The sequence below is a fragment of the Primulina huaijiensis genome, chromosome 6 (assembly GCF_012295235.1).
Source record: "Primulina huaijiensis isolate GDHJ02 chromosome 6, ASM1229523v2, whole genome shotgun sequence".
Classification (NCBI taxonomy): Eukaryota; Viridiplantae; Streptophyta; class Magnoliopsida; order Lamiales; family Gesneriaceae; genus Primulina; species Primulina huaijiensis.
The window spans coordinates 1,239,574-1,311,662 of NC_133311.1; the positions used below are offsets into that span (position 1 = coordinate 1,239,574).

Here is a 72,089-nt window from a genome sequence, read left to right on the forward strand (position 1 = left end):
GCACGTAGCTTCGAGGGTACGGGAGCTACCCGCTCAGCCCTCATGCAAGTCATCAGGAGTGCTAATCCTACCCACGCGCTCCATCGATGACGCAACAACTCGATAGATCAATATCAATATCAATAGCAATCAAAGGAGTCAAGGCTCGAAATGCTATGCACTAATAGTATCAACTCAAATAAATACATGAATGCAATCACGTATTCACAGAAGCACATAAAGCACGCCACAACTCATTACAACATACTCAACGTCATCTCACGTCATAATAGACGTCGTAATGAAAACAGTTCATACGTACCTCAATTGACTTTAATTTACCACGAAATATCTTAAATATTTCTCGAAAACTCCAATCCTGTGGCAAAATTATTTATTACGCATCAATTCCTATCTTAGTTAAATAATTAAGGAATTTATCGAAAGAAATTTCAAAATTCACTAATTTAGCCTAAAATTCCAAAAATCCATAATTTAGGCTTTAAAATTCCTAAAACTCATCGCAAGTCAAATCTAGCGATTTATTTAACTTCAATCTCTCAATACCGGACAACTTGAAATTTCGAAACTTCAATCGTACCGAATCTGAAATTTTCGATATTTTCTAGGAATTTCCAAAATTTTCATTTTCTATCTCTAACGCCATAAACACATCTCAATAACAATTTAACATTTCAAAAATCATAAATTCCCAAATAATTAAATCTGAATTTTCGAATTTAATCCAAATAAATTCCGAAAATCTGTTAGATACCTCTAATTATCTCCGATATAGCACCTACAATCAATAATACAATACATATTAATTATTGGAGCACAAATAAATCAAAATACCCAAAATTCAAAACCTTAAAATCTGAATTTTTTACCTCGAACACTTCAAGTTTCGAATACAACTACAGAATTAGTTGTACAAGCTCGAAAGAACACGAAATCAAGGCAAAAGAGAAAAATTCGAACGAGCCAAGGTTCACGGGTTCGAACGGGATCGCGATAAAACCTTGCGAAATAGGTATCAATGGATAGCTCTCGTCATGGGCTTTCCGAATATATATTTACTTGAATTTTTCGGCGACCGGTGCAGCCACAATCGAAGGAAGAAGATTTGAAATTGAAGAAGAAAAGAAAACAGAGCTCGGCCGATGCAACTTACGGGAGAGAAGCTTCTGTTTCTTTTTTTTTTTTATTATTATTATTTTATTTTTTTAATTTTTAACTTACTCCACATGGGCTGGGCTTTAGGAACAATTTGGGCTGGGCTCTCACATTCTCCCCTACTAATAAAAGATTTCGTCCTCGAAATCTAACGTACACAACATTTATACAAAAGTGGTTTATAAATATTTACCACTGATAGTACATAGGGAATTCAGAGTACATGGAGTAATCTATTACATTTTCAAACAAATGATGCCATTCCTGACGCATTCTAGACTCTAACTCCCATGTAGCTTCTTCTCGCCTATGTCTACTCCACTGCACCAGAACCAGTGGAATCGTCTTGTTCCTCAGTTGCTTCCCTTTGCGATCAAGAATTTGCACTGGATGCTCAACATAGCTAAGAGAACTATCTAACTCCACCTCATCAGTCCTCAAGACATGAGAAGGATCGGGCTCGTACTTCCGCAGCATAGATACATGAAACACATCGTGTATCGCAGACAAACTCTGTGGTAAGTCCAAACGATAAGCCAAAGTGCCAATCCTCTCAACAATCGTATATGGACCAATATAACGCGGAGCTAGCTTCCCTTTACGCCCAAATCTCATAGTACCACGAAATGGTGATACCTTCAAGAAAACCTGATCGCCAACCTGAAATTCTAAAGGCCTACGTCTTTTATTAGCATAGCTGGCTTGATGATCTTGAGCTGCTTTCATTCTTTTCCTGATCATTTCAACCTTCTCTTTCATTTCTTGTATAAATTCTGGCATTGACATTTGTCTTTCTCCTACATCTTCCCAGCATATCGGAGATCTACACTTTCTACCGCACAAGGCTTCAAATGGTGCCATTCCGATGGTTGCTTGGAAGCTGTTATTGTAAGAGAATTCAACAAGTGACAATGATTCCTGCCAAGCACCCCTAAAATCTATCACGACTGCTCGCAACATATCCTCGAGTGTCTGAATGGTCCTATCTGACTGACCATCTGTCTGTGGGTGATATGCAGTGCTCATTGCCAACTTTGAACCCAATGCTGATTGCAAACTGCCCCAAAAATTCGAAGCAAACCTGGGATCACGATCTGATACTGTGGTTACTGGCACACCATGCAATCTTACTATATGATCAATATACATTTTTGCCATTTTCTTATAAGTACAAGTACGATCATAAGGAATAAAATGAGATGATTTGGATAATCTATCCACAATCACCCAAATCGCATCACAACCACGATTTGAACGAGGCAGGTGTGTCCCAAAATCCATAGCAATGTGCTCCCAATTCCATTGTGGCACTTCCAGACTATGTAACATACCACCAGGTCTCATTCTCTCAGCTTTAACCTGTTGGCACGTTAAACATTGAGCTACAAATTCAGAAATATCTTTCTTCATACCTTCCCACCAATAATGAGATTTCAATATATGATACATCTTCCTGATTCCTGGATGAACACTGTGTCGACTACAATGAGCTTCTCGAATTATAGATTCTTTAAAATCTATCAAATTCGGAACCACAAGTCTACCATTATAGCGCAGACATCCATCTGAAGCAACACTGAACTTGTCTGATTGACCTGTCATAGTCGATTCTTTCAATTTATGAACACGCGGATCAGTTCTCTGTGCTGCTTTGATTTTAGAAACAATTTGTGGTTCAACTTGAATAGATGAAACTATAAAGTATTCGCCCTTAGACCGATAAGCCCATCCTGAAGTTCCTAAATGCTCATGAACTTTTGAAATAGTCAAAGATGTCAACATTTTAGGCTGAACCTTTCTACTCAGAGCATCTGCAACTTGATTCATCGTCCCTGGTTGGTACTGAATATCACAATCAAAGTCTTTAAGCAATTCTAACCATCGCAGTTGTCTCATATTCAAATCAGATTATGTGAAAAGATACTTCAGACTCTTGTGATCAGAATAAATCACAAATTGTTCCCCGTACAGATAATGACGCCATATCTTCAATGCAAACACAATGGCAGCTAACTCCAAATCATGAACTGGATATCGAGTCTCATGTGGCTTCAACTGACGAGATGCATACGCAATCACTCGCCCATTTTGCATCAAAACACAACCAAGTCCATTTAGAGAAGCATCTGTACAGACAAAAAATCCACCTGAGCCTTAAGGCAAAGCTAGCATTGGATCTGTGGTCAACTTTTCTTTCAAAGTCCGGAATCTAGACTCACATTCTGCAGTCCATACAAAACATCGATCTTTCTATGTCAACTGGGTCATCGGCCTAGCTATTTTAGAAAATCCCTCAATAAACACCTATAATACCCAGCTAATCCCAAAAAGCTTCGAATTTCAGACACATTTGTTGGTTTAGGCCAGTTAATAACAGCTTCAACTTTACTAGGATCAACAGATACTCCTTGTGCAGATATAACATGACCTAAAAATAAAACTATGTCCAACCAGAACTCACACTTAGAAAATTTGGCATACAATTGTGCTTCTCTGAGTGTCTGAATGACTAGTGCCAAATGTTCTTTGTGCTCTGTTTTTGACTTAGAATAAATCAAGATATCATCAATAAATACAATAATGAATCTATCGATGAATTCTCGAATACCCGGTTCATTAAATCCATAAACACCACGGGTGCATTAGTCAAACTGAAAGGCATAACTAAGAATTCATAATGCCCATATCGTGTCCGAAATGCTGTCTTAGGAACATCTTCCTCTCGGACTCTAAGCTGATGATATCCGGAACGAAGATCAATCTTAGAATACACAGAAGTACCCTGCAACTGATCAAACAAGTCATCAATACGCGGCAGAGGATATTTATTCTTCACAGTAGCCCGATTCAACTGCCGATAATCGATGCACATTCTCATCGTTCCGTCTTTCTTCTTTACGAACAATACTGGAGCTCCCTAGGGCGACATACTTGGTCTGATATAGCCTTTCTCCAGTAAATCCTGTAGTCGTTCCTTGAGTTCTTTCAACTCTGTTGGAGCTAAACGATATGGTGCTCTAGAAATAGGATTCGTCCCTGGCATCAATTCAATGCTAAGATCTATTTCCCTTTGAGGCGGAAAATCGGGAATCTCATCAGGAAATACATCTGGAAAATCCTTGACAATGGGAATGTCTGAAACTTTCAATCGTTCTTCCCGTGTTGCATCCAGAGCATAGATAAAAAATCCTTGATTGCCGATTGACAACAACCGGAACATTTCCATTGCAGATACTAATGGAATTCGAGACTGTGAATCATAATCATAAAAATTCCATTTGCTGCCATAATACGGTCTAAATCTGACAACTCCATGGAAACAATCCACAGTGGCTCGATAATTTGTCAACACATCCATACCCAGGATACAGTCAAAATCAGTCATGCTAATTTGATTAGATTTGTTATCATAATATTACCCTCAAATCTAAGCACACAGTTCAAAACTATCTCACGGGACATCAAATATACACCGACAGGAGTAGCAACTGACACAGTATCCAACAAAGCAATAGTAGCAATCTCATGCTCATCAACAAATGCAGCAGATAAAAATGAATGAGATACTCCTGTGTCTATCAATATGCCTGCAGGATAGTCAAAAACATAACAAATACCTGCAATCACTCCTTCTGGTGCATCCTGAGCTGGTCCTGACTCCTGAGTCAAAGCATGGACTTGGGCTTGCTGTGGCCCTGGAAATGGTTGCTGAATAGGACCTCTGGGAGGTGGGTAACTAGACTGCTAAAATGAGTGGGTAGGAGCATATGGTCTAAAGACTGGCCCACGGAGAACTTGACCAAACTGTTGTGGCTGGAACTGCTGTCTCCCTGCATTAGGACATACTCTGGTGTAATGTCCAATTTGACCACAATTATGACAAGTCCCCTGAACTCCTACACATTGGGAACTGAAATGTCGACCACCACATCGGTCACAATGCACAGTGCTAGACGACCCAACATAACCTCCTCCTCGTGCACTGCCTGAACTGGAGGAGCTGGATTGAGACTTCTTCTTGAATTGCTTTCCTTTTGCCTTGTACCTCTGCTGTTTGGGTTGTTGGTATGACTGTACAGGCTGATATGGAGGTAAATCCACTGGCATTGACATGCTATTCCCAGATCCATGAGAAATAGATGATGGACCTGGCTGTGGGTCTCCTCTGAGCAAACTTGCTTCAATTTTCTTCGCCTTTTCCACTGCTTGAATATACGTATTAGGAGATCCAGTCATTACCAAAGTATGAACAGTCCACTGCAACACGTGCAGAAAACGTGATAGTTTAGCCTGATCATTCCTAGCAACATGTGGAACATAAGGCAAAAGAGCAAAAAACTGTTAAGCATATTCCACCACTGATTTATTGCCCTGCACCAGCTGATTGAACTCTTCTTCTTTAGCAGCATAATATGATGGTGGTGCATATTCTTGAGTAAAGTGAGCAAGAAAAGTATCCCAAGTAATAATGTCACCAGAGTCCTTCATTGCTTCCTCTATGGCTTCCCACAAGAGTTGTGCTCGGTCTTTAAGTTGGTAGATGGCAAGCTTCAATCTAATATCTTGGGAATACTCCAAAAAATTAAATAGATGATTTATACTTTTCAGCCAGCCTGCTGCTTTTTCTCCGCTCTCATTGCCAAAGAATTTTTGAGGACGTAATTCCTGGAACTGAGAAATTATTAACTGCATTCCTCCAACTTTCTGTGTTAGCTGTTCCACTTCTTGCTCAATCGCTACCTGTCTAGCTCCAGGTCTTTCAGGTCGAGGAGGTTCTTGGTTCACTTCTTCTTCAACATTTTGAGCGACTTGTCCTCGAGGTCGACCACGTCTACCTCTAATGATATCTGCAAGTCCTCGAACATTTTGCGCCTCAGATTCTTGCGCTATTTCTTTTCCTTTTCTACCTCTTCCTCCAGGTGCCATACTACAAGACACGAGTATTAAATCTACAGGCAGATAACAGGTAAAAGAAAATTATAGGCAATTTCTAAACTACATACCATGCCTAATCAACTAGTTGTTCTAACGCATATACATTCAAGCAAATCACACCAAATAAGTCAAATAAGAGCACTTAGTCAAACACATGCACAATCATGTTATTTGTGCCTAGACTCAAGTGTCCTAGACTCTAATTCGAGCATATCCCAGTTACGCTCTGATACCAACTGTGGGGGCCCGTGCTCTTGATTTAATATTTAATGACCAAACAACCAGGATATCTTAATGTAAACAGCGAAAACGATTAAAATTTTTCATTTTGGGCCTACAAAAATTTCGACATGACCTATTCGTAAACAGGACATCCCAAAAAAATCAAAACATCACAAATAATATTTATACACTCGAAATAAAGTCATAACATCAATTCACAACCTATAGCCGCACTGGCCAGGACTAAACACATGCAGAGCCGGCAAGGCTCGATCACACAACTATCAATTCAAAACATCGTAAAAATAACAGTACAGCTACACGGGGCATCTCTCCGGTAAATGTATGACTCTATAATATAGTGTATATATATATCTGGGAACTCTCAACCATGACTCGACGACTGGGCACCACTATCTGACGCTCCACCAGACGCGTCAAATCCTCCTGGATAACCTGATATGGCATCAAAAACACCACAGCATAAAAAGAAACGAGGGGTCGGGCCCCAGTACGATGAACCAGTAATATTACGATAAATATAACTGACATGAAATGAAATCAAGTAAAATGCGATGCAATGCAATGTAATGCAATGCGTGAAGGGTAACAACCGATAATGGATACCAAACGGAGTCCAAATGAATCGCATCAACAACAGTAACAGTGGCCACCCGTGCCAGGAACGTAGCAACGCAACATCAAGTCGCCACTCATCCATGCACGTAGCATCGAGGGTACGGGAGCTACCCGCTCAGCCCTCATGCAAGTCATCAGGAGTGCTAATCCTACCCACCCGCTTCATCGATGACGCAACAACTCGATAGATCAATATCAATATCAATAGCAATCAAAGGAGTCAAGGCTCGAAATGCTATGCACTAATAGTATCAACTCAAATAAATACATGAATGCAATCACGTATTCACAGAAGCACATGAAGCACGCCACAACTCATTACAACATACTCAACGTCATCTCACGTCATAATAGACGTCGTAATGAAAACAGTTCATACGTACCTCAATTGACTTTAATTTACCACAAAATATCTTAAATATTTCTCGAAAACTCCAATCCTGTGGCAAAATTATTTATTGCACATCATTTCCTATCTTGGTTAAATAATCAAGGAATTTATCGAAAGAAATTTCAAAATTCACTAATTTAGCCTAAAATTCCAAAAATCCATAATTTAGGCTTTAAAATTCCTAAAACTCATCGCAAATCAAATCTAGCGATTTATTTAACTTCAATCTCTCAATACCGGACAACTTGAAATTTCGAAACTTCAATCATACCAAATCTGAAATTTTCGATATTTTCTAGAAATTTCCAAAATTTTCATTTTCTATCTCTAACGCCATAAACACATCCCAATAACAATTTAACATTTCAAAAATCATAAATTCCTAAATAATTAAATCTGAATTTTCGAATTTAATCCAAATAAATTCCGAAAATCTGTTAGATACCTCTAATTAACTCCGATATAACACCTACAATCAATAATACAATACATATTAATTATTGGAGCTCAAATAAATCAAAATACCCAAAATTCAAAAACTTAAAATCTGAATTTTTTCCCTCGAACACTTCAAGTTTCGAATACAACTACAGAATTAGTTGTACAAGCTCGAAAGAACACGAAATCAAGGCAAAAGAGAAAAATTCGAACGAGCTAAGGTTCACGGGTTCGAACGGGATCGCGATAAAACCTTGCAAAATAGATATCAATGGATAGCTCTCGTCACGGGCTTTCCGAATATATATTTACTTGAATTTTTCGGCGACCGGTGCAGCCACAATCGAAGGAAGAAGATTTGAAATTGAAGAAGAAAAGAAAACAGAGCTCGGCCGATGCAACTTACGGGAGAGAAGCTTCTGTTTCTTTTTTTTTTCCTATTATTATTATTATTATTATTTTATTTTATTTAATTTTTAACTTATCCACATGGGCTGGGCTTTAGGGACAATTTAGGCTGGGCTCTCACAAATTAGTCTCTTGTACTCATTTACCATATCATGAAGTGCAATTATAAGATCATCTAGTGTAAAATCAGTTGAGCTAAAGTCAAATACCTCTTCATTGGTGGATTCCAGCTCGTCATCTGCCATGAGGTACTGTACCTCCTGCTCATCACTACTGCTGCTGGAACACTCCGATTCAGATGAATCAGAGTCAGAATCCATTCACTCGGCCTTACTTTCCTCTACGACAAGTACCTTCTGGTCTATTCTCTTCGTGAAAGACTTCTTATCATCTTTGGATATCTTCTTTTTTGTCTTGAGATCTATTGTACTTGTTAGTTGGCCTTCTCCCATTCTTCTTGGGTTTGGGATAGTTAGTTACGAAGTAACCAACTTTCCCATAGTTGAAACAATAATTTTTCTCATCAGTTGACTCTCTATTTTGGTGAAATCTTCGGTGAGAGTTTTGAATATTGCCTTGATTTTTCCTTTGAAATTTCCCGAATTTCGTCACGAATAATGACATCGCATCATTATTAAACTGTAACTTCTCTTTCAAGATAGATTGATCAATTGATGTAGCAGCCATAATCTTTGTCTGTTTGGTAGTCGATTCACCGCTTATTCTCAAATACAATTCGAATTCATAGGCTTTAAAATATGCAAATAGATCATGCAATACAAGTTTGTTAAGATATTTGGATTCTCGTATAGCTGTTGTCCTGAATTTCCCATTCTATCTGGACTACCCTAATCACTTTCAAGGCTATCTCTTGATTTCCATATTTTTTTCGGCCTTCATCTTGATGTTGTCAAACTTCTATATTGTTACAGACAATTTGTTTTCTTTCGTTTAGTCATTACCCTTGCACAACTGGATCAATTTCTCCCATATGTCTTTGGCAGTAGAGCACATCTTGATTTTGGTGAAGGTATTTTTGTCCAAAGTCTTGTACATAATATCCTTAGCCACATTGTATAAGTTGGATTTCTTTTTATCTTCACCAGTCCACTCCATTAGTGGCTTTTCAATCATCTGAGATGCACTATCTGAAATTACAAAAGTTGTATTGGCTCTCATAATTTTCATTTGACCCATCTGTGATGACGTACCACATATAATTGTTTTATGCAGTTAAATGAGCCTACATTCTTATGAAAATATAATAATCTTGCTGAAAGAGACCATTTTATCAATTTATTGTTCAAAGACAATAATAAACTCACTCTGATACCAATTGTTGGTATTGGAAATATGGTTCAAGAGGGGTGAGATGAATAAACAATCTCAACAATTTCAAAATTAACTCAGTTGGGTTAGCAACACAAAGTTGGAATTCTAATCAGTTGGATATAAATATACCAACAATTATTTACTAAAACAATTGAATACTGAAAATGACTAATAAAAAAAACACTTGGGCTATCAAAATTATATGAAAGTAGAAAGTAAAAAAACACATAATTATTTTTGGATGTTCGGATATTTGAAAAAGTCTCACGTCACCCCTTCTTCTACTCAAAAAGGATTCATTAGAATAATTTGGTGATTACACTCAATTTTTTTAAAAGAACCCGATTTAGTAGGACTTATCTCTTGCCAACTGAAAATCCTAGAGCAGCTCACAGACTTAAAACAAGTTATTAGTAATACTCTTACTGTCAATTATAGTATTTCGAACCAAAATACTAAGCAAAAATTGATCAGAAATAAATCATTGTGTGTGCTGAAGAATTTATTGATCAGTATTCAGTTAGGCTCTCAAAAAATTGATAATACTTGATAATTTAGAAAATAATGTAGAGTTTGAAAGTTCAACAAACTGATCTATTTATAGGCTTTGATTCCAACGGTCGACAATTTTAATATGATAGTTATTCCCAAATAAGGAGGTCATTGTGTCATGTCATCGTCCTTTCTGACAAATCGTACATCGTTGTTGTTGAAGTGGCCCTCGAATCATTTATATTCCATCATCTACACTTTACATTAGTTAGTTTTTAAGGTAAGTTCGGCTCTGAAAACATTAAATCATGAATAATCGATTTTCCTTATGAATTCTGTTCGGCTAAGCTTATAATAATTCTTCTTTTAACAGAAACCTTTTGTTAAATCATTGAAACTAAAATTATCCAACAATTCGGTTTGAATTTAACAAAAAAACACTCAAACCTCACCGTGATCACCCATACTTATTAATAAGTGTAAACTTCAAATTTTACAATCATAAAATAAATAATAAGTCTAAACTTCTAAATTGATATTTATTCACTTCAAAAACTAAAATTAGATAGTAAAATTGAAAATAATACTAATAACTACAATAATAGATAGTTACAATAATATTGATAAAATTTACAATTATAATATCATTATTTTACATGAATTGTAGCCTCTACCAGTGGCAAGAAGTGGCAAATAATTCAAATCGAATTGCCATATGCGGTTGGTTAGCATTTTTTTAAAAACAATCGGGGTTTTACATGTAGAATTAGTCTTACGATTTTGAGCGGTTTCAGGAGGTTGCGGTCGGTTTATGATTTTTTTAATTAAAAATATTAGAGCATATATTCAAATTTATTTGAAAACAACAAAAATATAAAATCTTCAAATATAAAATATAGTTCAAATCATACAAAGATAAAACTAGATAAAACAATAATCAAGATTCAAAAATAAGTTAATAATTTAACAACACAACACAATCACAACAAAAATAACATTTAAACTATTTTTTTTTACTTTCAAACTTCAAATAAAATATTATGATAAAACCCCTTATTTTTCATGTTAGTTTGATAAAGAAAAACACATATTTGATTGATAAAAGTTGGAGAAAAATACAATATTATGATTGAAAAAAAAAGAAAGAAGCCATATACGTGGGATGTGATGTCGAAAGACTTGAAAGACCGTAACGTCAACCAAAGGACGGTCAAATTTCAACTAAAACAGTGCGTGCTATTAAATATTTGGAAACTTTTGAATTGTTCATACAACTCATCTAGATCAAAGTTTTCATGAAATAAAAATATAATATTTCCGATCTTCTGTTGACGATCTTCTGGATAATCAAGTTAAAGTAGTCAAACAAGGATGCTTCAGAGCTTCTTCATTTCCTGTGAGTGTTTCTATATATATAGAGATATCCCATGCATGCACAACACGAAGGTCTAGATTTAACTCGTTTATTACTTAATTTTGTGTATGAAAATCTGTTCTTCCGAACATCCCCATTGAAATTATTACTCAATCTTTTGGTGGTAGCGAAAATCTAATTTCCAGATCATATAACGAAGATATTAACCATTTTTTTTTTTTGAATAGAAGATGAAGTTTGGTAAAGAATTAGCATCGCAGATGGTGCCGGAATGGCAAGAAGCATACATGAACTATGGGTCGCTGAAATCTTTGCTGAAAGAGATCCATCTCTTCAAGCACAGGAACCGTCCCGCCCCACACAGGCCGCATGGCCTGAAAAGAAACGCCACCCTTTATCGGGCCTTCAGTGGCCTGACACATATGGTGCATAATTACCCTCGAAACCACAGCCCCCCGGATATCGAAAACCAGGTCATTCTTGTTAATGCGTTCGGTGATTCTGCGGAGACGACGTTTCTCAATGTGCATGATGAAGGGGGAGAATACGAGCTGGTGTATTTCAAGAGATTGGACGACGAATTCAATAAGGTGTTGAAGTTTTACAAGGAAAAGATGAAGGAAGTGGTGGATGAGGCTGGTGTCTTGAATAAGCAAATGGAGGCTTTAGTTGCTTTCCGAGTTAAGGTGGAGCATCCGGAAGGATGGACGAACAGCGTGGAGGAGACTAGGCAGCTCGCTTCGGATGTTGCAGCTTCTAGAGCTGAATTGTTTGCTACTGCTCCATCTGCAGTTCGAGCTAGCAGTAAGTTTATTATCCCCGTGTTATAAATATCTCCTATGCATGGTACTTAAACAGAAATGTTTGATTATTTTTTATGCAGAAAGGGTTCCAATGGATGTAGAAGACGAGGAAAGTTCAAGAAGCGGAGGGCTCTCCGATGAATCGAGTCATGGTGATTGTAAAGACAACAAGGAGATGAAAAGGATATCGACAAACTCACAGATTCAAGAAGATACACAAAATGGTGCTAGAGCTAACAGGCCGGCACCTTTAGAGATACTGCAATATGTAAAGTTCAACACACCACAAGGAACCCCTCGTTCGACTATTAAAGGATTTCTCAACATTCCTAATCAGACTGACTTAAAGTTTAGTAAGGATAATTTGAGGAAAGCAGAAGCACAGCTTAAGAAGGCTTTCGTCGAATTCTACAACAAGCTGAGGCTTCTAAAAAGCTACAGGTAGATTAGATAATGAATACATGTTCTAAATTTACCTTTAATCACTATTGGTTTTCAAATGAAAGATTAACTTATGAACTTCATATATGTAACAGTTTTCTCAATATTTTGGCATTTTCAAAGATCATGAAGAAATACGACAAGGTATATCATCAGTCAAGAATTAATTTCTTTTAGTTTTATTATGCATGTCAACTAAAGGAGTCGAACATAAATACTGATACATCTGAGCTTGTTCTATGTTTGTTAGACTGCTTCAAGAAATGCATCCAAATTGTATATGAAAATGGTCGACAATTCCTACCTCGGAAGCTCAGATAAGGTAAGCTTTATTCATCATTTTCATTAATTAGAGTCGTTGATTCTCTAAAAACATATAAGAAATGTGAAATTTGAGATGGGTTTTCTTTGAAACCCCTAGGTCAACAAATTGATGGAACGGGTCGAAGTTATTTTCATCAAGCATTTCACGAATTCGAATCGTAGTAAAGGGATAAATATTCTGAGACCAAAGTCCAAAAGAGAAAAGCATATAGTGACATTCTCGATGGGTAATGTGACGTTGAATCATGAAGTACTTTATACTTTCGGAAATGAAAATTTTATGGTGATTTTGGATTGTAACTCACATTCCTTTTGTTTCATAAAATTGCAGGATTTCTTGTAGGCTGCACATTTGCTCTTATAATAGCGTTAATATTAATCATTCGTACACGTAAAATTCTCGATAAAGAAGGCAAGGTTCTCTACATGGAAACCATGTTTCCTCTTTACAGGTGAGCCCTTATATCCTGCTATCCATTTTCTTGATTTCAAATTCTGCACCAAACTTATAAAGAATATTTATACAATTTTCTTGCAAATTTCCATCGGTTTATGGTAAAGTAAAAAACTTTTCTTTGCAGTTTGTTTGGCTTCATTGTACTCCACCTTGTGTTGTATGCTGGAAACATATACTTCTGGAGGCGGTACCGAGTCAATTACTCGTTCATATTCGGCTTCAAGCAAGGAACCGAACTAGGATACAATGAGATTTTACTAGTCGGTTTCTGTATAAGTGTGCTAACTCTAGCTTGTGTACTTGCTAATTTGGACATGGAAATGAATCCAGTCACAAAAGAATATAAAGCCATAACCGAGCTTCTTCCTCTCGGGCTCGTAGGGGTAAAAAAAAAACCTCGCTTCCAAATCAACAAGAGTCTTACTTATTCAACCTTTTAATGGCCCTTAATCAATCTGATCATGTTTCCCTTTTTATTGCAGCTTTTAGTTGTCATTATGCTATGCCCTTTCAACATTATTTACCGTTCAAGTCGTTTCTTCCTGCTCGTCTCCCTGTTTCATTGTCTATTTTCTCCCCTATACAAGGTAAGCAAGGTATCATATTTTTGACAATATATTCTTGAAACTAGTATACGATATCAATCGGCCTATTTCTTTAACAATTTCTTTCAGGTTACACTACCAGACTTCTTATTAGCAGACCAGATTAGTAGTCAGGTTGAAGCACTGAGAAGTTTCGAGTTTTATATCTGTTACTACGGTTGGGGAGACTATAAACACAGGATAAACAGTTGTGGCGACAGCGACATTTTCAACACGTTCTCGTACATTATAGCCGCTCTACCGTTCTGGTGGCGATTCCTTCAGGTGTATAATTCAACCATATAGAGTTATAGAATCAACCCTATGTTTTATATATGCTATGCGCTATATAAAATCTAACACGAGTTTCTTGATTTCTCAGTGTCTACGTCGCCTATACGATGAGGGAGACATCATGCAAGGCTACAACGGGTTGAAATATTTCTCAATCATTGTTGCGGTCTCTACCAGAACAGCATACACCCTCAGTAGAGCAAACAGTTGGAAGATTGTTGCCTGGATAACTTCAATTGGTGCAACGATTGTTAGCACGTATTGGGACATCGTTTTCGACTGGGGACTTTTCCAACGAAACTCTAAGAATCGGTTCTTGAGAGACAAGCTACTCGTTCCACACAAAAGTGTATACTATGTAGCAGTAGTAAGATTCAAGAATTGAGCTTTACCGGGTTCTTAATTCTCTGGATTCCAGCTGTGTAAAAATATAAACGACTTCGAGCTAACGGGTGTATTTTCTCTTATTGCAGGTGTTGAATGTTGTGTTAAGATTGGCTTGGATGCAAACTGTGCTCAACTTCAAAATCTTTTCCTTTCATACACAGATGATGATTGCGCTAGTCGCGATTTTAGAGATCGTTCGTCGTTGTATGTGGAACTTTTTCAGGTAGGTTATGTTATAGTACTATAATTTTTTCAACCCAAGAAACAACGAAAGTTTAATTTTTTTTTTGTTTTGACGTTCATTAATTAAAATTCAAATATAGTATATATCATGTAAAAACAACTATTGATAAATAAAACCGTAAAATTTTATTAAAATAAAGATTGTTTTTACATAAGATTCAATGAAGTCCAAACCATAAGTTGGCTAGCGGGACGCCTACTCTTTAACATGTTCTGTTATGATTTTAATTTGTACCCCATTCTAATAATCATGTACTTTATGAAATAGAGAGTTCCTTAATCGTTTGTTCTCATTCTCTTTCGAAATGAGCTTCTAAATCAACTTTCCACTTAAAGAACAGTACTGAAGTTGTCTGGTGTTCGTATTTTTCTTTGATTTGCAGGCTGGAGAATGAACATCTTAACAACGTTGGCAAATTTCGTGCATTCAATTCAGTTCCATTACCTTTCAATTACGACGAAGATGAGGATAAAGACGAATAGAATCACACGAGTAGGAATGATTAGAAGTTTAGATTCTGCTGCTAGGAGGCAATGAGTAGCAAGAACGACCAGACTATTACGGATCGGAAACAGCTGACGGAATAGAGTGACAATCTACCTTTCCAATCCAGAAGTTGATCAATGTTTGTATTATTATTGAAGTATCACGAGACTATGTAATTTCTTGTGCTATAAACATTATTTATTTCTAAATTTTGGTTCCGAGTTATCAGATTTGCGAGACCGAAAATAGACGAATAAATTTTTCCAAAGAAAATTGTGGACAAATTAGTGAAGCAAAATAAATAATGGAGTCCAGAAAATTGGAATAATGAAGAAGAGACTATTTTAAATTTAAAAATTTAANTAAAAAGTGTGTTAACACAACACCACTTTTTTTTGTTTATATAAAAAATTGGCTTTCAAATAGATTTTTTTCCCTCCATATATAGATATAGTGTGTTAACACAACACCACTTTTTTTTTTGTTACATAAACACACAGAAATTGAGAAAGAGAGGGCAAAGTCCGATGACCCCAATACCAACTCTATGTGGCTATGGCTTCAAAAATCAGATATCTTTAAAATGAAAATTCCTTCAAAATTTCACTCTAAAAAAGAAAAAAAGAGAGGCGCTTAGCCACCACAAGGTCCCAAAGAGTTACAATTCAATCGAGAACCTGCTCAATAGATCTAATTTCCAGCATGACTAAAGCCCGTATGCCGGATTCCGCTCTGATCAGGTAAGAAAGATGACAGGACACGAAAACAGGCTCAGTCACATTGGTCACCAGGATTTGGCTTCATCCCGCTGCAACAAAAGAAGTGCGGTAGCTTGACCCGACCACAAACCCTGCCAAGATACATAAATTTCACAAAGAACTTAGGTTGCATTTGGATGTTTAGATTTGAAATTCTTGAATTTCGATTATATTTTTATTGTTAACAATGAAACAATAGATGAAATCTTAAATCCATAACTTATTTATTTACAAATTAGCTACACAAAGTAGAATGAATTTCAATTGCTTATATTATTAAGTGAATTTGAAATCCATCATAATTTTTAGATTTCTCGTACCATTAATTTCCCACGTTTCATTTTGGGTAACTGAAACATATTAAATATAAACAATTGATTGTACAGACTCCCATAAGCTCGATCTTTAGAGGAAAGTCGATTCAACATGATATCACAGCAAGGAAATCAAAAGTTCAAGATCAGTGAGTGCAAGACATATTTCATGAAGTAGGTCTTGATGGCCTTTGTGCGTTAATAACCAACCAAGTTGCACTAATACACTCCGCTCCAACTTACACATGAGGGGGTGTATTAAACATACAGTAATTGGTTGTTCAATCTCCCATGGGCTCGAGCTTTTACGACCTACAACATCAACAAAAACATAACTTACCTGCAACGAACTATAACTGGAACAGGTTTCAAAGCTTTTGGTCCATTTCTTATGCCTCTCTTATGTCGAGAAACCTGCAAGATGCTTTTCACTAATAGTAAACAAATAATCCAAAATGATCACAATTGAATAATTTTCGGTCACCGATGACAATTTTCAATTTAGGGGCTCTGAAAGTAATTCTAGTGAAGGATCAGAAACCCAAAATAAATAATGGCGTGAAACAGAATCCGCAACTTAAATTTCAGTGCCCACTTTCATACCATTTCAGAATAGAAACCGGTCCACATCAAAATATATATTCTAACAGACAAGAAACAATTCTGGAGTAAACTATATTTAGAAAAATAACACAAACCCTTCAAGATTTAGTTGCATTAGCACAAGAAAAAGTTTGGCAACAGGGAGGGGCTTCCGGGGAGAAATAATTCCTCGACTAAAGCAAGCTATTGCGATTCGCATTAGATTGATGAATGCAAGGTCTCAAATTTATCACATATTCTTAACTATATTGATCAAAAAATCAGAAGGAAAAGCTGGCAGTGGAATAACAAAGACAGAAGGCAAAATGACTTCGTAATTGCGTTTGGAAATTTTGTCAACATTTTGTTGTTCAAAATGATCTTCTCCAATTCTCATAACAAAACATAACAAAAACACCCAAAAAGAGATTGCATAAAAACACCATACGTTGGAACAGTTCATAAATGCCCGAGCTTTGGAGAGCACTGCAGTCTTCGGATACCAAAATATACAAAAAAAATCACCTTCCTCTAGATAGTTTACACAATAACCGTTGTATAGTGATGAATTTACCGTAGTGAATATCAATAACGAATTTCTTTAATAAACCCTAACCCTAACATAGGACAGATCATACACGAGAAATGAGCTTGCAAAACTATAAATTGAAGTTAACAATTCGAAAGCACGGGATATGTTAAATCTACACGCATAAACAATCAAGAAATCAACCTTCTTTTTGGGGACAGCCATGAGTTCCATAGACCCAGCGAACAAAGGTAAATTAAGCAATTCTTCAGCTCCACTCTTGACATTGTCGTCTATATTTTCGGGAAAAACCAATGGCGGCGACGTGGGGCTGATCAAGTGGGTGATGGCGGCTCCCAAAGGCGGTGGTTTAGCCACTGTGTGCGCCCACCGGCGGACACTTGCTAAAGCACAACCCGCTTGAACTCCAGCAGTTTTTAGCGAGGACATTTGTTATCAACGCAAGTGAAGGCTACGCGCCGCTGTTATATGGGTCGTAGAGAGAGAAATTTAAAGAGAGAAGAAGCACGAATAGAACGGCGGTATGGACGTAAACTATCCAAACTAAACCAAACAGTATCATGCTTGAACTTGGTTTGTTTAAGACTGTTTGAGCTCGAGCTCGATTCGAGCTTCTATTATCAGGCTCGAGCTCGGTTTGTATTGAAATTACTGAGCTCGAGAAAAGCTCGAGCTCGGCTCGTTAAAAGTTCGTTTAACATGTTAATCAAGCCAGGCTCGAGTTTGATTCATTAATAGCTTGTTTATCACGTTTAACAAGCCTGGCTTGAGTTCGTCTCGTTCTCGAGCTCGATAAGCATAGAATTGAGCTCGAGTTTTAGTTTGAATCGAGCTTGTTAAAAATTAAATATATCCATAAACTAATTTTAAATCAGACATAAAAATGTAAATTCATTCATAAATAACCAAAACGACACAAATAAGAGCTAAAAAACATAAATCAGTATATTATTGAACATTCCAAAATCATACATCTAGAATATTCATTATCTACTGGTATCACCAAAATCATCTAGAATATTCATTAAATATAGTAGATCGAAGACAGCACATCATTATGAAATGAATTTGACATAATTAACTTAAATTATTGATTAATGTCAAATGGCATATTAATTTAGCATGTAAAATTTTTAATTAACCTTCACCAACTAATAGTAAAGTTACTCAACTTGTATATGACTTGGTTATGTAAATTTTTAGGGAAAAAGAATAAGTTGATGTATTTCTGTTAATTTATTTTATTTATTGTATTTTAAAGAACATTTTAGTATAATGATATGCAAATAAGATTAAAAATGTAATTGTGACTAAATGGTGTGAATCCATCATTTTTTCAAATATGTCTTATATTCAATTCCTTCCATTGACATTAGTACCAATATTTTTATTTGTCAACTCAACAAATGAGCCAAGCTCAAGCTTACGAGCCACCTAAACGACTCGAGCTCGAGCTTACGAGCCACCTAAACGAGCCGAGCTCGCGAGCCTATTATCGAACATGTTTGCGATCTCACGAACCGAATATCCTTAGGCTTGAGCTTGGTTTGATTAAATTTTCGGGCTCAAAATCGAGCTTGAGCTTGGTTTGATGTGATTAACAAACAAACTCAAACGAGCTTTTTATCGAGCCGAGCTTCGAATAGCTCGCGAACGGTTTGGTTCATTTACATCCCTAAACGGCGGCGTATAGAAATACGTAATTTTGCAATTTCGATCCAAAAAACAATTTCTCCCACCCCAGCACATGAGTTAAATATAATANAAAAGAATATTTTTTCGAATTGACTCGATAAATATTTAAAATTTATTCAATATTATCGAACTCGAACATGTTCAAACTCTTTTTCAAACCGAAATTATTTATTTGATAATTTGCGAGGTTTAATATTTTATTAATATAATATAATTTATATTAAGCTTGTGGATAACAACCGTCCATTTTGTTAAAATGATTCAATATATCAACTATCATCAACTCCATAAATAAATCGTCTTGTCCATCAATATCATAGCTGTCATTATATTTCAATGTTCTTTCAATATTTTCATAAGATCTCAACAAACTATCATCATCAACACACTTTAACATCTCCGAATTAAACAAAAACCCAATATTTTTTCATATTCTTGAAATTGTTCAAACCAAGTTTATAGTGAAGAAAAACTTGATTGATTAAAATGAGAAAATAATTAATTCTAAAAGATTTTTCAGTAGATTGTGTTACCTCATTGGTGTGATAACGTTTAGTCACCAAACTTAAATTCCGACTTCCAAATATAACTAGTGTAATGGTAAGTAAAGTCGAATCCATAGGAAACGAGAGATTTATTTCTTTCGAGAATAAAAACAAATAAAATGGGGGGTTTTGTGATATGAACTAAATATAATACTAAGATTAAAAATAGTAAGCTAGGAGAAATAATAAAATTTAAAATGATAATTTAATCAATCAAAGTAAATGAAATTAAATGAAGAATTCAATATGAGCAAATTTTGATTCAATGAGTTTCTTCTATTCGATTATATCAATGCTCATCGGTTAACATTTGATTTATTAATGTATTTCCAAGCAATTAACCTTAGGGTTATAGAGATAACCGCTAAAATCCTTTTGTTTTTCAAATTTAATTGACCAAACTCAGCATCCAGTCAAAACTTATAATAACTAACTGGGCACGATAGCTTTCTATATTAATTAAAATAGCATTTTCATTTTGTGAAAACATTGAATCTTAAAATATAACAACCGAGATAGCTGCAATTGATAGATCGAGTTTTGTTGATTTGTTTAGATTAAATATGCTATTGCTACTCGTGTACTAATCGTTCATGAAAATTACAGATTACTGAATTCATGGATAGCAGTAGAAAATTATATATAAAATTAAATTTTCAGAGTAATTGACAACAAATTTCATATAATTAAATATAAATCAACAAATACTTGAAACAAACAAGAATATTAAATTAAGCACAAAATCTCACAGTGATAAAAATTGAAGTAACAGAATTATCCCTTGAATCAAAAATAAAACTTTAGCCAAGCATGGATCGGTTTATAATATCCATGAAAAAAATAGATAAATAAATAAAAGAGATGCAAATTAGTGTTCTTGAGAAATTGAGAGAAAAAAACCCTTTAGCCCTCCTCCTTACTCTTCACGTGAATAATGGTTGAAATATGCTTCAATTGTGTGCGCCTCCTATTTTTCCTTTGTACGTGTAGATTGTTTTACTAATGGGTCCAAGGTAAAAAACTCATCAACTAAAGAAACCCTAGTTTACAAAAAAGATACCAAAAGGGAGTATAGAAATAAAATTATATCTTATATTTATTTCTCTCAATAACGAAATCTCTCTCCAAATATTTTTCACAAATCAAACACCATAATTAGGAGTCTAAAATCTGGCATTATCTTTACAATTTTCGAATTTCAGATTCAGTTGTGCAGACAGCTGAAGAATAATCACAAGGCGTGATCATGTCTTGTGGAAAATCCACTTTCGAATTTTTTCTGCTTCAAGTCCTCCACAAAGTTCATATCGAAAACTTTAATTGTGATATAGAGGCACATTTTTAGCCCATATTTATCCCAAGAGCAAAAAATTCCTCATACAACAAAATAACACGAAAATGTATCAACTAAGTATGTCGGAAGTTGCAACAATGAGAAATATGACAACAAAAATACAAATTATTATGAGCATGTCAGTTTACTAATATCAAGCGGATTTATGCGTTTAGTAGTGGTTTATGTCATTTGCATGAGTCAAGCATGAGTGCCTAACTTGCTACCAACGAGGAAATCTAGGATAGAAGCAGACGCGTGCAAGAAAAAAAAAAGAAGCTTGTGTATGGGCATGCGGAAACCCGTGCCCCAGCAAGCGTAGGAGGTTTGCCCAGAGGCCAAAAGCTTGTGTCCGGCCATGCGCAATCCTGCGCAGCCGCATGCGCACAGAAAAACAAAAAACAACGCCAGTTGCACACCCACGCAACGTAAACATGTACGAGCTTTTTCGTGGGCCCTAGGAACTTGGACACGTATATAAATATTGAAACCCTAGCACAAAAAAAAGGGGAGCCACAATCACACACAAAAATCTAGAGAACGAGAAAGATAGCGAGATCGAAGACGAAGAGCGCATCTACCGGGGAAAGAGTCGCAAGTCTGATTCGATTATTCTTCCCTTCTACTTAATTAATTTTAGTCTATCAGTGATGTTAACGAACATGAATTTAGTTTTTCGGTTTTAATTCAAAGCTTGGTCGAATATTTATTTATGAATGGTTGATTTATACATGAGAATTACTTCTTTGTTTATGTATATTTTTACGGATCTTATTGCTTTGAATTACTTGATCACTAGTTTGATTGTCATATTTATTTGAGATCTCTCACTCGAGAGAGGGGATTTTGAATAGAACCGTAGGAAAATATATCATTGGTGTTTATAGAGTTCGGAAGACCTATAACTCTAACGAATCCATTAAAAGAATTATTGTGCTATTGAAATTATTTATTATTTGATTTTTAATAGAGATATTGAAATCGACTTTAGATAATTGATTCATACGCACCACTTGGGAAAAAGAGTATGAATAGTTGAGAATTCTCGGGTAGTAAACGGGTTGAAATTATAAATAAAGATGTCAATGATAATTTATTATAGTGAAGACCAAGTGAAATCGTCATCTAGATTCTTATTCTCGTTGAATTTAAATCGTTTGCGAGCTTTCATTAATTTTAGTTCATAATTAATAACAAACATTCTATTGAATTTTCTAAATAAAGTCTGATTATTTTAATCGTGATAATTAAATTTCACTCCCTATGAAATAGATATATGTGCTCTACTAAGTACTAAAACTTGGCACCATAACAACAGTATTGGATCAAAGAAAAAACAATAAGTCTTATGTAATATATTATGCAAGTAGAATTTTAAACAATGCTCAAATAAATTATTTCACAACTGAAAAAGAATTACGTACTTACTGTTATATTTGCATTAGATAAATTTCATTTTTATTTGATTGGTTTAATCACAATTATGTTTACTGATCATTCTCTTTGTAGATATTTTTGACCAAATAAGATGCGAAGCCATTACTGATCTAATGGATTTTGTTGCTTCAAGAATTCGAAATTTCTGTAAAAGATAAAAAAAGAACCGAGAATGTTGTAGTTGTTCACTTATCGAGACTAGTAACAGGATCATCTTGTGAAATCACACTAATCAATGATAATTTTTTTGATAAACAATTATTTTCCGTCGCTACTACACATCGGTTTGCTAACATAGTAATTTTTCTTGTGACAAAAAAATGTCACCGCAATAAAATTATCAAGATAAAAGAAAATTTTTGGATGAGGTAAAAAAATTTTATTGGAAGGATTCGTATCTGTTCAAGTATTGTCTAGATAATTTTCGGCGTTGCATACCCGACAATGAGGTAAGTACTGTTATTAAAATTTGTCATTCAGAGGCATGTGGATGACATTTGTCTTCAAAAAAACTACTGCAAAAATCTTGTTGTGTGGATTTCGTTGGCCCACTTTATTTTTAAGACATTCATGAAATCTGCAAGATCTGTAAAAATTGGGTGCGATTTCAAAAAAAAACATGATGTCTTTGAATCCTATCATTGAAAATAAAATATTTGACTGTTGGGGAATTGATTTTATGAGACGTTTTCCACCATCATTTGGATACTTTTATAATTTAGTTGAAGTTGATTATGTTTCCAAATAGATAGAGACAATTCAATGTCGAACAAATGATAGTAAAATAGTTATCAAAATTTTGAAAGTTTAGTGAATTTGGAATTCATCGAGCCATTATATGTGATGGGAGAACTCACTTAGTTATTAAATCATTTACTTCATTAATGAAAAATATGGTATTACTCACAAAGTTACTACTCCTTACCATCCTTAAACAAATAGACAAGTTGAACCATCCAACAGGGCGATAAAAATAATTTTGGAAAAAACTGTTAACTCGAATAAAAGAGATTGGTCTCTACAACTTAATGGTACACTTTGGGCATACCGGATAACTTTTAAAACATTGTGGAATATGTCTCCTTATAGGTTAGTTTATGAAAATCATTGTCATTTGCATGTGGAATTAAAACATAAAGTTTATTGGACAATCAAAACTTTAAATTCAAGCATGGATGATGCCAAATTTTTCGCAAATTGCAACTTCTTGAACTTGATGAACTCAGAAATGACGCGTATGATAATTTGAAGATTTATAGCAAAAATCTAATTATTTAATGATAGAACAATCTTTAGAAAATTATTTGAGATGGAAAAATATCATATTCAAGTTGAGGGGGGAATGTTAGGTTTTTTAAAAAAGAAAATAATAAAATAAAAATAATGCTTATTGTTTTTATTATGCATTATATGTTTGAAAATTTAAATTAGAAAATATATTAATCTTTCTGGGGATGTTAAATTTTTATTTTATTAAAGTCAATTTCAATATCTTAATCTTTATAAAAATATAATTTATGAAATTTTTTGAGTGATTAACATTGTGATAAGATCAATCATTAAAGATCAAAGTATATGGCCAGAGATATATCTTATAAGAATGTCTTAAATTTTAAACTTACGCATATTTTGTGAGTGAGTGGAGATGATTGAGAAAAAAGCTTTCGAGCTTTTATTGATCAAGAGAGGTGCTATCTATTATTTAAATTTTGAGTTTTTATTTTGAAAAAATTAATATATCATGAAAAAATGTCAAAGATCAATGTCATTTTGAGAATATATGTTACAACCCATTTCTCTCACATAAAAAAAATAAAAAACAAAAAAAGAGAGGCAAAGAAAGATATTGTGCAAATTAAATAAATATGTGGTCAAAGAACGTAACCTAAATTTGATTTTGTTAAGAAAACTCAAAGGAAGATTAAGAAAAAATAAGAATGACTAGAATTTGAACTAATGAATTTCCTATCTTTTGATTAATTTGGCTTGTTTGTCTATCTGCATTTCTTAAACCATTCTCTTGCTAGAAATTTTCTAAAAGCTATGTATATTTAATTACCTGAAAATATAATTTGAATTGATCAACTCACTTTATTTAATAAGTTATAATTATAGTAATTTTTATATAACTTTGACATTCATTAAACCTAGAGAGTTATTATTTGCATTTCTATTTAGATTAATCAATGTGTTGTTTTTTTTATTAACGCTTAAATTTCTAGGGACTAACAATAAGCTGGTTGGGGGTGTGATTAATATTAAAAAAATGTATATTTATTAAATATTTTGTATAATATTTTATAGTTTAAAGTTCATTAAACATTATAATTTTTATGTTTTATAATAATTTGTATATTAAAAAGTACGTGTTGTATAATTATATTATTTTTGTTATTTTTACATGTTAGGTAAAACAAGAGTAATTTTGGATAGAAAAATGAGAATGAGATGATTCTTAAACTTGTATAATGTTTATCTCAACGTACAAAATGTTGATGTTAATCTTGAGATAAAATTCTTCTTACAATTGATGTCAAAATGAGCAACAAGTAAAAGTAGTACCAATGAAATTATAATTTTATCAAGCTTGAGTATTTTGACCATATTTGTCAAAATACTCAGTAAACCAATATGATATTTACCAACATTTAGAAAACTCAATTATGAAGAATATTTATTTTATGTGGAAAAATCAAATCCGTTGGAAATATTGTCAAAGATGTAATACAAAATGAATAAATGTTTGGGCCATTTATGGAGAAAAATTGCACAAATTATATGTACAAAATAATAATTTATTTTCTTTTGTCTCTCCAAATTGGCCTATAAATAGGAGTGTATTTTGATGAAGGAAATCATCCCTTATTTTATGAACTAAACTTTGAGTTTATATTTTTTCTATTTATTTTCTCTAAATTTCTTCACTTAAATTCAATTATCATGCTAAATAGTAAATATATATTTCAAGTTCTTCATTTCTATCATGAGTAGCTAATATTCCAAAGTCGAGATGAAAATATGAAGCTCTTGGTATGATAATAAAGTAATATTATTTAATCACTATTTATTATTTATTTTATATTTTGTTTCTTTTATTTAATCGTTTTTATATATCCTACTTACATATGAGAATTTTGATTTATTGATGTTATATGTTACATCAAATTTTTGGTACAATTTAAATATTAATTTTGTATTACCAAGAATTTAAAGTGATTATCTTGATTTATTATATATGAATATTATCATAATATTGAATTATAGTGCCATGTAAATGTCAGTTTGATATTACCCACTTTAAAGTGATTATCTTAATTTAGTGTTTACAAATATATAGCTCAATAAATACTTGACAACATTTATAACTTTCGGTATATATAATACATGAATAAGAGACTAATATATAACAATAATATAAATAATGATTATTTAATTTATTGGAACCATTTAATCAAATGAATTCCAATTATATTCTTTTATTTTAACTTTATTTCATTACCAACAGTGAATCATCTAATATCGACTATTTAATTTAAAATTTTGAATATATATAAATCATCATTTAAGGCTAAAATAATTAAAGATAAAAAAAAAGAAATATGTCACAGTGGACTTTTAATTACCTTAACTTCCTTGTGTCTATGACATTTATTCTAACTTTATTTAAATACCAAGTAGCTCTTTTACGCGCTTTGATTCCGGATTTGAACTTCGAACTCTGGTGCTATTGTTTCAAGTTTTCCTTAACTTTCTCACTTAATTTCTATTCATTAAGCCTACAAACTCCAATATTTTTTTTTATTGAAATTTAATAATTAATAAATTTTTTTTTAAAAAAAACATAATAGTTGAACCGGACTCGGACCCGGCAGTTTACCCGAACCCGAACCCGAACCCGAACCCGAACCACCAAGTGTAATGACAAGTCACAACCGATCTGCTACTCGATCAAGAGTTTATAAAACAGTCGAGTGCATTGAGAAATTGATGTTTCTCTATTTCAGAGTGATGATCATCCATGGTGTTTGAGAGTTTTTAGTACATCATTTAATGATTTTGATCAACATTTCTTGTGCTTTCATTTCACACAGATTTATTCTTGAAATTCTACCTTATAAATCAAGATCTTCAACGGTCATATTTGACTTTCCAATACTTTTTGTACCGTTGTCTAAAAAGTTTCTATACTTGAGTAGTTTGACTGAGACCATTTTTTGTCTTGATTTCAACTGTTGAGAAGTGTCTCTCAATGTTGGCTTAACTACTTAACCATCATTTAATAAATTGTTATGCAGTTAGCTTCAGTCAACATGTAAACTACCTGGATCAGTGCACAACATAGGAACCAGATATATAAGAGAAGAACACACAAGAGAAAAACACTGATCAAGAAGGAAAGAAAATAGAGAGAAGAGTGGTAGTGATAATTAGAGGGAATAAGCTCTGATTGTATTTTTAATTTTCTTGTAATTCTTTATAAACTTGTGGTGAATAAACAGTTGACAAAGTTCTCTCCTTGATGTAGATTATTTACGATTGAATCATGTAAATCTCGTGTGTTGTTATTTGTGCTTTGATTAATTGTTTTCTTCTCAACATTTCAATGTTTTGATGATTATTAATTGCTTGGCACATGCAAAATTTACCCGTGCGATGCATGAAATGTTATTTATGTAATTTATTGTTAAAATTTATAACTATTAACGTTTGAAAATTTATTAAAATTATTGATATAATACAATGAATATTTTTAAATTTTAAATATTATATCAAAAATATTTATATCATCTGAGATAACGCTTAAATAAAGACAATAATCTTTTGTCTTTAAATGATTTGTTTATTTTGGATCAACCCTTGCCCCAAGGTAGGGTCGAACATTTCTAAACTTTCCAGGTCCCAGATGCATAAATAGTCGAATAACTGCTCGTAATGCATATATTTTTTTTAGATGATAATGTAAACGGAAAATTGACCTTCAGTCTCCAGCTGTCGTTTTTTTTGTGTTCAGTCATTGGGTACTTTTTTAGTACCACATTTCCACATGAAGTGTACCACAATTTGTATGACATAGTACCACAATTTTGTGGGTAGGAAGTGCACCCAAAGAAATGTTTTGATTGGGGATTTTTCACTAACTTCCCTTAATGTAAACTTTATGAAATAATTATATTTATCAAGATATGAACATAAAAAAAAAAAATAGAAGATGGATTTTGGAATTTTACCCCATATATGTATCATAATGATCACCTGCAGCCAATAAGAACAATTCATCTGGTCAGAACAAAAAATTGCTTTCACAGAGCAGCATTGACAAAAATGACACAAATTCAAACTTTTTCTTTCATGCAAGGCCCTGCAAAATAAGCGCCATATTTTGAAAATTTTCTTGAATCCAGATTTATATTTTGTGGTCAATGAATGAGGCCAACTCATCAGAAGGATGTTAAGCCGGTAATATGACGGAATTTTTCGTATGAGACCCAGAACACAAATTGCCAGGGGCCGAGCCTAGCCCACGTAGGCAGAAATCCCTTCCACAGTGCTCGAAATCCCTCGATTCTAACAGTCTTCACAAGACAATCATAGGAGTTTCTATATCTAAACTTGCTTTCCAACCCAGTAGCTTGGTTCATCATTCTAGTCTTAACTACGTCTGCTGGACAGCTCAATGTAGTAGCTGAAAGACCGGACATAAAGGAAGACATAGTGTGAGCATAGATGTTGTCACTACAAATCTGATTTTCGATAATGAATCGTTTGGCGTGGTCGTAGCAAGCTAATTCACCCATGTTAACTAAGAATGCTCTTTGGACATTAGGGGAAACGCCTTTCCAAAGTCCTACATATCCTTCATAGTGAATGATCTTGGTTAGGGCATTGAACAGCCCTGAGTACTTAGGTTGTAAACCTTGGCTCACCATGCGACCATCTGCTTGCATCCTCACTTTGATGAGATCAGCAGGGCTTGCAATTACCTACGCTAAAAACATAAACGTAAGAACCAGAAAAGCGCTCGGTTTTGACATATGATAAACAAAATTGAAATGTTAAGGGATTTACTGATATTTTGGAATGTGAAGCACATACAAGGAATCATTATATTGCACAATAATTAGTCATTATGAATAAAAGTTATGAAGAAAGGGAAAATAATTTTTGAGTAAGCTAATCATTCTCTCTAGAGTGATGGTAGATAGAAGTTTGACTGCCAGACCAAGAAGCCAAGCTGAACTGAAATTAAATATCATGATCCAACAGCTAGACGAGAAAGGAAAATCGAGAAAACTTTGAGGTTGCGTTTGGTTGATGGATTTCAAACATATTTTTGTTGTTTAGAGAACCATAAAATTTTAATTCATCTCTTACATGTCTATACAGTATTTCATGTTAATTAGAATAAATTCAATTTCAACCAATAATAGTGTCATTCGATATCAATTCTAGTTTGTATTACTAATATGTAAATGATTAAGATGTGGATTTAAGATTTTATCTATTGTTTCAATGTCATCAATAAAATTATAATCGACATGCATCGATTTCAAATTCATCTCGACAATTGCACCCTCAAAGAAAATAAGATTTTGTTATAAGTTGATACAGAAGATGATAATTGTTACCTGTATGGATGTGTACTACAAGGAACATAAAATCAAGAATCAGACTATCAGAGTATTGATTCAATGGTCAAGCAAAAGCACCACAAGAGTAACTGCATTATATAGATTATCTAGCTTTGTAATTTGTAGGTTATCTAACTAAACTAAACTACACTTTAATTCATTATTGACCTTCATTTATCTGCTGTCATGTATATTGACCTTTCAATACAGAACACTCATCAAGCAGCTAGCATCTTTCTAAACCCAAGAGGCATGCTCTACCTTACTGTAAGTCATCCTATTTACTTTCAAAATGGAAATCATCATGTGAATGCCTTGACGCTTGCTTTAATCAGACACAATGTAATAGAGTTTAACTTGTATAAAGATGCCACAGAACTAGGCAAATATATGCAAACAGCTCAGTGTTAATTCATTCGGGGCGCAGAAGAACAACTATGGTTGCTTTAATTTACCCTGATTATTTCTTAACCAAGGGATGCAACTTGGATTTGTTTTGCTTACACACCAAATCAATCAGTGAATCCATAAGTTTAAAGTGTGTATAACAAGAAAGGGTATCGGTTGAGTTTGATCACACTTTATGTAGTTGCAATACATGATGACAGGGTTCAAGTTTCTTAACATTGGCCTTCACGTGCCATGAACCACATAGAATTGGGACCTTTGAGTGCTCAAGTTGTACGACAGAAAAGCAGTTGTGATAGCTTGGAGCCCAAACATGCTCCATTAGTGGTCGAAAGGGCTCTATTTCACTAGCAATCACACCTTTTTTTTTTTTTTTTTTTTTTTTTTTTTTTTTTTTTAATCCCTGATGCAGCTAAAAAAATGTCAATCTCTTAGTTACGAATCCTCGTACGTCCTGGGTAGGGGACGCTGCTGAATCCATAAATGTAGATTATTATAGCCATAACTGACCTTCTTTGTTAGTCGACGTGTTGACTACAGATAATTACAGATTATTAAACTAAACTAGATGAAGCATTAATAGAGGTCACATTCGATAGAAACAAGCAATTCTGATGACCCAAGGAAGCAACTTTGACAGTTGAACTGATAACAGATAGAAATCGAAATATCTCTGATAAAAATAAAGAAAAGTATTTCCCATCCTCTCATCCACCTTTCCTTGCTACAATTTACTTGATTCAGAAAATTTGAAGAACTTAGCCTGTTTGCAAATGCATTGAAGAATTCCCATATTTCACAGGAATCACTTACTAACAAACTAAGCATTAAATTCACTAGGGGAAAAAAACCAACTCATAGATTAAGAATAACCTGAGCAATACCGCCTGAAATCCCACCAATTACCGCTTTGTTGTAGAAAGGTATCGAATCATCGGAGAAATTTACAGCGATCCCGCGCAAATGCTCGTAGCCTACAATTCGGATTGGTGTGTACAGCATGTGCCGGAAAATAGCGGGGGAAATACCTCGGTACAGACCCAAAACGCCGTCGTTTCGAGCTACCTGCAAAGCGATTTTGAACGTTGAGGCTGGGTTCACCGATCGTAGGGACTCGCCGTGGAGCTGCAGCCGCGTTTTGAGCAAGTCGATTGGGAACGTCGTCGTTTCAGCCACCATCGCAGAGAGTGACGTAAGCAGGATTTTCCGGACGTCATGGTCGCCGGCGTTCATCTATCCCACGCCGGCCCCGCCGTTTGATACGGTCTCGTCAATTAAATGCTTTAAGAACACTTTAATACTAAATATGGGCTGGAATTAAGCTAGGCCCACTTCCATAGTCTGTATTGAAGGCCCAATAGAAAAGATATGCCCGAGCCCGAATCAAAATATGAAATATTAACAAAAAAATAATATTGAAATCTCATAAGATAATCACTACAATTCTATAAAATTAGACAATTTTTTCAAACATGATTATATTGCTTTTTTGTTATTTCTTAAAATTTATATCTAATTTAATTTCATCTCTAACTATTGTCATTGCATTCAAAAGCTTCGGTGTTATGTTCTCGAACCGCGACAAAAAATTGTGAAGAGTTATTATTGCTACGAGTAGGGATGAAAATAGGGTGAGGATGCCTTTCCATCCCCGGCCCCGAATCTAAAACTCGTCTCCATTATCGCCCCAATCCCTACTTTCTAATCGGGGATTCTCCATCCCCGTATGAACTAAGTCTCTATTCTCATCCACATACCTGGTTCTATCAGATTGGTCCTCATCTCCGAGCCCGCAAAGATTAAATCTTCATCACGAAATAGGTTGGGGATGCCTTCCCCATCCCAGGGCTCGAATCTAAAACTCGTCTTCATCTTCGCCCCAATCCCCGCTTTTCTAATCGGGGATTCACCAACCCCGTCACCCGCAGGGACTAAGTCTCCATTCTCGCCCATATAGTCGATTCTATCTCATTAGACAATCCTCATCCCCAGCCCTGCAAAGATTAAATTTTCATCACAATCATCATCATCGCTTTAAATAATGTAGAAATTGTAATGGGCATGCTAGATTTATCATCATCATCACAACATCCCAATCCGACGAGATTAAGTTGTTGGGGAATTACACCCCCGAAGCGATGCCGATCACGATGATAATATAGTACCCAAAACTTGCGGAATAAAATAACCAACAAGAACACAAAGATTTACGTGGTTCACCCAATATAGGCTACGTCCACGGAGCACTGCAACTTTTATAACTGGAAGAAATATTACAACAAGTGTATACACCAATACACTCAATATTTCTCACACTCCCAACCCGAGTATACCGAGAAAATAATTTCTCTAACTCACACAAGAGAATTCCCGCACTCAAGAAAAAAATACACTCCTTTTTTCTATGTACTCTCTTTTTATCAAAGCTAAAAAGCTTTTGATTTTGGGATACAATAACTGAAGGAATTGAGCTCTATTTATAACTAATTCCCTTTTTCCGTTTTAATAAAAATTCGATGTGGGATGAGTTTTTATTATTATTTAATTTAATGTGGGCCCCACCCCATAATAATTCACCTAACAATTCTCCCACTTGGAGACTTGATTTCAATCATGTCTTCACACAATCATTGCAGCAGCTCATATATCTCCATTTATACCTGCAGTCCAACTGAAGTTGAACACAACTTCAGTTTGTCAATGGTTACCGTCTTCGTGAGCATATCGGCTGGATTTTTACTTCCAGGAATCTTCTCCAGCATCAAGACTCCATCTTCCAGCACTGATCTGATGAAATGGTACCTAACCTGTATATGCTTTGTCCTAGCATGATAAACAGGATTTTTTTCTAAATGAATAGCACTCTGACTATCACAGTATAATGTGCTATCTTCAAGCTTCTGACCCGATTCCTCCAGAAAGGATTTCAACCATATCATCTCCTTGCTAGCTTCTGTAACTGCAACATACTCAGCCTCAGTAGTCGAAAGCGCAACAAGCTTTTGCAGCTTAGACACCCAGCTTACAACTGTACCACCTAATGTGAACACATATCCAGTAGTACTTTTCCTGCCATCCAGGTCACCACCCATATCGGCATCGACAAAACCCTGTAAGCCAAATTTTGATCTCCTGAAGCATAAAGAACAACTAGCAGTACCTTTCAAATACCTGAGAATCCACGTAACTGCTTCCCAGTGTGGCTTTCCTGGATTACTCATAAACCTGCTCACAACTCCCACTGCATGTGCTATGTCTGGTCTTGTACACATCATTGCATACATGAGGCTTCCGACAGCAGAAGCATAAGGAACCTTATTCATATAAGCCTGCTCCTGCTCCGTCGATGGTGATTGTGCTTTGGTTAGTTTGAAATGACTAGTCAAAGGAGTACTCGCAGATTTAGCTTCATCCATATTAAATCTGCTAACCACCTTTTTCACGTACTCTTCTTGAGATAACTTTAAGAATCCATTCACCCGGTCTCTGAAGATCCTCATTCCAAGGATTTGCTTTGCAGCACCCAAATCCTTCATGGCAAATTCCTTTGATAAATCTTTCTTGAGTTTATCAATTTCTTCCAGACAAGCTCCAGCTATCAGCATATCATCTACATATAGCAGTAGTATGATATAAGAACCATCAAACTTTTTTACATAACAGCAGTGATCAGCTTAACACCTTAGGAAACCAATTTCACTCATGAATCCATCAAACTTCTTCTACCACTGTCTTGGAGCTTGTTTGAGACCGTACAAGCTCTTCTGAAGTTTGCGTACCATTCTCTCTTTTCCCCGTACTTCAAAGCCCTGTGGCTGCTTCATATAAATTTCTTCATCTAGGTCACCGTGAAGAAACGCAGTCTTTACATCCAAATGCTCCAAATGTAATTCTTCCTTCGCCACTAGTCCAAGTACAGTCCTGATAGTGGTTAATTTAACCACCGGAGAGAAAATCTCGATGTAATCAATTCCTTCCCGTTGTTGGAAGCCTTTTACAACAAGTCTTGCCTTGTACCGCCTGCTACCATCATGCTCTTCTTTTAACCGGTACACCCACTTGTTATGTAACACCTTTTTTTTTTGCGGAAGTTCTGTCAACTCCCACGTCTGATTGGATGACAGTGAATCTATCTCATCTTCCATGGCCATCTCCCACTTGGTTGAATCATCATTTTGCATTGCCTCTTCATAGGTCTCTGGTTCACCTTTTTCTGTCAGGAAAATATAGTGAAGTGCAGGGGAGTATCTATCAGGTGGTCTAATGGTTCTCAAAGATCTCCTGAGTTCAATCACCGGAGTTTGTGGGTCATTATCTTGTGCAGTTTCTTCTTCATCTTCTTTACTGGTTTTCGATTCATTCACATGAATGTTTGTCAATGGCACTTCATCAGTCTTCTCGACTTCAGGACATTCATCTCCAGCTCCAATGTCTGACTTGTCCTTGTACAGAAGTTTCTCATTAAAGATTACATCCCTGCTCCGAATGATCTTCCGATTTTGGTCATCCCAGAAACGATAACCAAACTCATTATCTCCATAACCAATAAAGAAGCACTTCTTTGATTTCGGATCAAGTTTTGTTCTGCTTGCTGAATCAATATGAACATAGGATAGACATCCAAACACTTTCAAGAAAGAAAGGTTTACTTCTTTGCCGCTCCAAACCTCTTCGGGTATTTTGTAGTCCAGTGGTACCGAAGGTCCTCTGTTGATCAGATATGCTGCAGTGTTAACAGCATCAGCCCAGAATGATTTTGGCAATCCAGAATGCAATCTCATGCTCCTTGCGCGTTCATTCAAGGTCCTGTTCATCCTTTCAGCTACACCATTCTGTTGAGGTGTACCAGGAATGGTTTTCTCCATCTTGATCCCGTTCTGTGCACAATATTTCTTGAACTCATCATCTTCATATTCTCCACCATTGTCAGACCGTAAGCACTTCACCTTCAAGTTGGTCTCATTTTCCACCATGGCTTTCCACCTTTTAAAGGTCTCGTAAACATCAGATTTATTTTTCAGAAAATAAACCCAAACTTTTCTACTCGAATCGTCAATGAATGTGACATAGTATCTCGAGCCTCCAAGGGATGTCACAGGAGATGGTCCCCATACATCAGTATGAACCAGCTCCAACTTTGCTGCTTTCGGTTCTCTACCGCCTTTTGAAAAGCTCACCTTCTTCTGCTTTCCGAAGATACAGGTTTCACATAGTTGGTGTTCAACAGTCTTTAATTCTAGTAGCTTTCCTTTTGACACCAACATCTTCATTCCCTTCTCACTCATGTGTCCAAGTCTATAATGCCATAGACTTGAATTGGCTCCAGCATCCACAGCTGCTAATGTGTCTCTGCAACTGGAAGTCATATACAGTGTTCCAGTTTTCTTTCCTCGAGCAGCAATCATGGCTCCTTTGTTCACTTTCCAGGAACCATCACCGAAGGTCACTTTGTGGTCTTCATCTTCTAGCTGTCCCACCGAGATCAGATTGCGAGTCAATTTTGGTACATGCCTGACTTTGTTGATTTTTCAGACAGATCCATTCGTCATCTTCATCCGTATATCACCCATACCAACAATTTCCAAGGGTTTTCCATCAGCCAGGAAAACTTTTCCGTAATCGCCAGCGATGTAATTATCAAATACATCGCGATCACCAGTGGTATGAAACGAAGCTCCCGAGTCCATAACCCAAGAATCAACAGGGCTTTCCATGGATAATAGCAGAGCATCATGTACTTCATCAGTGACAGCATTGGCATTATTCTTCATTGATCTGCAGTTCTTTTTCAGGTGACCAGTCTCACCACAGCTCCAGCACTTCATATTCTTTTCAAAGATGTTTTTGTCTTTTCCATTTCTTGACTTGGATCTACCGCGCCATCGGTTGGAACTCCTTTCACCACTCCTGCCTCTTCCTCTGTTATCAAGATTTAGAGCAGATCTCGATGATGTTGCTTCACCCGAGTCTTTCCTGCGAACTTCTTCAGCAAGGATTTGATCTCTAACATCATTGAGTTGTAGTTTTCCTTTTCCAACAGAGTTGCTAACCGCTACCCGCATCGGTTCCCAATTGTCTGGTAAAGACGCTAGAAGAATAAGTGCCCGAATCTCATAATCAAATTTGATGTCCACCGATGTCAGCTGGGAGACAATCGTGTTGAATTCATTTATGTGTTTTGCCACCGAAGCACCTTCTCCCATCTTCAAGTTGAATAACTTCTTCATGAGATGTACTTTGTTGTTTGCTGATGGCTTCTCGTACATGTCTGACAGAATGCGCCACGTTCTTTGTTAGGGGCAATCGTATGACACCTAAAACTTGTCGGTCAAGGAGCTCCCAATCATCATCCTCCATCTTTTCCGGTTTCTTTCCTGATAGAGGTTGATGCAGCTTCTTACTGTACATATAATCTCTTATCTGTAACCGTCAGAACGAAAAATCTGTTCCGTCGAACTTGTTGATTCCCGGTCCCGATCCATCATCTTCGGCCATCACTTCTCTAGCCTTAGCAAAAAATCTAAAAAATCTTTTCTGATGTGGAAGATCAGACAAAGCTGCAACCACAGAGCATACTCAGAATTCTTAAGAATTTTCACAACAAGGCTCTGATACCAGTTGTTGGGGAATTACACCCCCGAAGCGATGCCGATCACGATGATAATATAGTACCCAAAACTTGCGGAATAAAATAACCAACAAGAACAGAAAGATTTACGTGGTTCACCCAATATAGACTACGTCCACGGAGCACTGCAACTTTTATAACTGGAAGAAATATTACAACAAGTGTATACACCAATACACTCAATATTTCTCACACTCCCAACCCGAGTATACCGAGAAAATAATTTCTCTAACTCACACAAGAGAATTCCCGCACTCAAGAAAAAAATACACTCCTTTTTTCTATGCACTCTCTTTTTATCAAAGCTAAAAAGCTTTTGATTTTGGGATACAATAACTGAAGGAATTGAGCTCTATTTATAACTAATTCCCTTGTTCAGTTTTAATAAAAATTCGATGTGGGATGAGTTTTTATTATTATTTAATTTAATGTGAGTCCCACCTCATAATAATTCACCTAACATAAGTCTTCATCACCATCAGTGCTTCAAAAACTAGTTGAATTTATCACAAAAGTTTTTAAATTTACTTAAATAATATTGATAAAAAGAATACAATTACATTTATAAATATCAATATTACTTAAAAAAATAAAAACATTAATAATTCATGGTTTAATAAACAAAAAAGATAAAACCACATCATTTATTATGGGGTGATCGTGAACGAGATTTGAGACTTACGTATTTGAGTTTTTTTAATTGTTAGAAAATTTTATTATTATTATTATTATTATTATTATTATTATTATTATTATTATTATTATTATCGGGGGACCTCGAGACGAGGGCGAGTAAGCTTCGGAGATGACGATAGCATCCCAATACCCACCCCAAAAATCCCCGAACCCGAAACCATATTCCCACACACGCTTGTTTTTGATTTTCCCTGCGGGATCCCAAACTTGCGGGCAAAATTGTCATAACCCACGTATGAGTGCTTTTTTTGCATAATTGATTCCAAAAGTACGTGTACTCACATTAAACAATGAATTTTATTTGATTAAATAAGACAATTAATATTATTTAATTATTAAAAATAATGAATATCTTTTTTATAAATATATATGTACAATGATTTTTTTTTATATTATTAAATGAATAGAATACAAATTTTATTGAAGCACGATGAATCAGAAAAATTGCCCTTTAAAATATTATATTATTAATTAATAGATCAATTAATATCTCTTTAAATTAATAAAATTTCATTGTACCAACATTATTAATCTATAAATGTTTTATATTAATTAAATTTAACTGTTTAATCATTATGATAAATAATTCCATTTCTAAATTAAAAGAAATTAGGATATGATCTTAATCTGTATATAATCAAGTAATTTAGATTAGATAAGTTAAAGTACCTACATACTCGCGACCATAATTAGGAATTTAATTAAGACGAGCTCATTATTTTGGCTTGGGTTTCAAACCATAAGTGCTTTATTTAGTTTTGGGTTTCAAAGCCAAACTTGAAAAATGAATAATCTGGTCTAAAAACATATTGCAATACATTCTTTTTGATAATTGGTGGGTTCCATTGAGGAGTAGGTCTCTTGTGAGACAATCTCGCGAATATTTAATTGTGAGACGGGTCAACCCTACCGATATTCAGCATAAAAAGTAATACTCTTAGCATAAAAAGTAATACTTTTTCATGGATGACCCAAATAAGAAATTTGTCTCACAAAATACGACCGTGAGACCGTCTCACACAAGTTTTTATCTCCATTGAGATTGTCTCTTTGATATATATCCGTGAGACGGTCTCACGAATTTTTGTCCATACATTCATTGAAAAGTAATATTTTTGACATAAAAATTAATATTTTTTCATAAGCCTGATCAAAGATCTATCTCACAAAATTGATCGTGATGCAGTATAAGAGTTTTTGTGTTTATTCATTCTATAAATTTTTTCTTAATGTTATTACACATTAGTAAGACAAAAGCTAAGCCCACTTTATATTTTGTTATGCCATGTAAATTTACAAGCATAAAATATATATATAAGTAAAGTACTAGCTAGGTTGGACTTTGATGATCAATTAATCATTTATTAGCAGATTTTTACATCGGAAACATTCGAACTACTTGAGCAGTGGTTTCCCTTGATGAGCAAACTAACTAACCCTCTATCTTAAAACATGATTGGTTATAATGGAGAATTCAACAAATCTAGTAGGTCATTCCAGTAACTCTTGTCATCTTCGTTATCTTCGACGAGGACACTAACCGAATTAACGTCATAATTCGTAGATACAAAATCTGTTGCACTCGTCGTACTATGATCGTAGTGAAGGGGATACTTGATATTTTCTTCAAACTGTCCCCTTTTACCCTTGACTCCGTTGTAGGTGGTGTTTATTGAAACCATGTTGGTTTCGATGATTGAACCTCCACCGTTCACAGGAATTGCATTCGAGTTGCTGGAATAATTCAGCGTAGATGTTGGCGACTCGAGGCTTTCGGTGACTGAGCCGCTGGTGGTGGCTAGCCAGACTCTTAGCACGTCTAGGCACGGCGGAGGTGGTGGGGCGGTGGCTTTGCGAAGAAGTTGGAGGTGGAGGTCTGATAAACGTTTTGACTCGCGAACGAGCCTGGCTTCGGCTTCTAACCGAGCTGTCTCCCATTGTGCCATGTGGTTGAGATTAGCGGCTCGTCTGGATTGAGCGGAGCCGTCGGGGTTAAAGTTCTTCGGCTTGTGGGTCACCGGGTCGATGCCCATTCGAGCTAACATTTTCTTGACACGGGTGTTCCAGTAGTTCTTGACTTCGTTATCGGTTCTCTTTGGTAAATATCTTGCTATTTCTGACCACCTAAGCATGAGTATCATGTAAGGAAATAAGTATTCCTTCATATTAGCATTCGATCACTAGTCTTCCCAAAAGAAAAATAAAGATCAATAGAAAAACTATGTACTAATATCGTAGAGAACTTTATTTTATTATTATCATGTGCTCGTGTACGTAATCACAGAGAACTTTTTTGACGTAGAAGAAAAGTGTGTGTTTTATCCGTCCTTGATATGATTAATTAACTTGTTTGATGTAGAAGACAAGTGTATTATTCGATACATGATAGAGAATCGATAATGATATGACATCCATAAATTGGATGTTACGTCCATTAACGATAAATTTTCGGTAGTTCATTGTATCAAAACTCTATATATAATGTGTGTGTATATATATATATCGAATAATCTTTGTTAGAATACTGGTTAATATTGTAACCTGTTGCCTAAAAGAGCATGAAGTCTAATAATGGTCCTCTCTTCTTGCACGCTGAATTTCCCTCTCTTTATATCAGGTCTTAGATAATTTTTCCACCTAAGTCTGCAACTTTTCCCACACCTTTCAAGCCCTGCATATATGCAATACACCACAATTAAATCATTGTTGATGATCAGTTTGTTCAATCTTTTCGCAAGCTGCCAATATCGAGTCGCTTACGCCTCTAATTTTTCTTAGTTTAGGAACCAAGATCCAAAACTAAAACTTCGTATTTTATTTATTTTGAAGATCAAAATTTTGAATTTTAACCCCCTTTGATGAAAAAGCAGACAGCGTGTAATATTAGTACAAATCTGGTAGAAATTGCATGCATGCAAGAAAATTGATGTTTAGTAATAAATATTTACCAGCTTTTGCCGGCAGAGCTCGCCAACTCCCATGGCCAAACTGTTCGATGTACTCGCACAACTTCTGGTCTTCATCTCGAGTCCAAGGACCTTTCTTCACCTCAGTATTTTCACTCGAACTCGGTATTCTTCCCATTTTAGTGCTATTACAACTTGTGGAACTTCACAGAAAGGGTGCAAAAATCTGATACGCACTTGTGGGATGATTTGAAATGAATGTAAGAACATGTATATATATAATATATATATACAGAAAGAGAGATGTCTATCAAGAAATAAATTCAGTTACTGTAGCCTAAGAAGTATGTGGGATTGATTATTTACCTAACCATTTTATGACAAAACCCCACTTGCCACTTAATACAAAGAGGGTTCTTGAATCATTACTCAATCTCTGCTTCATTTGTCTAATTTATGTGAGTGCGTGAAAGAAGTAAAAGTTAATGTATGCAGTCGCAACACGTGCGCGATCAGTTTTCCATTCGGCCGTGTTCGTCCGAGTTCTTCAAAAGAACTGTCGAAATTTTTCTCATTGTCAAAATTTGCACCGACAATATTTGATGTCACATGAGTTTGATTATAGAAAGAATCAATCTAGAATCGCTTACCTTACCTGCTGAGTTTAGCAAGCATCTCACAGTCTTATATATTGTTCCGCAAATATCAAGTAGTCGACGTCGGATTGTACTGTTGCCGATTGTTTATGAAGTCGAAACCGACATGAGATAACTCCAGATTATTTTACTCATGTATTAATATATGATGTTACACGATGAAACGAATTTCAGATGAAATTTGGTTGAAACATTTGTAGAGGCCACAATTAGTATGCACGCATGGCTGATTAATTCACAAATTATTTGTGGTTGCAAAAGAAGAAGTCTATGTTGAACAATCATTAAGTTTTATCAACTATTTATTTCCTGATTATGTCTGTCACTTAAACAAAACTTTATATGGTAAAGCTTGATATGAAATGCTGTCTAAATTTATAATTGAACATGACTTTGTTATAGACATTGTTCATAAGACTCTATTTAAATTTACAAAAAGAGATCATACTTTATTAGTAAAAATTTATGTTAATATTATTTTTGGGTCAACTAACCTCAAACTATGTGAATAATTTGTTAAATTGATGTAGGAAAAATTTGATATGAACATGATGGGTGAACTGATGTTTTTTCTTGACCTGCAAGTCAAACATTTGGATAATAGTATTTACGTCAGTCAAAATAAATACTCAAGAAATTTGGAATGGAAACATATTCCGCAGTTGCAATCCTAATGAGCTCATCAGTTAAACTTGACAAAAATAAAGAGGGAATATTAGTTGAGGTAACCATGTCTCGAGGCTTAATAAGTTCTTTACTATACCAAACTGTCAGTCGACCTGACATTGTATTTTTTTCTGAATGTGTGCTCGGTTTCAGTATGATCCTAAGAAATCTCATTATTTAGTTGTCAAGCATATTTTTAAATATTTTAAAGTCACACAAAATGTGGGCCTATGGTATGCTAAAAAATATTATTTCAATTTAGTTGGATATTCTGATGCAGATTATTAAGGGTGCAAGCTTGATCGAAAAAGTACTAGTTGATCATATCAATTTCTAGGAGACATACTGATATTTTGGTTTAGCAAGAAACAGATTCCATTGCAACATTCACAACTGAAGCAGAGTACTTAGCTGCTGGAAACTGTTGTGCCCAACTGCTCTGGATACAACAAAATTGTGAGATTATGAGATCATTGTACAAGAGTAACCAATATTTTGTAATAATACAAGTACTATAGTAATCACCTACAATCCAATTCTACACTCAATGACCAAACACATTGATGTCAGACATCACTTTATTAGACATCATGATTTGAAGAAAGATATATGACTAGAAAATGTCTCAATTGATTAACAAATAATAGATATTTTCACCAAATCACTATCAGAGACTAAGTTTTCTTTCTTTACAAATATTATAAGGCTTATTGACTTATTTTAATGCTTAATTTAGGGACAATATTGAGTTTTAATATAGTCAACTGATAAGACATAAATCAGTTTGCATTAAGCTCAACTGACGGTCACTTTAGTTTTCTAAACTAATCTTTTGTACTTTTGGACAAACTAACCTAATTATTTAGTAGTGATTCTAAACTCATTTTAGTTTCATATCAAATTTAAGTGACGTTTGAGTATTCAGTTTTCTTCTCATCAGCACCAATTTGTTCTAAAATATTTTTTTTATTCCAATGACATACTGACATGTGTCCTGTCCAAAGGAAACTTAAATGTCACCTATACATAATAATCTCACTTCAGTTACTTTTATTTGCACTTCATTTTATTAGACATTTTTTGCAAACTTCTTGTGTTTTTTCCTTCCGATTTCCATCGCAATCACCACTACAACAAAAATCGTATTTAACAACGGTTTTAACAAAAATCGCTGTCGTAGCCTAAAAAAATCCGCTCAAAGACAACAGTTTCTTTAAAACCGTTGTCTTTGATATATCTACGACAACGGTTTTTAAAAACCGTTGTCTATGAGCGTTTTTTTTTTGCCTACGACAACGGTTTTTAAAAACCGTTATCTATGAGCGTTTTTTTTTGGACTACGACAACGGTTTTTAAACAGTTGTCGTATTAGCGTTTTTCTTCTAGCTACGACAACGGTTTGTAAAAAACCGTTGTCTTTCAACTGGTTTTTCTACAAATTTTGTTGTCAATATTAGATTTTGCGACGGCCTAAGTAAAATCTGTCGCTAAAATTAGCGACTAACCGTCGTTAATTTAAATATTGCGACGGTTTAAGTATACCCGTCGCTAAAATTAGCGATGTGTAAAGTAAAACTGTCGCCGATGTAGATATAGCGACGGTTTTCAAAAAACGGTCGCTAAATGTAGCGACGGTTTTTGTATAACCGTCGCTACATTTAGCGACCGTTTTAATAAACCTTCGTCGATCTATATTTAGCGACGGTTTATATTAAACCGTCGCTACTTTTAGCGACGGTTTAATATAACCGTCGCTCAATAAAGCGACAGTTCTTGTAAAAGCGTCGCTAATTTAAATCGGCGACAGTTTAAAAAATAAATGTCGCTAATTGCGACGGTTTAATCAAAACCGTCGCAAACTCTCTATAAATATCCCAACCCTCAGTCCATTTCCTACCATACCACTTCACAACACTTAAAATTTTTCTCCCTTACACAATTTTAATTTCGTCTTTTTCTTTCAAGTTTAATAAATTTTTAAAATCAAAATATAATATTTTCGACTGAATTTTTTTTTTTATTTTAATGACAAAAATAGCGACGGAAAGCATAAAACACCGTCGCTAATATTAGCGACGAAATTGAATAAATACCTTCGCTAATTTTAGTGACGGTGTATAAAACCGTCGCTCTTTAGCGACTATTTTAATTACGACCGTCGCTAATTTTAGCGACGGTTAACGATGATTTCCGTCGCAAATTAATTTGCGACGGTTGTTTAAAAACCGTCGTAAATTGTAACTACCACAACACTCTTTAACCGTTGTCTTTTAGCGAATTCTTTAACCACATGACCTTTGACAACGGTTTTGTATACCTACGACAACGATTTTTCACCGTCATCTTTAGACGTCTACGACAACGGTTTTTTACCGTTGTCTTTGAGCACACCCTTCAACCACAGGGCTTCTAACAACGATTTTAAAAGGCCTACGACAACGGGGAAAAACCGTTGTCGTAGGCCTTTTTTCTTGTAGTGCACTCATTTCTTTTTAAATATGTTAGATTTATCTTCGAAATGGCATCATCTTCAACATCTTACATCTTGAACACTATTGCAGTAGATTTTGACTCGATTTACACCATGGAAGACAAAGTTATATCCAGAGTATTCTGTCTAGAGTCACTTGGACTCAGGGAATTCTTTTCAACCTCTTTCCCTCGATATATTCGCGACAGAGTTTCTAGTGTCTACGAGAAGAGCTCAATCAATGAATAAGGGAAGATTATCAGGAATATCAACGATCACTCACTGCTGATAGACGAGGGTTTCTTTGCAACCCTGTATCAGTTACCATATGAAGGAATCACAAGTTTCGTTTTTATCTCTACTGCTAACCTGGAAGAAATTTGGTGGCCAAGGGCTTGTTAGCTAAAGCAGGATCTTTTTCTGCAGTAATTGTTGAAAATTTCAGGTGATGACTGTCACGCATCGAAACCGAGACGTGTCATCGACGTTGTTTAACAATTTAAAATCGTATAAAAACAAGCCACATAGTACATCAAATAGCCAAAAATCAGTCTATTGCATAAATAAACAATCGTCTTTACAATGCGATTAAAACGAATATGGAAGCATAAAACAAGATAATACTACTAAAAGACTGAATGACAAGACTGGTCTTCAATTGGATTGGCTTCATCACCATCCCCAAAAATATTCTTGTTCTTTATCTTCGATTTGTTCCTCGTTCTTATCTGGGGTAAGAATGTAAGGGGTGAGTATTTGAGAAATACTCAGTAAATGAGGGTCGATCGTGCATAACAAATATCAAGGTTATAATTATACGGATACAAATATCAAAGTTATAATTATACGGATACATTATCATAATCTCAATCATAAGCATGTTGAATAGAATATGAACAAGATACAAACATAGTACTGAAAATCATCTCCTTTTCATGGTTTACTGATCAGTCCCCTATATGTTACTCCTCTAAAGGGCGAGGCCAAAAGAACGGTTATTATAACCCACAGTATCAGGGTCTTAAACAAAACATATCAAATATCGGAATTTCCTTGTCATTTCTAATTCGAATCATTACAGTGCATTTCAAATATTTCAAACATGCTTTCAAATATTATAACTAATATCAAACAACAAATTGTTCAAGGATCTTCATAGTAATAAGAACGGATATAGTATGCCGATCGAATTTCAAGAAATATACATAATGTATTTTTGAGCAAATGTGGAAATACTTACGAAGAACGAGTATGCTGATATATTTATCGAGTAGTACACTTATGAAAAGCAAGTGTACATCATAGTATAGCAAAAGCCCACTTACTTGATTATTATCTTCAAAGATTTGAGGGAAGAACAACTGAAAATTCGCACACGAAAGCTACTGGATTGCCTCAAAATTGACAAGAACTCGGCTGTTGCAGGTGCTTCGAAAATGACTGCTGCAAGGCTTCAAAAATAGTTGCTGGTGGTGTGCTTTTTCCTACCCTTTGGCCACTATTTATAAGCTCATGGAAGGGAGATGAAAAGGCTATCATTCAAGGCCATTACCTCCATGTTTATGGCCTCTTTAATAGCCTTCAACACCATTAAAAGGACTATTATGACTCTTCAAATTCAGCTTTGAATTCATGGCTTGAATGTGTTTTAATTCATGGCTTTGTGTAGCTAATTTTTTGGGTCTTCACAATGACGAACATAGTAAAAGGTATAAAGATCAACCAACCCTTCATTCTATTCAACACTCTGAAGAGTATGGTTCAGCACATCAACCAATCCTTCAATGTTGCTTTTCAGTTGAGGAAGCTGTTTGAGGATTATGGAATTCCACTCAATGTAACAACAACTCTCCACAAACTCAAAATACTGAATTCACAAAACATCATGGCTCTAAGGCCCAAGAATATTTCAACGCTCGTTTGTTGAAGGTAAAAAGAAGATTGGACGAAAAACAACTTCATGTAAAAAGTATAAAGTTGTGAAGAACAAAGTCGGTCTTGCTCCCAAACCTAAAGCCAAGAGGAAGTTAATCACTTATGAAAGTGATTCTGGAAAATACCCTCTCCACCAGTTAAGAATGCTAGGACAACTAAGATAAAAACCAGTTTCCACCCCAAGCAAGAGAAAAGGACTGAGGCGAAGAAAATTGAACTGACAAAAACTGATCCAAGGCAACTACTGCTAAGGCAACTGACAAGGAAGTTTCTGCTAAGCTTGCATAAAACCTGACTCTGGTTGGAATAGCTGCTCCTCTTCAGTCAGTTGCAACACCTATCATTCTACCAGTAGCACGACCGAAGAGTGTAGTTATCCAAGATCCCATTGAGTATACCAGATTTGGACTGGTTTCAAAATACTCTTCCAAAGGGATAGAAAGGGAAAGACAAAGAGAAAATGGTCAAAACCGAGGACTCCATACAATTTTATACAGTACAAACTCAGATTGACTTATTAATGGATGAAGTAAATAAGTATGCTGATACCAAAACTGAAATTTTTTTATGAATGATATCAGTTTAGGACAGTCACTCTTGCTCGGAAACTGAAGATGAAAGAAACTTTGAAGAAATTCATTGTTCTTGAGAAAACTGTGATGAAAGTTGTGAAAGTAGTATTAGTGACACATGCCTTAGAAAAAAGAGAATACTTCTTCGATTTGATGAGAATCAAGAAACTGAATTTTATTTATGAAGAGATGAAGAAAAAATATGATCTGTGTTGGGGGATCGATGTAGAGTTTAGAGAAGGGTGAATAAACTCTTTTCTTTTCTGATTTCTTCTTTTGAAGTTGCTAAAATCCTGTTAGAGATTGTAGCTAATCTTGTTCAAGTGTGCAACCAACAAATCACAGAATAGTGCGGAAACGATCTGATGGTTCAGTAATTGAAATGATAAAAACAGTAGGCAGTAGACAATAATTGTTTATGGAAGTTCGAAGATAAAATCTTCTATGTCTTCCCTTCTTCTGTTTCCAGAAGGTATCACTAAAAGACTTTGGATTTTACAGTACACACTCGTACACACCCACTTCAGCAGGACTTACCCTCTGCCTACTGAAACTCTTAGTGTATCAACACGATAAAATAATATATAATCAAAGTTCTGGAAAAGACTCTTTTCCAGATTACAAACTCTTCTCAACAAGATATGACTAATGTGAACTGTTTATGAAGAGTATGAGAAATAGCAGCACAAGATGATCTTCAACCGATCAGATATATGCTATGAAGCGTGTGCTACTGTTCTGTATGTCGAGCTTTTTGTGAGATAAGAGAGTTTTGTGCTCATATCAACGTTGTGAGTATTGTAGTCAGTATTGTCCCCAATCTTTATCAACGTTGTTCTTGTATATTTATAGAAGTTTTTGATCCCAACGTCTATAAACAAAAGGCTTCTTTGACTTCTGATATATTCAGCTTTAATACCTGAAATAGGTCCTGCAGAAAAGCTTCAAAACAATCATTCTTGTTTTATACCAAAATTGGTAAGACGTAATAAATAGCTTCATACAGCATTAATGGTGCAATTAATGCTAGTACTTGATAAAGTAACGGTAACATTCAAGGCTACTTCTATTTATGCGAAAGACGTTAAGTTACTTTGGTTTGGACTGAATTCTGCTTCTGTTTTTCTAGAATTCTAAGTTCTGCTTCTGGTTATATTAAGATAATTAACGAAAGTTTTAATTATCGGTGCCAATGTCCCCGTAAATGGTTTCTTCAGCATCTTGATATCTTCTGGCAGAAGATTCTGCTATATCTCCAGTTGTTCTTCCTTCTGCTTGTCCTCCTTCTGGTTCTGCTGCCCCCTTTTTGGCATCAGTGGCCAGTACTCGAGACAGCAAATCATCCATGCGGCTAGAAAGATTTAGAATACCATCGTTGAGAATTTCCAGATATGGTGCCTGATTAGATACTCGTTCATTGAAAGCATTGAGAGATTGATACTGGTACTCAATCTTGGCATCCATAGATTCCAAGGTGGTGGAGACTGAACGAATAGCCTCATCATGGTCGGTGAGTCATTTGAGTATGTCAGTTTGACCGAGTACGATGGTGCCTTGGCTTCTGGAAACATTTTGTCGAAAGACAATGGTCTCAGCATACATTTTACTCACAGATTCTGCCGTATTAGTTAGTTCCTTAGATATGCGGTCTTGAAAGAACTTAAAACCACTGACTTCTCCAGCATGTTCACGAGATAGCTCCTTTACTATTTCAGAGAGATTGTGGAGATCCTTTTGCAAAGTATCAATCTCAAATTCAATATCAAACCGTTCTGGTTCTGTAGATGGAGTTCTGGTGAGCATACGCTGCTTGATTTCAGCGGTACGAGCAGCAGCTGAGTCAGAAATGGATAAGACCAATGCAGTAGAATGTTCTAGTTCTGTTGGAGCAATGGGAGGAATCACTTTTTTTGAACCAGCAGAGGTGCCAGGTTCAACAGGGCTTAAGTCTAGAGCGGCAGATACAGGAGGTGCTACATGAGTTTCCTTATCAACAGATGGAGCAACAAAAGTTTCTTCAACCATAGGTTCAGGCGCCGTACTATCATCTTGATGAGTAGCTTCAATGGTCTCCGGTGGTTGCTCTGAAGGGATAGAGTCAGATGACATATTCAGTAGATCTTTTATTTCTGCTTGATATTCAGCAGAAAATTTCTCAAGATTCGGTAAAGGATTGTCATCTGATGTTTCCACATGCTGAGGTTCATTTTGAGCTTCGGAGAATACCACTTCATTAGCTTGAGTTCGTGGAGGTGCAGCAGCCGTCGTAAGAACACTGAATTACTTCATCCACTGAAGCTAATTCTTGATCAGAGATCAAAGATGATGATTGAGCAGGCAGGTACGGTGATGCAGGAGTACTAGAGACCTTGGCTCCAGAAGGAACTGTGATCCTTTCTTGAACTGTCTGTGTCTGTAGAAGTTCGGGTACCATGCCTAACCTGTAAGGCAAAGGCTTAGTAAAAACCTGTTCTTGAGCTCGAATTAGCTCAGCCAAAGTCTGCAGCTGATCAGTCATAAGCTGAATGATATCCTGATCATGAGGAGCAGTAGGACTCATTGGATCAAAATTTGACTGTAAAGTTGTCAACACAGAGTCCATCGCCTTTTGTTACAGTTGATCAAGGATATAATTTCTCCGATTCATGGCTTCAATAACATTTTTGGTTTTTGCAATAGCAAAAATCTTTTCTCATGCTTCACGATCTGAGAAAATACGCCTGCAGTACGTAAGTGAGTGAAAGGGTGAAATGCTCTCATCTTTAGCCATTCATCAAAGAACAACATGTCTTCCCTGGCAGATTTTTCAATCTCTTGAAGATGAAGTTCAATACTAGTTTGCACTGAGGTTTTGGGACGTTGAACTTGATGTTCATCAGACAGCTTTTCCTTTCCTTTGCCTGTAGGAATAGGCAATGAGGTTCGAGTAGTTGATGATCCGGCCAATGACTCTCGAATCACAACTCCAGTAATAGGTCTAACAATAGGTTCTGATGTTGATGTTGATGGAGCAGTGATGACCGCAGGTTTGATGAAAGAAGAGGTAGTAGTTGGTTGTGAAACAGTAGAAGTAACTGCTGGTTGGGAGGGAGTTGATACTGGTTCCGAAGCAGACTTGGTTTTGGTTTGGGTGGCTTCTGGAAATACTTGTCTCAACGGGACAGTATCCAAATCAGCAACGACCACATTTTTCTTGATACGGATGGTGGTTCTTGACTTCTTTTTGCTGGGTGTTGCTACTGGAAGAGCTGCTTGAGTAGGAGCCGCTGATTCTTCAGATACAGTTTTATCTGAATCAGTCAAAACAATTACTCTCTTTCTTTAGATTTTCTTTTGGGGAGCATGACCCTCGGCTAGAGTATCCCCAATTTCCTTTTTCATGGAAACCAATTCGGTCACAGTTGGTTTAGGCCGCAAAGCAAGCACGTTATCGGCATCGGCCATAGTTACAGAAGAAGCATCTTGATCAGTAGTGAATGGAAAACCAGCATCCTTCAGCGTTTGACTGATTTGAACAGCAAAACCAGTGCTCTTTCGTGAAACCATTTCTCTCATAATCTTGAACAGAAACCAACTCCAATCCACCTTAATATTCTAGGTGATCGCCACCATCACCTGAACCTATTCCTTTGTCAATCGATCAAAAGTACCAGCTTTGACGAGGAGTGCCTTTGCCACAATGTCAGCAAGCACTTTGTACTCCATCTTCAGAAGCTTCTTGAAACACGAGGGAGAGAGTTCCTCTCCAGAAGCAGAGAAAGTAGTAAGAGCAATAGATATTTCTTCCTTTGAAATACCTGAATGGTCAGAGGTGCCTGTGAGTGGAAGAAAGAAGGTTGATCCAAGTAATGGAGCATCAATAGCAATAGATGCATCTCCCTGAGAATGAATGATCTTTCCATCTTGAATAGTTGCTTTGGCGAAGAATTCCAGAAGTGCTGTCTTATAGATGATGGCAGGTGCTTCCAAGAATCTTCGAAGGCCTGATTTTTCAACAGCCTTAAACATTTGTACAAATCCTTCATCTTTAATAGTAAGTACTGATGAAAAATTAACTTGATAAGCGTTGAGAATGTAAGCTCCAACCATTTTTCTGAGATAATTTTGTTGAATATTATGTTAGACAAGAGAAAGCAGCAGCAAGAAAGTCTGGAATAGTAAAGGTGAAAAGAAATAAGAAGCGGTTAATATTCAAAATGTACAGCTGTCAGTGTAAACACAAGGACACGTGTCAGTATGTTTACGGTTGAGTATTTGAAGGTTATGCAGAGTGTCCGAAAAGTTATTTTTCAAAAATGAAAAAGAGCGGGCTATCTAATGAGTTACTGAAAATAATCAGAAGAGGATTTGTCGTATTATGATAATATCTACTGGAAGTTATAAGGTGCTGAAGTATTATCAGCATTCTTGACAAAATCCAGTAGATACTTTGTCTTATCGAACAGACAAAACTCTCTTCTGCTTCTGACAAAGCATGAAAATATGAAAGATTACTGTTCCCCCTGAATCTATGCAATAAATACGAAGATACGAAGTTTGAAGGAATAAAAAATGATTCTTGGTATCCGTGCAGACAGTGAGCCGTCGCTTTAGCTTCTATAAATACCTGCAATTTTACAAACTGAGTCATTCATGCTTTTATCAAATCAAAACAAATGAGTAGTTCAAGTGACTTCTCGGAGATTTCTCCTGAGTCTGAATCAGCAGAGGATCTCCAAGGACAACTTCGAACCTCTCATAAGCAGAAGTCTGAAGATATTCTTTTTCAAGATATGAAGACTTAGAAGAAATTTCTTGGCATATAATCTGAACAATTAGTTAGATTGTTCTAAATTATTAGGTTTAAACTGTGGAATTATCCCTTTCACAAATCACGACCACGCAAAAAGAAGGGATTCCAGCAGTTTTTAGTTAGATTCTTGTTGAAGTACTCAGTGCTACTGAAGTACCTCAAACTGCTGATATCAACAAATGTAGTAGATAAACACAATGTAATGTATCTGGTTTTATAAAAATTTCATTTTGTCATATTTTCGTTTATCTACTGCTTTCATTGAAGGTTATAAAACAAGATATACGAAAAACTTAGTTTGGGTAAATCGGATGAATCAAGAGTCGTTTCATCTGACTTCATACTCTTCAACTTCTTCAATCATTAAATGTCACCTGTCTATAAGTAATACAACGAGAATGTTAGATAATAACAGTTCGATATGTCTAGTTCAAGCAATTCTGATGCTTGTAGCAGTCAACATGTCATTGTCACAGATGAAATGTTTTCTTATCTGGAATACTTGAAGAAGACTATTTGTGGGGACCCGGGCTCTAACTCAATTATCTTTGGGATTAAGTGGATCTTTGCTAGAAAATGTGGGTCAAAATTTTGCTTTTAACATTATAAACAAGTGTATATAAATCATACATAATGCTATCATATTATTTAACTCAAAGTATCATTTACTTGTTCAACTACAAGTATCCTACTAGTGTTTAAAATTTAAATACATGTCTAGTAATAAACCACTAGTTCTTCTTCTCAGCCCGAAATCTCCACGCTATCTCGATCTCTCATATTTGTCTCGATCCTGATCCTGTCCCACCTGTTGTCATGCACACATACAGACACAACAATAGCCGGAAAATCCGGTGAGAACAAATCCCAGTATAAAACATGTATACATGCATATCATGCAATTAAATACAAAATCATAACACTTGAATCAGTAATTATGACACATTGGTGAATACAGATAAAACTCTTCGACTCTTATTCTTTGACTCGACTCATATCTAAGTCTAGGGATCCCGGTGTGAATAAGACGTAACAAGTCTCCCACCTACTCTCCCAATCGTGGTGGCGGTACGTTTTATTCCTAGACTTCGGTCATGTCTGTATCGAATCTCTACAATCGGAGTCGATCTTCTCATATGCTTCGATACCACCGAACATCTAGAAAGTTTGGCAAATCTGCCAATGACTCTCCTATCTCAATGCGTGTAAATAAATCAAGATAAAACACAAGTATTGCAAGGTATAGAAATCTAGTATGTGATTTTGGGAAACTCGAATCAAATCTAACTCGAGTTGTATCTTCCCGAATCAACATGAATTATACCTTTCTTTCTGTCAATCTGACTCTGTCGAAGTCTCGAACTCAAGGCCTGTCAATACTTAATCTGGGAATGACAATATCAAGGAGTACAATATCAATACACCAATCAATTCAATACTGGATATAATCAGAACTAAATCAAATTCTGTTTCGACAGCATAAATGCACAATCTCAAGATACCCAACAATACAAATATCAACAGATAGCAATATCAACTCATAATCCGTAACAATACAAATCTGATCTCAATTCTCACTCAATTCCTCCCGAAAATCATAACAATTTCAGAAACAATCTGTTCTTCAATCCGGTTTCAATTATAGGATGTCTAACATGTCAAGAACCTCATATATGAATCGTATCCGATTCTGACAATACCATAATTTCAGATCATATCAAAACTTAAGAAAACATACGTCCGTATGAAGCCTGCGTCAATAGGAACACAGTACTGAACTCGGATTCAAAATCGGATGGACGGATCTTCCGCAAACTTCAAATTTCTACAAGAAAAGGCGCAAGGATTTTCACGATATTCTCTGAAGCTCTTCTCGTTTCTTTCTCAGGAATGAATGAAATATATATATCATGCATGGTAAGGGGCAAGTGGCTTATTCTTTGTTCAACACGTCTCGCGCATATGCGCGACCATCACCGGCGCATATGCGCGAGACGCTCTGTCTCGGCACTTGACAATTTCAGCTGCTGGCGCATATGCGCGCCCTCTCTCGGCGCCTATGCGCCAACTTCTCTGGACAAACACGTTGGCTACTGGACACCTCGCTCATATGCGTGCCTCTTGTCGCGCATATGCGCGCCTCTTGCGTGAGACCTTCGTCTCGGCACATCTTGGAACCACACAGCTCGCGCATATGCGCGCCCATTCTTCGCGCATATGCGTGAGACTTTCTGGTCACACACTCAACAATACTCATGCCATGTCAATTCATATCTCGGGATGATCCGTCTAAAATCACACCAATTTATCAGTTCCTCATTTCATATTAACATGATAAAAATCTCGAGCATTACACTATTGAAGAATATGTCTTGGTAAAAGTCATGTCTTCATGGTTCAAGATTCAAGATCTCCAGAATTCTTATCAAAATGGTTTGACATTTACTCGTTCACAGAGAGCAGTAGCGAGAAGATACAAACAACAATTTGATGTCAATCATGTTACAGAGCTAGCAACTGATCAAGTTCTTCTGCATGCGATGCTGTGGAAGGAGTGACATCAGCTAGAGAAGATCTCTTCTGCTGAATCCTTCACTAGTTTAATAATCCATGAACTGAATAATTGGATAGTTGAGTGGCAGGATTTTGTAGGTTCTGAACTGGCTGCTGTAACATGGCATATATTATTTCCTCAATAAAATTTTAGTTGATGTAATTTTGTCTTCTTATTCTTCTACAAACATTTTACTGTTAAATTTTTGACAAATAACAATTAAGTTAAATCAATTAAACCAAGTACATTTCGAAAGTCAGAAAACTTATTCTCAGGCAGAGGTTTTGTAAAGATATCTGCTGCTTGTTGATCAGTCGGAACGTATTCCAGATGAATATCCTTCTTCTGTACATGATCTCTGATAAAATGATGTCTGATATCTATGTGCTTCGTTCTGGAATGAAGTACCGGATTTGGCGTGATTGCAAGTACCGGATTTGGCGTGATTGCAATGGCACTGGTATTGTCACAGAAGATGGGTGATTCAAAGGCTTGAACTCCATAATCTTTGAGTTGTTGCTGTATCCACAGTATTTGAGAGTAGCAACTTCCAGCAGCAAGATACTCTGCTTCTGCAGTAGACGTGGCTATAGAAGTCTGCTTTTTGCTGAACCAGGAGATCAACCTGTCACCAAGAAATTGACAAAAACCACTAGTGCTTTTCCTATTCAGTTTGCATCCTGCATAGTCAGCATCTGAATATCCAATAAGATTGAATGATGAGTCCTTGGGATACCATAGGCCGACATTCTGAGTACCCTTTAAGTATTTTAGAATACGCTTAGCAGCAATAAAATGAGATTGCTTAGGGTTAGTCTGAAATCTTGCGCAAATACAAACAACAAACATGATATCAGGTCTGCTGGCTGTGAGATATAACAATGAGCCAATAAGACCACGATACTGAGTTACCTCTACTGAGTTTCCATTTTCATCTTTGTCAAGTTTAGTAGATGAGCTCATTGGAGTGGAAGCAGCAGAGCATGTTTCCATACCATACTTTTTCAGTAATTCTTTCGTATACTTAGCCTGATTTATGAAGATTCCTGTTTCCAGTTGCTTGACTTGCAGTCCTAGGAAGAATGTTAATTCTCCCATCAAACTCATCTCAAATTTATCCTGCATCATCTTAGCAAACTTTTCACATAGTTTGGGGTTAGTTGACCCAAAGATAATGTCATCAACATAAATTTGTACTAACAAAATGTGCTTATTCTTAACAAACGTGAATAAAGTCTTATCTACTGTGCCAATGGTGAAATCCTGATTAACAAGGAATTGTGATAGAGTGTCATACCATGCTCTAGGTGCCTGTTTCAGACCATACAGAGCTTTGTGTAATTTGAAAACATGATGTGGTAGAAAATGATCGATGAAACCTGGAGGTTGTTCGACGTAAACTTCTTCTTGCAGTAAACCATTTAGGAAGGCACTCTTCACATCCATCTGATAAACTTTAAAATTTTTGAAAGCAGCAAAGGCTAAGAATATTCTGATGGCTTCAAGCCTTGCTACTGGTGCAAAGGTCTCATCATAGTCTATTCCTTCTTCTTGCCTGAAACCCTGAGCCACCAGTCTTGCTTTGTTTCTAACTACATTTCCTTCTTCATTCAACTTGTTTCTGAATACCCACCGAGTTCTGATGACTGCTTGATGAGTTGGTCTAGGTACAAGAAACCATACTTCATTTCTTTTAAATTGATTCAGCTCTTCTTGCATTGCTTCAATCCAACTAGGATCCAGAAGAGCTTCTTCAATCTTCTTTGGTTCAACATGAGAAATAAAAGCAGCATACATATATTCATTAAGCATTTGTCTTCTTGTCCTTAAAGGAGCTGCTGGCACTACAAGAAAAAAGGACTACGACAACGGTTTTTAAACAACCGTCGCAAATTAATTTGCGACGGAAATCATCGTTAACCGTCGCTAAAATTATCGGCGACAGTTTTACTTTACACCGTCGCTAATTTTAGCGACGGTGTAAAGTAAAACTGTCGCCGATAATTTTAGCGACGGTTAACGATGATTTCCGTCGCAAATTAATTTGCGACGGAAATCATCGTTAACCGTCGCTAAAATTAGCGACGGTATTTATTTAATTTCGTCGCTAATATTAGTGACGGTGTTTTATGCTTTGTGTCGCTATTTTTGTCATTAAAATAAAAAAAAAATTTCAGTCGAAAATATTATATGTTGATTTTAAAAATTTATTAAACTTGAAAGAAAAAGACGAAATTAAAAATGTGTAAAGGAGAAAAATTTTAAGTGTTGTGAAGTGGTAAAAATTTATTAATCTTTATAGAGAAAAACGAAATTAAAATTGTATAAGGGAGAAAAATTTTAAGTGTTGTGAAGTTGTAAAAATTTATTAATCTTTAAAGAGAAAAACGAAATTAAAATTGTATAAGGGAGAAAAATTTTAAGTGTTGTGAAGTGGTAAAAATTTATTAATTTTTAAAGAGGAAAACGAAATTAATATTGTGTAAGGGAGAAAAATTTTAAGGGTAAAAATTTATTAATCTTTAAAGAGAAAAACGAAATTAAAATTGTATAAGGGAGAAAAATTTTAAGTGTTGTGAAGTGGTAAAAATTTATTAATCTTTAAAGAGAAAAACGAAATTAAAATTGTGTAAGGGAGAAAAATTTTAAGTGTTGTGAAGTGGTATGGTAGGAAATGGACTGAGGGTTGGGATATTTATAGAGAGTTTGCGACGGTTTTGATTAAACCGTCGCAATTAGCGACAGTTATTTTTTAAACTGTCGCCGATTTAAAATTAGCGACGCTTTTACAAGAACTGTCGCTTTATTGAGCGACGGTTATATTAAACCGTCGCTAAAAGTAGCGACGGTTTAATATGAACCGTCGCTAAATATAGATCGGCAACGGTTTATTAAAACGGTCGCTAAATGTAGCGACGGTTATACAAAAAACGTCGCTAAATTTAGCGACCGTTTTTTGAAAACCGTCGCTATATCTACATCGGCGACAGTTTTACTTTACACCGTCGCTAATTTTAGCGACGGGTATACTTAAACCGTAGTAATATTTAAATTAGAGACGGTATAGTTTAACCGTCGCTAATTTTAGCGACAGATTTTACTTAGGCCGTCGCAAAATCTAATATTGACAACAAAATTTGTAGAAAAACCAGTTGAAAGACAACGGTTTTTTACAAACCGTTGTCGTAGCATGAAGAAAAACGCTAATACGACAACTGTTTAAAAACCGTTGTCGTAGTCCAAAAAAAAAACGCTCGTAGACAACGATTTTTAAAAACCGTTGTCGTAGGCAAAAAAAAAACGCTCATAGACAACGGTTTTTAAAAACAGTTGTCGTAGATATATCAAAGACAACGGTTTTAAAGAAACTGTTGTCTTTGAGCAGATTTTTTTAGGCTACGACAACGGTTTTTGTTAAAACCGTTGTTAAAAATAAAAAGACAGCGGTTTTTGTTAAAACCGTTGTCTTTGATGTGTTGTTAAATACGATTTTTGTTGTAGTGTGGATTTCCGATAACCAAGGATGGTGGTTGTGATTTTCTCTAGATAAAAGGGTTTAGACGGATTTCTTCCTGGTTTGATTGATTTGGACCAAGCTCAAGTGAGGTGTCAATAGATTCTGGAGTGTCAACTACTGGTTCTGGTGCATCCTGTGTCTGTATTGCTGGTTCTACTATAGGGATGTCTGGTTCTGGATTTTGTGCATCGTTGACACGTGGTTCTGTATCATCTTCACTATCCAGTTCTAGATGAATGTTGTCCAACCTGTTACTCAGATTTGAAGTGTTAGTAATTTAATGAGCATCGCTGTCTTCATCGAAAACAACATGAATGGATTTTTCAACATTAAGAGTTCTATTATTGAAGATTCTGAAGGCTTTGCTCACTGCTGAATATCCAAGAAACAGTCCAGCATCTGATTTCGAATCAAATGCAATCAAATAGTTTTTACCGTTATTATGCACGAAACATTTGCAACCAAATACATGAAAATAAGATACATTAGGCTTAGTCCCTTTCCATATCTCATAAGGAGTCTTATTATGTCTCTTGTTTATCATGGTTCTGTTTTGTGTATAGCATGCAGTGTTGATTGCTTCTGCCCAGAAGCGCTGAGAGATGTTAGCATCTGCTAGCATTGTTCTAGCGGCTTCTTTAAGAGTTCTGTTTCTCCTTTCAGCTACTCCGTTTTGTTGAGGCGTTCTGGCAGCTGAATACTCATGATGAGTGCCCTGTTCATCCAACTATAACTCAAGTACCTTGTTAGTAAACTCAGTACCTCGATCAATTCTGATTTTAATAACAGAAACTGATTTTTCATTTTGAGTTTTCTTCAGAAGTTTGATCAGAAGGCCACTGGTCTGGTCTTTTCCAGCAAAAAATATTACCCAAGTAAATCTGGAAAAAGCATCAATAATAACAAGAGTGTATCTCATTCCCCCTAAACTTATGATAGGGATTGGACCAAATAAGTCCATATGCAATAATTCCAAACATCTTAAAGTTGATTTATTACCTTTGTTCTTGAAGCTGGATCTTATCTGTTTACCAAGTTGACATGTAGAACATACGTAATTTTTAACGAAATTAATATCAGGCAAACCGTCAACTATGTTCTGCTTTTTGAGAATATTGATTGACTTAAAGTTTAGGTGATTCAATCTCTTGTGCCATAACCAATGTTTATCACTGAGAGACACAACTAAACACGTGGGAACATTAACATGATCTAACATTCGAAGAAACTCTGTATGTATTTCCTTCTCTTTTCCCGGTTAAGATTGCATATCCATCCACATCTTTAATTATGCATAAGTGCTTCTGAAAAACTACTGAATATCCATTGTCACATAATTGACTGATACTGATCAGATTATAACATAGGTTTTCAACCAATAGTACATCATTTATAGTAATGTTACCATGAGTACTCTTACCCTTACCCACGGTTTTACCTTTTGAGTTGTCCCCAAAAGTTATCTTTGGTCCAGTATAACTTATCACTTCTGATAATAGATTCTTTTGTCCAGTCATGTGTCTGCAGCATCCACTGTCCAGATACCATATGGAGTTGCTGATTTTGACTTTCTTCTGTTCCTGCAAGCACAAGTTTTAGTAAATGATACCCAGTCTATTTGGGTCCAAGCCTTATCAATCCCTTAGGAACCCACATCTGTACAATTCTTGGTGACTTTGTACTTCGGGTATCCACCTTTGTGTGTGCAACAAAAGGTCTAGTATTCTTAACATAATGCACTTTAGAATGTTGTTCTTCCCTTCTATTCTTGGTTTCTGGTTTGTATCTCTTTTGAACAGGTCTACTATTATAGTACTGGTAGTTTTTAACCCTCATAGAGAGTTGTCCTTCTGAGTTGAATCCTCTATTGGATCCAGCACTTTGATGGACTCTACTCTCAGGTTTAACATAACCCAGACCATAATGGTTTCTTCTGTCCGTCTGATTTACAAAATTTTCACCTTGAACAGTCGGTACTACAGGTTCATGTACCATACTGGATTTAACGAAGTAAATGAATTTTCCTTTGCCTTTATCCAGTATTGGTTTCGTACTAGTTTCTGAAGTGCTTTCATTGTTACTGAAACCGAGACCACTTCTGTCTCCAGATTGTTTCTGTAACTCATGCATCTTCTCCAAAGAAACAGAAGACTTGTTCCATGCATTTACCAGTAGTGATAGCTTCTGATTTTCAGATCTCATTGTCTGGTATTCTGCATTTACTCTCTCATTCTCAGTTTTCAACTTACTTATCTCAACTTTCAGATCACTACAGCTGTTTTCTTGCAAGCAAGTAAACTTACTGATTTGATCCTTTAAATTTTGATTTTCAGTCTTAACTTCCTCGAATGATTGAGAAAGTCTTGAGTACTCTTCTACCATGTCATGCAGTGCATTAACCAAATCAGTTCGTGTAAATTCATTTGAGTTAAAATCAAATACCTCTCCAGATGTTGAGGTTGATTCGGTGTCTGCCATAAGGCATTTGACTTCTTCTGCATCACTGTCGCTTGAATGATCATCTGAGTCAGAAGACTCAGAGCTAGAATCTGCCCACTTGGACTTATTTTCTTCAGCAACCATTGCTTTGCGATCTCTTCTGGATTTCTTATCATTCCTCTTGTGCTCCTTTTTCTTCTTTTCGTCCTTTTTGGGCTTTGGGCAATCAGCAATAAAGTGACCAATTTTTCCACAGTTAAAACATGCCATATCACCGGATGGTGATTCCTTCTTAAAATTTCGGTTAGGATTCTGATACGTTCTGTTGTTCTTCTTCATGAATCTAGAGAATTTCTTCACAAACAAAGACATTGCATCATTGCTGATCTGTTCAGCAGTTCTATCAGATGTGTTTTCAGTAGTAGTAGTAGGTGATACATTTGGAACAACTGTAACAGGAGCAACAGCGGTAGCAGCAAGAGCCTTGGTAGGTGTACTCGATGATGGCTCTTCTCCACTTCGTACTTCCAGTTCAAATTCATATGCTTTCAAGTCTGCAAATAGATCATGCAGTTCTAATTTGTTCAGATCTCTAGATACTCTCATGGCCATAGTTTTTACGTCCCATTCCTTAGGCAATGCTCTCATTACTTTGAGCGCTATTTCTCTGTTGTCATAGTCTTTACCAAGAGCTGCTAGCTCATTAACCAGACTACTGAAACGTTCATCAAACTCGTTTAGAGTTTCTCCGGCCTTCATTTTCAGATTTTCAAATTTTTGTATGGCCACGGACAACTTGTTTTCTTTAGTCTGCTCATTTCTTTCACAGATTTGAATGAGCTTTTCCCATATTTCTTTTGCAGTTGAACACATCTTGATCTTGCTGAAAGTGTTCTTATCAAGAGTTTTATAGAGTGTGTCCTTTGCGACATTATCCTGATTGGCTTTCTTTTTATCTTCACTAGTCCATTCGCTTCTTGGTTTTTCAACCATTTGCGGCGCACCATCAGTGATAGCAACGGCTGTATTAGGCTTTAAAATCTTTAATGGACCATCTGTGATGACGAACCACATGTCGTCATCTTGAGCTGCTAGATGAGCTTGCATACGGATCTTCCATTCATCGAAGTCTTCTTTTGAGAACATGGGAACCTTGCTAAAGTGTGCCATCTGTTGTAGATTTTCAAGAACAAGAATAACACAGCTCTGATACCACTTGTTGGGGATCGATGTAGAGTTTAGAGGGGGGGTGAATAAACTCTTTTCTTTTCTGATTTCTTCTTTTGAAGTTGCTAAAATCCTGTTAGAGATTGTAGCTAATCATGTTCAAGTGTGCAACCAACAAATCACAGAATAGTGCGGAAACGATCTGATGGTTCAGTAATTGAAATGATAAAAACAGTAGGCAGTAGACAATAGTTGTTTATGGAAGTTCGAAGATAAAATCTTCTACGTCTCCCCTTCTTCTATTTCCAGAAGGTATCACTAAAAGATTTTGGATTTTACAGTGCACACTCGTACACACCCACTTCAGCAGGACTTACTCTCTGCCTACTGAAACTCTTAGTGTATCAACACGATAAAATAATATATAATCAAAGTTCTGGACAAGACTCTTTTCCAGATTACAAACTCTTCTCAACAAGATATGAATAGTGTGAACTGTTTAAGAATAGTATGAGAAATAGCAGCACAAGATGATCTTCAACCGATCAGATATATGATATGAAGCGTGTGCTACTTTTCTGTATGTCGAGCTTTTTGTGATATAAGAGATTTTTGTGCTCAGATCAACGTTGTGAGTATTGTAGTCAGTATTGTCCTCAATCTTTATCAACGTTGTTATTGTATATTTATAGAAGTTTTTGATCCCAACGTCTATAAACAAAACGGCTTCTTTGACTTCTGATATATTCAGCTTTAATACCTGAAATAGGTCCTGTAGAAAAGCTTCAAAACAATCAGTCTTGTTTTATACCAAAATTGGTAAGACGTAATAAATAGATTCATACAGCATTAATGGTGCAATTAATGCTAGTACTTGATAAAGTAACGGTAACATTCAAGGCTAGTTCTGTTTATGCGAAAGACGTTAAGTTATTTCGATTTGGACTGAATTCTGCTTCTGTTTTTCTAGAATTCTAAGTTCTGCTTATGGTTATCTTAGAACTTTAAGTTTTGCTTTTGGTTTTCGTTAGCTGAAGACTACTACTTTTATATTGCCTAAAGATCTGCTGATTTTAAATCTCATTGCCCATCGCCACAATTAAGTTATGTCTAACAATCTGACCTGCCCAACTGCTCACGATGACAAAGCAACGTTCACTTGTTGGATGTGGATTTAAGATCCTTACAAATGAAAGTAAAATCATGGGAGATTGATGATCATTTATTCTTACTTGTTGACTCCAAAAGCAAGTCAAAGATCAAAAAGTTCAAAAGGGTTCTTCGGCACAAGTCCAAAAGGAGTCAAGCCAAGCTGGATCGTCATCCAGTTTGGCTGAGCCAACAATTGACTCAACTGAACCTACAATCAGTGTAGCACCAGAATTTCAGCTGACGAATGCATCGGTTGAGGGCGTGTCATTACTCAACGTCGATAAGATCCTCAAGACTGTGACTGAAAATAATATTGAGGCTTTTGAAGATGGCGATAAGAGAAATGATGCAATATTTATAAAAGTCGAAGAACCAAGTTTGATAGCTTCAGTTCATGATCAGGAGAAATTGATGACAGTCGCAACTAAAGTGGAGTTTATGCTCGAAACTGTTTTTTTAGCACCACGATCAATTCCATCACCAGTTCAGTCATCTAAAGTCCCAATTGTTACAGTCACAATCCTTGAATCATTCTTTATTTCTGAGTCAGTTAGGGACTAGCTAGCTTTGAACCAATCAATGGTTGAAAATTAAGTTGAACTGAAAAATCAAAATGAAATCATTGCATTAGTTGAGAAAAATGTCACTCCATCGACTGACCAGTTGCAACTACTTTAGTTGAGAAAGTCGACCTTTCCAAATCAAGACATCAGATGATCATCTGTCATGATCCAAAAGCTCATTTGATTATTGATTAACTTGAGTTAGAGATTGGAGAATATCTTATTTTGGATAACATTCTGTCAAATATAACTGGAATCAACGCGCTGCTTACACAAATCAAGAGAAGACAGAGATTGACTGCAACTGACGTTGAGAATCTAATATGCAAATTGTTCAAAGATTTCTATGACATATATAAAGATGTCAACACATTGTTTATCAAGTTGGAGTCCGTGAGAAAGATTTTATATGTTCTCCAATGTTTGATCTACAAAAATCCACGACTCTCTGGATGTTAAAATTGTGTGTTTTTTGGAAGCTATGTGGAATTTAATACAATCATAAATTTATTAATTTTAAATACAATTTTCTAGCAACATTTATTTCATTTGGTGATTATTGACCCAAATTCACATGGCACATCTCATGCATGCTCAGATAAATATAAGCTATATTAAATGCTTGATTTTAACTCTAGTAGAGCTTATTGAAAAAAATGATAAATGTTATTAGAAAAAAATTTTTGTTATATTTTGTGTAATAATCTGTGTATCACTAATAAATTGACTATATGTATTGATTATAGAAAATTTAAAAATTCTACAACTCATTAATTAGGAATGTTATGGAGAATGTTGCAAAAGAATTTTCCAAAAATTTTATGTATTTATTTGTTAGGATCAAGAACTTACTACTAGGCCAAAATGTATAGCTGTTAGCCAAGCTGCAACTTTATTTCTTTATGCTCGTGGAAGCGCATAATATACCTACTTTGGTTCTAATGAGTTGGGCTGGTAGGCCAATGAGTCTGGGAATTTTGTTTCTATCTACTGGTGTTGTTTCATATTATTTAGAAATCAATCTTATCATTTTTCTACTACCGGCCTTGTCCTCAGAATATATTAACCATTAAGATCTGACGTCAATCTTTTAGAGTCAACTTAGCCAACTAGATCAAGCGGCATAATGTCAATAATATGACGCACAAGAAATTCTCAAGAGGTCACTCATCTCAGTACTACTCTCACTCATATACATTTAACCCAATATTATCTCTCAATAAATATAGAAATAAGCTTCTTAGGAGCTGAACTCATGACCTATCTCTGATATCAATTGTTAGGATCAAATGCTTACCACTATGACAAAAGTTATAGCTGTTAGTCAAGACATAACTTTATTTTTTTTATACTCATGAAAGTGCATCGTTCATCTACTTGGGTGCTAATAGGTCGGATTGTTAGGCCCATGAGCCAAGAGAGGTGCATGTTTATGTACTGAAGTCGTCTCATATATCTTATTAATCAGTCTTACACTTTCACTACCACTGATCATGTCCTCAACAAAGACAATATTTCTCCTTAAGATATAGCGTCACTCTTTTATGACTCGCTTAGTCAACCAGATCAAGCGACGCAACATCGACAGCTTGACAAATTAGAACTTCGCATGAGATCACTCATCTCAATACCACTCTCACTCGTACACACTTAACCAACATTCACCCTAAGGAAATATAGAGATATGCTTCTTGGGAGATTTGAACACAAGAACCTGCTCTCATGGCAATTATTTTTGAAGATCAAGCGTATACCACTAGGCCAAAAGATATAGTTGTTAACCAAGACACAACTTTATTTTTTTTATAATTATGGCAACACAGAATGCTTCTATTTGGGTGCTAATAGGTCGGGCTGTTAGGCTCATAAGTCCGAAAAAGTGTGTGCTATCTGTTGGTGCCGTCTCATATCATTTATAAATCAATCTTATCATTTCTTTACCGCTGGTCTTGTCCCCAACAGCGACCTTATTACTCGCTAAGATCTGGCTTTATTTTTTTACTGCCAACCAGATAAAGCGCCGCAACGTTAACAACTTCATGCACGAGAACATCTCAGGAGATCACTTGTAGAACCCGTTAAATCAGACTACGTATAAGCCATGCATAATTTCTAGTATTTTAAATTAAAAATGATTTCTTTATTATTTAAAGTATTTTTTTAAATTTGATAGTCATGATTATTTATTTTAAATCGCATAAGTTTAGTTTTATCTTTTCAGTTAAATAATGAGACCGGACTGGAGTTGGAGTTTTAAGATAAAATTTAATGATAAGAAAATATTCCTAGAATTTATTCATGATAAATGATAATTTATTTTAATGTAAAAGAATGTTTAAGAATTTAAATAATTAATTAGATTTAAGTAGTAAATAAATTCTTCTATGTCCAATAATTTAATAAAAAGCCTAAATTAAAATATGTGACCAATTGAGATAAGTTAATCTAGACTTATTTTATTTAAGAAATTGTAACTTAACATGTTAGTGAAATTAAATTAAAAAATTAGCCATGCATACAAGATAATCACTATCCTAAATTAATTATTTAATTCACTAAAATACTTAATGGATAGATAAAACTTTAAAGATTTAAAATACAAGATTTAAGCAATATTCTCACCTCATTTTAATAGAATTTTCGGCCACCCCACTTCAAAGGATTTAAAAGTTTGACAACTCATTTTCTTTGATTCTTTTTCTTATCCATTCTTGATAGATTAATCCCCTCAATTTAATCACCACTAATTATTAATTAAAAAATATTCCTACCCCATTTTTAACAAGAATATCGGCCACCCCCTTTAAATATTTGATATGGATTGACAACTCACCATCTGGATTCATATCCTTAATCTTTTCTTGGGAGATAATTCCCTAATCATTTAATCTTCAATAATTAAATAATTAAGCAATTTCCTACCCCACTTTGAATGATAAAAATCGGCCATCATCCCTTGTTATCATCCCTCAATCTCACAATATCATATCATTCCTATCTAGCAATCAACTCAAGGATAGAAAGATTCATTTCCTCCCTTCTATCTTGCAACTTCCTCATTCACTTCCTAGCCATTTCCCTCTTCCCATTTTCGAAAATTTCAGAGCATTTTAGAGAGGAAAAATCGTGGGAGGCTAGCGAGAAAAGAAGAGAGAAAAGTAGAAAAGAAAAGGGACTCCGTCTCCTCCGGGCCGTATTCGTCGTATCGATTTGTTTTCATTTCAAACAGATCCAAGGCATGTTTATACCATTCTTTTCTCTTCTATCAAGTCATATTATTATTTAAAACATCATATGTGCATAAATCATGATGCAAAACCGAAATTTTGTCAAGACATTTTCGAAAAACATAGTGCAGATTTTTCGGCTCTCACTTGTGCTTCACGGGTTGGATTGGCTTTGTTGTTTCAAGGTTTGGCTCGGTTCCAGGCGCTCAAGGCTGCATCTAGGCACGTACTAGGGTGGGTTAGGATCATGTTGGTTCATTGGTTTCAGCCCCATGCACTCAGGAATCAAGGCTTGACAGCAACTCTCCATAGTTGCGAGTTTGAGTCTCGAAATTTCAGTTTTTGTTGTTTAAGGTGAGGTTCGACTCTTGGTTGGCTTTCGGGCCTGTAACCATGGTTTGAACCCTTCCTTATCATATCTAGGACATGAACAAGATGACCTTTCATGGCTTGGTTCATGGTCCCATCGGATTTTTAAAAGAAACAACCCAAGTGTCCCTTCGGTTTTAAAATTCTAGTTTTTGTTGAGTATGTTGAGTTTCGGTTTTGGGGTGTTAGGTGGGTTGTGGTTGGCTTATAGCCCTTAGCCATGACTCATACAACACCTTAGCATGTCTAGCATGGACCATGGTTAACCTCATAACCATTATATCCTTCATTTGACAGCAAAACAAGCAACACCCCCACGCGTGCCATGTGTGTTCTCGGGTGAAGCTTAGGATTTTCTTGGGTGTTTGCTTGGATTGTGGCTGGCCTAGGGCCCTTAGCCATGGTTCAAGCCACACCTTAGGATGTTGGTAAGAGGCGCTGGTCGGTGGTTCAAGCCCCAATGGCAAATAGTCTCACAAACGAAGCACGGAAGCACGGCCGCTGCTGCTGTATTTTGTTGGACAGCAGGTTGGCTTCAGGTTCAGAGGCGTCGTTCGAGTTCTTGGTTGGCTTTTAGCCTATGGCCTTGGACTGGACAGTACCTTAGTGAGTTAAGAAGCTCATGTTTTTGACCGTTTGTGATTTGGTTAAGTTTAGAGGTCGTACGGAAATTTACGGTGCAATGTGCCAAAGCGACTCTCGAAAGAGCGTTTCATGATTTTGGCCTCCATGCACAATTTTCGTGTATTACAGCCCTATGGTCATGTTTTCCAGTATTTTAAGAGTATTTTGATCATGGCTAAACGATGGTTCGATATTGGTTCGGGTTGGTACGAAGCCATGATTGAATACTAAGTTCCGCCTCGTTTTTTGTTCGATTTTGAAGGGTTGGTCAAGTTAAGTTATTTGCATGTCCCTCATGTTAGAATTAGGTCGCAGCGAGCCTGGGAACGATCTAACCCATTCGGTAAAATAAAATAGGATATTTAATCATATTACGTGCATAAAATATAAAAGTTTATTTTTGAGGTATATGCGATATTGCTTGTGGCCGCTTCACGTTCATGGGATTGCAGCTTATGGGATTATTACTTCACCCGGTGACCTACGACCGGTTCATGTTCATGTATGGGTACGGATATCCAGTCCAAGGTCTGTGATGATCTCTACCGCCCAATATACTGTGGTTTAGTCTGATCAGACGATTCATATTATGTTATGTTACGTTACGTATGGGCAACTCAAGTAGAACATATTCTCAACAGAAAATTATGATATGCTATTTTATGACAGGATCTATCGAGCAAACATTTTACGTACGATTTTCAGTTATGCACGTATTTATAATTAATCATGACACGATTTCCATGTTTATGTTACGACACGATATTTGAAGTTGCATGTGATTTTATTATATATTTACTTGTTATTTCACGATATATGCATGTTGAGTCTTTAGACTCACTAGACTTGATTGTTGTAGGTACTGATGAGGTAGGGGCCGAGAGCGAGGACCAGTGAGCTAGCTTGGGTCGGCAGTAGTAGGAACCCGAGGACCTCATTTTCAGCACTTACTATTTTTATTCCAAACTCAGTTTTTATTTTGTCGAATTATTTTAAGTTGTTATTTTGAAAACATTATTTACTTCCGCTGCTACTTTAAACATTGGATCTTTTTATCAGTATATTTTATGAATGAGACATTTTATTTATTTAAAGATAAAATTTTTAATTTTTTCGCAAATTTTCAAGTACGAAATACGGGCCTCTACATCACTCATATCAATACTACTGTCAATCATGCATGCTTAACCCAACATCTCCCCATAGAAGTATAAAAATATGATTCTTGGAAGACTTGAACACCTGACTTCACTCTGATACCAATTGTTAATATCAAGCTTTTACCACTAAACTAAAAGTTACAGCTGTTAGTCAATGCAAAATTTTATTTCTTTATACTAATGGCAGCACAGAGTGCACCTACTTGGGTACTAATGTGTCGTGCTGTTAGGCACATGAGTCCGAAGATATCCGTGTCTATATACTGATGTTGTTTCTTATCCTTTAGGTATATATCAGTCTTACTCTTCTCATGCAACCGATTATGTTCCCAATAAAGACATCATTACACGTTAAGATTTGTCTTCACTCTTTTACAGTTCATCTAACTAATCAAATCAAGCGGTGAAATATCATCAGTTTGACGCAATAAAACTTACTGGAGATCACTTATCTCAGTACTACTATCATTCATCAACGCTTATCCTAACGTTATTTTATACTAAATATTAATTATTAGCTAAAAGATCATCACATCGTGGAAATGGATATATGTTTTGACAATATACACCCTTTCTCCCTCTCCGATCCATCTAAATAGCTTATAAATTAGCAGCTGCCTAGAAAAAATTCCATTCGGGGCGGCGGCTGTGTGTGGTGGGATCGAGACGAAGAAGGGGTGGCTGGAATGCATTTCACGTTAAGTTAGTTGTACTCTAAATTCTAATGGCCCTCTGATATAATTTGTCTCACCGTTCTTGGAAAATACATTAATTGCTTCTACATCTAATTTTTTTAAATTTAAAACCATTCAATTAAACCTTGTGATTCATATTTGCCTATAAATCTACCCTAGCTAGTGGCGGAGGAATTAATTTGGAATTTTAAAAAACAACTAACTTTTTTAAAATAAATAAATAAATCAAATATATGACAGTGAAACTATATCTTATTCTACGTACGTTTATATCTGCGTAAAATATATTAAATCTTACGAAATGTATTCCACCTAGAATCAAACCAAGACGACTATTTTTTAAAATCTTGAAGGAATATTTGGATCGAAATGGTAAATAGATTGTATTTGGAGTAATTAGACGTTACATTGTCGTATACTAAGGCAGGCATTTATAGGGCCCATCATTTAATGCAAAAAAATTAATCATTGTCTCGGACGAAGTTGACCTAAAAGGCCCCGACTTGTAAGTGGGATATAAATAGCATCAACAACTCTTGGGGATTCTGATTATTACATATTAAATTTTAATGCATTCAAGCTGTTTTCAAAGAAAATTCGTTGGTTTTTCATATTTTTAATTTTTAAATTTATCAATTTTGTTTATATTTATAATAAAAAAAATAATTTTTCATAACTAAATAGAATATTTATCTCATAAAATTGAATCATAATACTATCTCACAAGACATTGTGTTCATGTTTGTTTCTTCCCCAAATCCGACGAAATATTTCGTTCAAAACTATACTATTTCGTCTCAAATATTAATGATTGTTTTTCCCAAATGAATTTAGTAAATCATTGAAAATCAAAGTTTACCCAGAGATTTCTTATTTTATCGTTATTTATTTCATTTAAAAAATTATTGTAGGCTTTCTGATACCCCATGGATGGGCCCATCTCTAGGCCCAAACTCCCGGTCCATCTCTAGGGCCCACAGGTGAAGGACCCATGAGCAGCCCAGATATTCTCCTATAAATACCAGGTTTGAGCGTATGATTATTCATTCACTATATTGTTTTCAGCAGCACCCTTAGCTGCTCCCCCATATATCCTCAGTCTCTGACTTGAGCATCGGAGGGGCTACGCCAGGACACCCTCCTGGCCCCCTTCTAACGGTCTTATTTGTGATTTCAGGCTCAGGAAAATTTCAAATCTGCGTCTGGATTAGTGACCCTCGCCGGGATCGGACCCTAAATTTCCCGTGAGTATCACTTGGCGCCGTCTGTGGGAAGACTTGAGTTGAGACGTAGAGATGGTAGGCAGGAAAGGAAGTAGAAAAGTTACCTCAGCATCATCGCGTCCTCAGAGGGGACCCGAACAGTCTCATGTTGAGACAAGACATGAACAACCGCGTCTTGAGACGAGACAGGAACAACCTCGTCAAGAGACAAGAACCGAGCAGCCCCTTCACGAGACAAGGGTCGAGCAAAACCATCCCAATGAGAACGTGGGGAACTTGACTTTGGAGCAGTTGGGCCAATTTATCACCCGGACAGTGGAGGAGGCCATGAAAAGGAATCAAGAGTCTGTGTTTGTAAAGGAATAGGCCGTCCGTCAGGAACGTGAGGAAAATGTTGAAGTCCACCAGAGCAGGGTGGAGGAGACGCAACCCCTCCCAACTGGGGAGATTAGTGAGATGGGGGAGATGTGGAAGGAGATACGGAGGTTGAGGGAGCAGGTAGGAAGCAGAGCGCTGGTACCCAAGAGAGGAAGCCCTTTTTCACTAGCCATCTTGGAGGAAGGGCTTCCTCCGAATTTCCGACAATCTAACATTGGTGAGTATGACGGACATACTGACCCCGAGGAACACTTGGGGAGATTTGAGAATGCGGCTTTGTTACACCAATATTCAGATGGAGTCAGGTGCAGGGTGTTTCTGGGCACGTTGGTGAGGTCAGCCCAGCAATGGTTTAACACCCTGCAGCCCAACTCCATACAGTCTTTTGAGGATTTTGCTACAGCTTTCTTGCACCGATTTGCCAGCAGCAAGAGGCACCAGAGAAATTATTTGAGCTTGTTCGTGATGAAACAGCAAGAGACTGAAACTTTGCGAGAATTTGTCCAGCGTTTCAACAGTGCAGCGCTGGAGATACCGACGGCGACCCCTGACATCATGATAAGTGCCTTTACACAAGGACTGAGGGGAGGGGAGTTTTTCAAGTCGGTGGTCAAGAAGCCTCCATCGAGCTATGATGACTTGCTGGCTCGGGCGGAGAAGTATGTAAATCTAGAGGATGCCCAACGGTATAGAAGGATGGAGCAGCGGCCCGGGGGAAGTAGGACGGAGGGGGGAGAGAGAGGAGGTAGGAAGAGAGGTTCAGGGGAGAAGGAGGAGGACAGAAATAGAAGTAGAGGACAATTCTCATCACATGTTCCTCTGAACAGGAATCGCGATAAGGTAATGGAGGAGAAGGAGCCAGAGGGAAGGTGGGAGAAGTCGCAGAGAGCGGAGGGCGGTGTTAGGATGCCTCCGACGAACAAACGAGAGGCATCCTCATCCGGGGACCGACCGAAACCTCGCCCGTCTCCTAGGCGAGGTCGAGGTCCTCCTTGGATCAACCAGAGGGTCGGAGAGCAGAGAAGAGAAGGGCGGGGTCAGGATGTTCCTCGGGAACCTGTTGAGCCGAGGAGGAGAGCAGATGAAGATAACCACCCCACGAGAGGAATGATTCACATGATCTCGGGGGGTGCTACTGATGGAGACTCTGGGCGAGATCGGAAAGCACACGGGAGGAGGTTGGAGAATTTTGAGATATCCAGGAGTGCAGACTTACCCCAAGATCCTGTCATCAGCTTCGGGCATGAAGACCTTCGAGGTATCGTGGCTCCTCATAACGATGCCTTGGTGGTAACAGCCACTATTACCAACTACGATGTGGCAAGGATCTTCATTGATAATGGGAGCTCTGTAAATATATTGTTCAAGAGCACGTTGGATCAGATGAAGGTGGAAGGGTTCGAGTTTGATCCGGTCTCCACTCCTCTGTATGGGTTCGCGGGACATGCCATTCCGCCGCTGGGTCAAATTACTCTTCCCCTATCTTTGGGGCGCGACCCTCGAAGGGTAACAAAGATGATAACATTTACCGTGGTGGATACCCCCTCATCGTATAATGGAATCTTGGGGCGGCCAGCCTTAAAGGATTTCAGAGCCGTAGCCTCCACGTATCATCAGAAGTTGAGGTTTCCTGTGGGGAAAGAAGTGGGAGTCTTGTGCGGGGACCAGAAGGTCGCGCGTCGGTGTTATGAAGGGACGGTGAAGGAGGAGGGGAAGAGGGCACGGGTGGAAGTAAATATGATTAGAAGGGGGAGGAGTGGGTTGCCCGTAGCGAGGAAGGAGGTTTGGGAGGTTATGGAGGAAGAACCGGAGGTCATAGTGTTGGGACCCGAAAAGAAAATGCTCAGAATAGCCCGTGACCTTGACCTGAGGGTTAGGGAGGAACTCATTTCTTTCTTACATGCCAATCTCAGCGTATTCGCTTGGTCAGCTCAAGAGCTCACTGGGACGGCCCCGGAAGTGGCGGAGCATCGGTTGAACATATTGCCGAATGCTCGCCCAGTAAAACAGAAGAAAAGACATTTCGGGCCTGAGAAAGATAA

The 72,089-nt window shown here is 36.2% G+C and overlaps 4 protein-coding genes and 1 long non-coding RNA gene across 7 annotated transcripts; 1 reads left to right on the top strand and 4 right to left on the bottom strand.

Annotated features, from left to right (window-relative positions):
• Positions 1-6,482: 6,482 nt before the first annotated feature.
• On the bottom strand, positions 6,483-7,401 carry LOC140979551 (uncharacterized). Its single transcript, XR_012175767.1, has 2 exons — positions 7,335-7,401; positions 6,483-6,768 (listed from the first exon to the last, which is right to left on the bottom strand). It is a non-coding gene; the product is annotated as an uncharacterized lncRNA (long non-coding RNA).
• Positions 7,402-11,617: 4,216 nt separating this feature from the next.
• On the top strand, positions 11,618-15,487 carry LOC140979398 (phosphate transporter PHO1 homolog 3-like). 3 transcript variants are annotated; one of them, XM_073444778.1, is made up of 13 exons: positions 11,618-11,812; positions 11,861-12,195; positions 12,275-12,631; positions 12,727-12,775; positions 12,882-12,953; positions 13,053-13,182; positions 13,287-13,407; positions 13,537-13,795; positions 13,895-13,999; positions 14,087-14,281; positions 14,379-14,657; positions 14,764-14,900; positions 15,304-15,487. In XM_073444778.1, exons 1-13 carry the CDS (start codon positions 11,618-11,620, stop codon positions 15,401-15,403), a joined length of 2,334 nt encoding a protein of 777 aa, XP_073300879.1. In that variant the 3' UTR covers positions 15,404-15,487. The 3 variants fall into 3 exon arrangements, with proteins under 3 accessions (XP_073300879.1, XP_073300878.1, XP_073300880.1); XM_073444777.1 differs by having other exon boundaries at positions 11,618-12,191; positions 12,271-12,631; XM_073444779.1 differs by having other exon boundaries at positions 11,618-12,103; positions 12,300-12,631.
• A 440-nt stretch (positions 15,488-15,927) lies between these two features.
• LOC140978643 (uncharacterized) lies at positions 15,928-18,130 on the bottom strand. The gene is made up of 3 exons (XM_073443839.1): positions 17,795-18,130; positions 16,820-16,893; positions 15,928-16,257 (listed from the first exon to the last, which is right to left on the bottom strand). Exons 1-3 carry the CDS (start codon positions 18,038-18,040, stop codon positions 16,179-16,181), a joined length of 399 nt encoding a protein of 132 aa, XP_073299940.1. The 5' UTR covers positions 18,041-18,130; the 3' UTR covers positions 15,928-16,178.
• A 9,703-nt stretch (positions 18,131-27,833) lies between these two features.
• Positions 27,834-30,944, bottom strand: LOC140979882 (mitochondrial uncoupling protein 3). The gene is made up of 2 exons (XM_073445503.1): positions 30,532-30,944; positions 27,834-28,602 (listed from the first exon to the last, which is right to left on the bottom strand). The coding sequence occupies exons 1-2, from the start codon at positions 30,889-30,891 to the stop codon at positions 28,060-28,062; spliced, it is 903 nt and encodes a 300-aa protein (XP_073301604.1). The 5' UTR covers positions 30,892-30,944; the 3' UTR covers positions 27,834-28,059.
• A 7,398-nt stretch (positions 30,945-38,342) lies between these two features.
• LOC140979500 (transcription factor MYB106-like) lies at positions 38,343-40,132 on the bottom strand. The gene is made up of 3 exons (XM_073444918.1): positions 39,931-40,132; positions 39,524-39,653; positions 38,343-39,106 (listed from the first exon to the last, which is right to left on the bottom strand). The coding sequence occupies exons 1-3, from the start codon at positions 40,064-40,066 to the stop codon at positions 38,443-38,445; spliced, it is 930 nt and encodes a 309-aa protein (XP_073301019.1). The 5' UTR covers positions 40,067-40,132; the 3' UTR covers positions 38,343-38,442.
• Between the last annotated feature and the right edge of the window lie 31,957 nt (positions 40,133-72,089).

Excerpts from the sequence above, each read along its gene's own strand:
- LOC140979500 (XM_073444918.1), bottom strand. The coding sequence starts at position 40,066 with ATGGGAAGAATACCGAGTTCGAGTGAAAATACTGAGGTGAAGAAAGGT. Across the intron at positions 39,654-39,930 it reads AGCTCTGCCGGCAAAAGCTG|GGCTTGAAAGGTGTGGGAAA; the intron begins GTAAATATTTAT and ends GCATATATGCAG. Across the intron at positions 39,107-39,523 it reads CATGCTCTTTTAGGCAACAG|GTGGTCAGAAATAGCAAGAT; the intron begins GTTACAATATTA and ends ACTCATGCTTAG.
- LOC140979882 (XM_073445503.1), bottom strand. The coding sequence starts at position 30,891 with ATGAACGCCGGCGACCATGACGTCCGGAAAATCCTGCTTACGTCACTC. Across the intron at positions 28,603-30,531 it reads TTTCAGGCGGTATTGCTCAG|GTAATTGCAAGCCCTGCTGA; the intron begins GTTATTCTTAAT and ends TTTTTAGCGTAG.
- LOC140978643 (XM_073443839.1), bottom strand. The coding sequence starts at position 18,040 with ATGTCCTCGCTAAAAACTGCTGGAGTTCAAGCGGGTTGTGCTTTAGCA. Across the intron at positions 16,894-17,794 it reads TGGCTGTCCCCAAAAAGAAG|GTTTCTCGACATAAGAGAGG; the intron begins GTTGATTTCTTG and ends AGCATCTTGCAG. Across the intron at positions 16,258-16,819 it reads CCAGTTATAGTTCGTTGCAG|GGTTTGTGGTCGGGTCAAGC; the intron begins GTAAGTTATGTT and ends GTATCTTGGCAG.
- LOC140979398 (XM_073444777.1), top strand. The coding sequence starts at position 11,618 with ATGAAGTTTGGTAAAGAATTAGCATCGCAGATGGTGCCGGAATGGCAA. Across the intron at positions 14,282-14,378 it reads TCTGGTGGCGATTCCTTCAG|TGTCTACGTCGCCTATACGA; the intron begins GTGTATAATTCA and ends TTGATTTCTCAG. Across the intron at positions 14,901-15,303 it reads TGTATGTGGAACTTTTTCAG|GCTGGAGAATGAACATCTTA; the intron begins GTAGGTTATGTT and ends TTTGATTTGCAG.